Raw genomic sequence first — 70,705 nt, 5'->3', positions numbered from 1 at the left:
AGTCTTATGTCACATGATCCTTCAGAAATCATTCTAATATGCTGATTTGTTGCTCAAAAAACATTTCTTATTATCAAAGTTGTGCTCACATTTCTTTCATTCCAAACATTTTGTTTTGCTCACTTTGTTCTATGATGTTCAGTAAACAAAGCTTTAAAAGAGAGTTTAATTTGATTCGTCCTCTCTAATGGACCACAGACATGCTATTACCGCACTCCGCGAATGACAGGAATTAAGTGAATTCCTCTTCTGTATTTTCCAACATGCAAATGTGTGCTAACAGAGCCATTAAAAGAGGAAGTTGTGCATCCGTAAAAAGTCTGTACATCACTTTTTGTGGTCAGTGAGTGTCTATTTATTTGTTTTCCCAATATAAACACTAGTATATATATATGGCTTCAATTTACTCTGAGGGAAAGTCTCGGGGCTTTCAGAGGGAAAACAAACTCACTTGGCACCCATTTTAGTCAGTGTCTAATCAAAAACCATACAGCTTATTGATCTACATAGTATTAACCAGGAAAATAGTGTCTTCTGAATTAAATAATACAATTTCAAGTAATTTAAATTAAGCAAAATGTCGAAGTAAACATTTCTGTTGTGCTTCCAGCTAACCAATTAACTAACATTTCCTACTCAAGTTACTTCAAGTAAACATAACAAATCATTGTAGCTCTTCATACTCTCGATATACAACATACTTGTGTTATACTTTCTTAAATTAGAAAAACCTCATTCTGATATTACAAACAACCTAATATATAATATACCACATAAGCTAGCATGATGCTAATTGCAGTCAGAAATAGGATCAGTGTATGATCTGAGCTTTCTCTCAGTCTTTGAGGTGAAACGAATGTTAACAGCACAAAGAATAACTGACCTGAAGCCTCAGAGCGGCTTTTAATGTGTCTAACAGCACCGCCGCGGAAACACAGAGGAATTTCAGACGGGAAAAAACAGTCACAGCTCAATTTATCCCAGAGCAAATTCTCAGACACCAGAAGGGGAGAAACAAACCATAAAGGTAGGCCAAAAAAATTGCACAAGCATGCTTTTCAAGCAAAACACTTGTACAAAAAGAAGTATATTAGGTTAATATAAATGTATGCTTTTCAATATTAAGTTTTGTTACTCTGCTAGGATGCCTGACATTTCATACATCCAGTACATGACCACTTTATTAGTTTTTACTGATCAAAAACTGAACAGATCATGAAAGAAATAAGGAGATATATAAGCATTTGACTGCAAAACTCAAACATTAAATGCTAAAAAAGAGCATTCAACAGGCAATTTATGATTAGCATAAGCATGATCACAAAAGTGATGCCTTAAAATCACCTTTGGAGCACTTAAAAGTAGGTCAGAAAAGTGAAATTGGTTGTCAAAAATATCTGAAGAATGTCCAAACAGTTGGTGAGATAGTATATGGAAAAAACGATCAAGACTATCAAATCAATGGGGTCCATCAACTGTTTGGTTACCCATATTCTTCAAAATATCTTCTTTAGTGTTCAGCAGAAGAAAGAAACTCGTACAGGTTTGGAACAACATGAGGGTGAGTAAATGATGACAGAATTTTTGGGTGAACGATCCCTTTAACTCCTTAAGTGTGGCTAAAGTATAACATTGTGAGTAAAATCTAAGTTAGCTCCGTGTTCTCAGCTCTGTTATTACAGCACAGGTGTGGAGCGATCATATGCAGTCTTGTGTGCCTCTCCTCTTCATCCACGCTACACTTCTTGATTATTTAAGACACATGCATGAAGTACAAATCCGGCTCACTTCCTGCAAGTTAGCCTAGAGCAGCTCAGAGTTGGAGAGGAATTCAAGGTCTTGCCCTGACATGTTATTTCTCTTTATTTCAAAGCTAAAAGCAACAAAAATGCACAACTCTGACGTGTGTGTGAGAGAGTGTGTATTACTGGCAATATTAAAATCAGACCAACACCCATAAAAGCCAAAGAGTTCATGACTACTGTACACGCGGAGCCCGAGGCCTGGAACGCCTTTTGTTTTTACTCGTATTTTTCATTCTCTCCCTATTTGCTAAGGTGGGAGATGTTAAGGAGTAAAATCCAAATTCATTTCCCACTGGTTTTGGAAGACCTAAATATTTCCATAGCCTTTAATTCGAGGAGTCGGTTGGGTTCAAGCTGACTCATCAGGTCAAGTGTCCTGGCGTCCCACGGCGGATCTGATTACGGCTCTTTGGCCGGGACGCTTAAAAGCCGAACGGAGCGTGCTAAGAGAGGGCTGTTATTATTTCCCTGGGTCATGAGTTGTTTTTCCTCAGTTCATTGGTTCTCTTTGATCTCTCCCTGTGCTGTCGTGCGGCTCACAAGAGAAACAGATGCTCAATTTTAAGATATCGCAGTCAAAACGTTAAAGACAATTAACTGTCCCCTAACTGCAGGACAAGCCCCTTTAGGATGTCCTCATTTGTTGTTTACCTACAGCAGGGAGATCAGAGGAAAAAACTAACATTTTATCAGATTTATTACTTGCTTTAATGAATGTCACTGGTCATTTTGTTTATTTATTTAAGTCTTCTTGCCACTAAAATTACATTTTCTGTTGACATAATCAATATAAATAATATAAATAAGCCCTGATATTTAGGGCTGCATCAATATGAAAATTTTGGCCGATACCGATAAATGATGTATTGGCCAATAAATCTAAATCCAAATTTTTATATAATATTTGAGAGCCTGATTACAAAATCAATATAAGTAATATAAATAAGCCCTGATATTTAGGGATGCACCTATATGAAAATTTTGTCCGATACCGATAAATGATATATAGGCCAAAAAATCTAAATCCAAATTTTTATATAATTTTTGAGAGCCTGAGAAAGTCTCACCATCCCAAGCACACAATTATGATGATCTTCTCATCATAATTTGATGTAGCTTATATGACAGACTTGCGCTACACATGTTGCACTTAACTGTATTCTCCTTTTTCAAAGTGATCCCAATCATATTTCAAGCAATTCAAAACCATCACGCACCTGACGTGTCTCAGCTGAAGAAAAAATACATTATTTATCAGCTTTAATATATCAGCCAAATTGTCTTAGCCCGATAACGATAACATTAAAAATGAACATATGTCGGCTAATAACGATATGGTGGCCGATGTATCGTGCATCCCTAACTATTGTTATATATATATAGATTACTATGAACAAATATATCATAGCCGAACATATTTCTATACAATCAAATCTCTACATAATTTTTACTATTATTACATCATAAAAAGTGTTAACCTGCAATTGTTACCCATTTCTGAACCCACAAAAACTAATTTTGTTGGTATAAATTAATGTATTTGGGTTGATTCAGAAATAATAAATAATAAAACTGAAAATATAACTAAAAACAAAAATATATTAAACACTATATACACATATAAAAAAGTTATTTATATAAAGGTATTTATATGCATATTAAAATAACTAAAATATTAATCAAACTTATAATTACATGTCAATGATACTAAATGAACACTGATTCAAGGGATTAATGAGCAAATTAAATATTGAACTTAAGTCAAACATCAATGATGATTCAACAATGAATCAACGAGTGTTGCTAAATCTGCCTGTCTGACATCAGCAGCACAATATACTAAACTCTAATCGACTTCTATTGTAGGAGGCGTGTTCTGTGTCCTTTAGTTGCCATTAGCAACTTGATTATTTAAAAACACCATTATCCATTGTACACTAAGATCCATTGTGTCTAAACATGAACAGTAATCATGTTACGACCGTTATATGGGTGTGGACGTGAAACTGGAGCAATCATACTGGCCTCCTTTCAACACACTCACACGTCGATTGTTTGCTTAGGGCGGTTGTTTGATAAGCACTAACTAATTCTACTTAAAGAGAATAATGCTACTTTAACAAACCTAAAAGGCACACTAATGATTTAGGGACTCTGAAATCACTACTACTTTCTGGGAATAAATCTATATTCCATTGATTCCAAATCATTAACCGTAAATCTGGGGTCTGGCATGTGCCTCGGTCATGTGACCCATCACGCCTTCAGCAAATTAACTCAGTAATAAAGATGATACACATTTCTGTTCTCCTCCACAATCTACTGATCTCACCACAATGAACACATCAATGCAGCATTAACCTGTTTAACAACATTAAATCCTCACTTTAATTACAGTTTGAATGCTGACAGATATCACTGAACCAGACCCGTCTCTCTCTATCACTCTTTCTGCCAACAAAGCAAGCTGCATGTTCAGTTTTGCTGGTATATCTTTTGAGGGAGAGATTTTGGAGATTGGGCCGGTCCAATTCAAAGTGTCTGGAATCATAAAGGACCTTTAAACATTAAAAAAGAGCATTGCTTATTATCTTTAAATAAATTCAAGCTGCATGACTTTATGCATTAATGAACAGATGATGATGATGATGATGAAAACAAATTAAGTGGTCAGAAAAGCATAAATATCCATTATTGATTGATTGATTGATTGATTGATTGATTGATTGATTGATTGATTGATTGATTGATTGATTGATTGATTGATTGATTGATTGATTGATTGATTGATGACCACTATACAAATACACACTGCCCGGTCAAAAAAAAAAAAGGTTGCTGTTTGGATCTAAATAGACAAATGCCTAAGCGTCTATGATTGGATCATTATCGCAGTGATTATTATGTTTCTAGCATGTTATCTGTTTGGCAACAGTTCTTCTAACCCTAATTGAAACAAAAATAATGACTTTATTTCAACTATTCATTTCCTTCTCTGTGGGCCTCGAGTCAGTTCACTAGTGTAAAAGCGTAAGCTTCTGTTGTTATACGTCACACGCATCACACACATGACCAGCGTCGGCCAATAGTGAGCCTGCGTGTGACGTAGCTCTACGCAATCATACTAAGTTAACTGACTAGAGGCCATAGAGAAGGAAATGAATAGTTGAAATAAAGTCGTTATTTTTGTTTGTTTTTGCGCACAAAAAGTATTATCGTCGCTTGATAAACTTAAGATTGAGCCACTGTAGTCACTTGGACTATTTTAACGATGTCTTTAATAACTTTTCGGGGAACAAGTGTCAATCCCTTAGAAGCCTATGGAGGACTGATCCAGCTCTCAGATTTCATCAAAAATATCTTAATTTGTGTTCCGAAGATGAACGAAGGTCTTACGGGGTTGGAACAACATGAGGGTGAGTAAATACTGAATTTTCATTTTTGGGTGACCTATCCCTTTAAGTTCCTGTTTACACCTGGTCACTTCATGCTTTCGAGATGGATTTAAATCCGATCACTGATTTGAGACGCATTTCAAATCAAAACGGGACAAGCCTAAATGCATCTGGTTGTTGAAGCCACATGTGTCAATTTTACTCCTCCCGAAATGGTAGAAAAGAAATGCGTGGGAGCGTGTTATAGGCTACAGATATGACCGTGCGTGACTGTAACAGCTGAGGATGTCTTCAGCAAGCCAAAAATTAAACTGCCGTTGCATCCTGAAGCTCAACACACAATCATCTTCATTAAAAACAGTGAGACTAAATTATCTCACCAATGCTGATGCCGCTCACTCTCCTATTGCGGTCTTTAATCTTGAAATTAGCTCATGATTAATAAAATGCAGTTCATAAATGTAGCTTTCATTGACGTGATTTGGATTTGAAGATAGGCATTTATATTTGTTTCGTTATGGCCAAGTGTAAATGGAACAGTTTTAACATATTGGACAGCTATCCGATCAGTGGAAACGCATGAACTGGCTAGGTGTAAACAGGCCCAAAGTGAGTCCAAATTTCATCCTGTAGAGTAAATACTGGCGTTTACTATGCGTCAGGAAGCCAGCATACGTTAAGTCTGAGCTCTCATGAGCGAGACATTCTTAACATCACTATGACATTCCACAGAAGGATCATAATGAAACTGGAAGCTTGTCTGAGCCACAAACTGATTGAGCTTTAATGTCTTGGACTTGAGTGCACTGATTAATCACACTATTTCCCCTCACTTCCTGTGATTTAGAGGATGCTTCCCATCAGGAGCAGGGCCATAACTTTCTCTTTCTTAACTCCCTGTAAATGTCAGATGCATCACTTTTCAGCTTTAAAATGTCTCTGCAAATCACCTGACCTGACATCATCTACAACAAAATTCACTCCAGTCCACAATGCGAGGCCCACTAACCCCTGCTCATAAATAACAACACGTGTGATTGGCTGCCTACAGGCATGATGTCACTGGGTCAGTCCAGCTGCATGTCCCACATTCGAGCAAGTCAGTAGGTTCAGAAACAAGCACACCATCAAAACTAAGGGGTATAAAAAACATTTAAAAGGTTAAGGTGATGCAATGAATGATGAATGCTGAATTTCAACACCAATGTGTAAAATACAAGTGTTCAACTCATTTATCAGCAAATATCTTTAACTCTTTCCTCGCCAGTGTTCAGCCAACGCCAGCATTTATCATCATTTTCACAAAAGTTTCATGGCCCCCAGAATATTTTGATGTATGAATATCTGAACATGCAATATTTCAAAAGAAAGAACAGACCCTCTGAAAAACTTAAGTAACTTTATGCATTACTTCTTGAATCAACATTTGAATGTGGATAAGTTTCATTTAAAAAAAAAAATTCAACATTTTGAGCAGAAAACTGGGAAAATCGTGCTTTTGTCAATAACTATATCCGGATCGATGATCAAAACACAGATGGAGTAGATCGAGTCCATCAACACCCCCAAAGCTTCACAGTCCTATAGCTCGTCCTGGGTCGACATTTCATTTAATAGCATTAGGCATTTTTGATTTATGTGCCATTTAATGTTGATGATTGTGTTATTTTACATGCATCTGCTTACATATGCTATCACTTATTTCTGCTTCTTCTTCACATGTTTTGATGAGAAGATTCAGAAATCTTACAGAAGCTGTGTAATATCGCCCCCCTACCGTACAACAGTGAAAGCAGGACATTTCCGTCAATGGCGGAGAAAGAGTTCAAAAGAATACAACCCTGAAATTAGTCTTTCTACTTTTTTTTATTTATTTTTATGAGTGTTTTTTATTTTATTTCAGTTTTAGTTAGTAAAATGAAAAATATGTTGTCTTGGCTACTAGCTGTAATAAAATAAGATTTTTTTATTTTATTTGAGTTAACATAACCACAGAAGAAAGAAACCCTGAAAGAGAGTCAGTTGTGGGTGAACTAGTGCTGTCAAATCGATTAATCGCATCTAACATGTGTATATATATATATATATATATATATATATATATAAAATTATAAATATATATGTATATACACATATATAATATAAACAAACTTTTTTGTAAGAGGCGATTAATAGCGATTTTATGTTATTTACGATTATTCACAATTAATCAATTTGACAGCACTAAGATGAACCAAGTTGAGTTTTTTTCGAACTCACTTTACCTTTCTGCAGGTGGATGATGTCTGGAAAGTTGGACAGCAGGCCCTGATACAGCGACAGTTTATCCAGCATCTGAAACAGGTCATATTTGGGCTGTTCGGCGAACATCTCCCCGATGTTCTCGTAGGTGCGGCCTGTGTGCGAGATGGCGTTGCTCAGGGCGTCCGAGCTGTAAGGAGGGTCCAGCAAGAAGGACTGGCTGATGGACTGGAATCCGTTCCCCAGCCTCTGAAACTCCTTCCGAAATCCTCCGAGGTGTTTGCGGACTAGTTCCGACGCGACGTGCGTCAACTGCATCACGCTGTCGTCCATCTTTTTGGCGAATGCCTTGAAGGTGTCAACGCGCTCCTCCACGTCCTGAAGGTCCTGATGCTCGTTGGGAATCTGGAACGTGAGCATGAAATGAGCCCCGACCATCTCGTCCTTCTCTGCCCGCCTCTTCCCGAGTTTCCACTGTTTGTCGTCTACGCACATGAGGAAGTGTTCGAAACCCTCATATTGAGACAGCACCGGGTGGCTGGTCATGTGGTCCATCCATAAAATGAGCCTCCTCTTCCTCTTATCGATGAAGTCTTCCTCGAACCGTCCCGTGGCCTGTTTTTCAGGGAGGTGCGGCACGGAAATTACCGTGAATTTGTGCAGTAGTCTGTTGTACAGCCAGTCAAAGTGCTTGTAGCGGCGGTAAACCGGCCTGGCAATGTGACTGGGGGTCACGCGGTACGAGATGTACGTCTTAATGCCTTTGAACTTCGTCTGTTTGGTGGGGTCTTCAATGGAGCAGGAGAAGGGTTGAGGGCTCTCCTTCCACTGCGGCCCCCGGGGGCCCATTTCGATGGAGTACGACTCTGCGATCTTGGCCATCATGGGAACGTCGCCAAGTACGAAGGCCTCCACACCTGAGCGCACGAAGCTGGAGAATCGGTTCAAGTTTCTGCCCACCATGCTGCCCTTCCTGTTGCTCGACATGCTGTCCTGACGCTCCATTTGTGGCTTGGTTCGGTAGTGGACGTTTGGGTTGGAATATGGACTTTGGGAATGTCCATTGGCACCCACCCCTCTCCGAGGGTCTTCATCCTCAACCACTGTTGAGGTTTCATCCCAGTCGTCCCAGTCGTCATCGTCATCACTCGGCGGGGTCGGGGTAGTTGTGTGGATGTACGACAAATCCTTACCGGGAGAGCTTCCAGGTGAACTGAGTGATTGATCCGTCAGGTTGGACCCGGATCGGCCCCGAATGATCTGCACGTACGAGGCAGGAAACAAGCCTCGCTCTCCTCGGCTGTTCTCCCCTTGTAGCCAGCCGTCCACAGAGTTCTCGTCGAAGATAACCAGCTCTTCGCTCTCCTTGATGCTTATCTCCTCCTTGTTCTCACTTTGGAAAGTGTAGAGGGCTTTGGCTCTCAGGGACATTTTTGTAACTTTTGCAAGACAGATGCAAAAACAAATGGGCCAAAAAAAAGTTCCCTTACCTCATATCAGACTGCAAATCTAAGAAAAAAAGGGCTTAGATAAATTAAAATTTAACTGAGTATGTAATACAGCACTATTTCTTAATGTATTCATAGCACTTTAATAAAACTAGTAGTTTTGAGGGTGTTGGTAAATAACATTCTTCAAGATAAAGATCTTCAAGTCTTTTTAAAGTTACTGACCACAAAGAAGGCAACGGGAATCTTAATTTTCCTCGGAAATAATATCCGATATTCTACATTTGTAGATAAAGAGTTACATGTTGGAACTCCCTGTCAGGTTGTTATTCTCCAACTTCCCTTAATTTATGTCGTTTCATTATTCCCACAAAACCAGAATCTTCAGCCGCAAAAAATAAACCCATAAATCCACAAATCCCGTCCAGCGAGAAACCGGCAAACACATTCAGTTCAGTTCAGTGCCTCATCATAACAAAAGTTTTAGCCATCTTGCATGCTATGAAAATATTTAAAAACAAACAGTTGCAAACTGTTTTGCAACTCCGGCTGAACTAAACTCCAGATGAAAACATTATACCAACATTCCGTCCCGGATAGAGATGAGAAATAAATGCATCCTTTGCATTCCGCCAACAAAAGAACAAAAACTTAATCTAAAGCATAGCAGCTATGTACAATCCCCAGATCCAAATCGCTGTACACTCAAAGCATTTCCTTCGAGATGTGATTCAACAGGCCCGTGAAGAGTTTATCATGAAGTATTTCTTTACTTTGAGCAGAAACGCAGTAACTCTTTCCATGACGTGACGATCGAACAATGAGAGTCGCGCAGTTTAGTGTGAGATTTACATTTGCGCTTGTGGCGCCGCCCGGCGGTCAAGAAAACAACTGAAGGATCTGACTGGAACAGTTTCTAGCAGACATTCTGTTTCTAGTCAACTCACACATCCGATTGAATACAGTAACTCATCTAGATAGTGTACAATCCTTTGTAGTGACAAATGCTGGCGTTATTAATGGGAATGGGAAATGAGGCAAAAAGTTGAGGGCGCAGGGCGTCCGAATCTGCCATTCAGCCACATTCAAATTTGAGGACGTTTGTTTGTTATCGGAGACATTTGTTTATAAGGAAGTATAATATTTGATATATAAAATTTCAAATGATGATTACTTTGAAATCCGCGCAGAACTCTTTATATATATATATATATATATATATATATATATATATATGTGATTGGTCCATCATAATAAAGCGTTGAGAAAACTAGCAAGAACCACGTGACTGTACCAAACGTTTCAAGTGGCGCGAGGCCAAATGGGTGTGGCTTGACGTCCAGCTCCGCCTCTGTGAACCTAGTGAAGCGCCACTCACTGGCTGTTAACATTATTGCAAGCCCTTCCTACACTAACTAATAAAAAACGTTAATTGCTGCAAAAAAAAAAAAAAAAAAAAAGAATTGCATGGAATTTTAAATTCTGGCATATAATATTGCCTTACCTTTCTCTAATATTTTTTACGATTTGTCAGCATGTGAGGAACACCGTGTACTTACAAGTAATCTGTGCGCTCCTGCCTTGTTTTTTAAGGCTATGTAGGCTATTTGTGAATTCATTCGAATCCTATCTAGTTAATTAATTAGACTTTTGCTGGGGATCTAGTTGAATAATGTAATTCGCCATACCAAATGTTGCTGAAATTATTTCTATTAATCTTGATCATCCAAAATGCACAGCTAACATAGTCAATCTTTAATAAACAACAAGATATTAATAATACAAAATTTCATTTTAGTATATTACGTCTCAGGAACACAACATTTGTTTTTCATGAGATTTTAATTTTTTTTATTACAAAACATAAAACTGCAAAACATTTTGCATAATCAACATAATCCTCGATATTATTGGAAGTCGGATCATCCCAGCAAAATGTTGTGCCTGTGTTTTCTGTTAATGTGAACCAGCAAGTTCTTTTTATTTATTTGAATGCCGCAGTGTGTGCAAGACACCCTGACTTGCTGCCGGACACGTAATCTTACTGCTGACGATGGTGCTACTGCTGTGGATGGAGGTCCTTCTGATGGAGGTTTGTCTGCTGTGGATGGAGTTACTTTTGCTGTGGATGGAGGTCCTTCTGATGGGGTTGGAGGTCCTTCTGATGGAGGTTTGTGTGCTGTGGATGGAGTTACTTTTGCTGTGGATGGAGGTTCGTCTGATGTGGTTGGAGGTATTTCTGATGGAGGTACTTTGGCTGTGGATGGAGGTGGTGCTGCTTGCGACACTGTGGGTGGAGGCTGTCTGTATGATGTATTTTTACAAGTTGTTAAATGTTTAATCAGAGCATCTCTTCTGATTAATGTTGACGTGCAGTAGCAGCAGTGAAAGTGTGGTGTTTGTCTGCAGCCTAGACCACACTTGATGATGACAAAACCTAAAATGTAGAAAGAATTAGTTTGGTTGGTGTTAGGACACAGCTGTACAGTTTAAAGAGTGATATTTAAAGACTATTTGCCAATCTGATTAAAAGCATCCCACCAACTACGACAAACAGTGGTGAATGAGTTAGATGCTGAAATTTGTATGGAAGAAGCAGCTTAAGCATGTGAAATGATAATAGTGATGCTTTACTTTGCAAGCACCACTAATTATATGTTTTTACCTTCAAATTCGAGGGAGAAACAATCAGGCCAAAACGTGAAAAACAGAAGGGTTGTTAGACTTAAACACACACTATAATTGAGCAGTATAAAGAAATTTAAATTAATTCACACACACCTTCCCGTTGAACAGCATTTCGAAAGTGATTTGTAACATGATTTTGTGCCTCGTGTAAATATTTATGCAGCATTGTACAGTAGTTACAGTGGTACATGTTGCAGCACACCGAGCATCTCTCAATGGAGAGAAGGGGATCTTGTCCTCGCCTCAGGATTGTCCGATGCATCTGTGCAGGTTAAACAAACACACAACATTTTAAATACACACACTGATCACACTTGCTAAAAGTTGTCCACCTGTGAATTGTTTTTCAAGCGCACTGTTTTGATAAATAGTAGCTAGCTCATTTAATGTGCTATCAATAGTATGAATCTATGGAAGCTTGTTTCTGCCATGGAATAAAAACATTTAAAAAAGGAAATTGTGACTTTTTATCTTGCAATTCTGATTTTTTTCCTCAGAATTTTGAGGTGTAAACTTGGAATTGCTGGGGAAAAGCCCAAATTTTGAAAAAATAAACTTAGAATTGATGTGGAAAAGCCAGAATTTTGAGATATAAACACACAATAACAAAAAGTAATTACGACTTTACTTCGCAAATCTGATTTTGATTAGATTTTCTTGCAATTGTGAGTTTATATCTTGCAATTCTTACTTTATTTTTTGCAATTCCGAGTTTATAACTCACAATTCTGACTTTTTTTTCTCACAATAGTGAGATATAAACTCGATTTTGCAAGTTATACAGTCCGAATTGATAGATATAAACTTGCAATTGCTAGAAAAAAAAATCAGAATTGTGAGAAAAAAAGTCGCAATTACCTTGTTTATTTTGTGGCAGAAAAAAGCATCCACATCATCATCTTCATTAATCCTCAATATTACTGGAAATAAAATCTTCCCAACAAAGTATTGTGCCTGTGTTTTCTGTCAATGTGAACCAGCAAGTTCCTTTTATTTATTTAAATGCCACAGTGTGTGCAAGACACACTGACTTGCTGCCGGACATGTAATCTTACTGCTGACGATGGTGCTACTGCTGTGGATGGAGGTCCTTCTGATGGAGGTTCGTCTGCTGTGGATGGAGGTACTTTTGCTGGGTATGGTGGTTCTTCTGATGGAGGTTTGTCTGCTAGTAAGGTTGAAGGTTCGTCTGCTGGGGATGGAGGAACTTTTGCTGGGGATGAAGGTCTTTCTGAAGGAGGTTTGTCTGCTACTAAGGATGGAGGTTCGTCTGCTGTGGATGGAGGTTCGTCTGCTGGGGATGGAGGTTCGTCTGCTGGGGATGGAGGTCCTTCTGATGGAGTTTTGTCTGCTGTGGATGGAGGTTTGTCTGCTAGGGATGGAGGTTCGTCTGCTGTGGATGGAGGTTTGTCTGCTGTGGATGGAGGTTTGTCTGCTAGGGATGGAGGTCCTTCTGATGGAGTTTTGTCTGCTGTGGATGGAGGTTTGTCTGCTAGGGATGGAGGTTCGTCTGCTGTGGATGGAGGTTCGTCTGCTGTGGATGGAGGTTCGTCTGCTGGGGATGGAGGTTCGTCTGCTGGGGATGGAGGTCCTTCTGATGGAGTTTTGTCTGCTGTGGATGGAGGTTTGTCTGCTAGGGATGGAGGTCCGTCTGCTGTGGATGGAGGTTTGTCTGCTGTGGATGGAGGTTTGTCTGCTGGGGATGGAGGTCCTTCTGATGGAGGTTCGTCTGCTGTGGATGGAGGTTCGTCTGCTGGGGATGGAGGTCCTTCTGATGGAGGTTTGTCTGCTGTGGATGGAGGTTCGTCTGCTGGGAATGGAGGTATTTCTGATGGAGGTACTTTGGCTGTGGATGGAGGTGGTGCTGCTTGCGACACTGTGGGTGGAGACTGTCTGTATGATGTATTTTTACAAGTTGTTAAATGTTTAATCAGAGCATCTCTTCTGATTAATGTTGACGTGCAGTAGCAGCAGTGAAAGTGTGGTGTTTGTCTGCAGCCTAGACCACACTTGATGATGACAAAACCTAAAATGTAGAAAGAATTAGTTCAATAGTCATTAGTAAAATAATACAGTTTTATACAGTTTAGTACAGCGGTCCTGTAGAGGTTTTGGGATAAACCGCCTTTAACAATGATAAAAAACTGACATAAAATAAGACAGAGATTGAGATAAAAGAACATAAGAGGAAAAAGCAACATAAAAGAATAAAATAAACGAGCCTATAACTGTAGGGCTGGGGAATATTAATCATTTGCATTATATGTTTTTACTTTCAAATTCGAGGGAGAAATAATAAGGTCAAAACGTATAAAACCGAAGGGTTGATAAACTTACGCACACAGTATAATTGAAATTTTAGAAATTTTAATTAATTCACACACACCTTCCCGTTGAACAGCATTTCGAAAGTGATTTGTAACATGATTTTGTGCCTCGTGTAAATATTTATGCAGCATTGTACAGTAGTTACAGTGGTACATGTTGCAGCACACCGAGCATCTCTCAATGGAGAGAAGGGGATCTTGTCCTCGCCTCAGGATTGTCCGATGCATCTGTGCAGGTTAAACAAACACACAACATTTTAACATCTGTCAGGAAAATATATACATAAAAACTATGATGATTTCCATGCATATCAGTCCAAATCTCTTAACAAGTGAGTGTTTGTTGTGTTGTGTTGCATCTATGTTGTGTCTATGGTATATTGCTCAAACAGTAGAGTGTTGGTGCTTGCAACGCCAATGGGTTCGATTCCCAGGGAAAGCAAGAACTGATAAGAATGTTAATGTGTACCTTGAAGTGCAATGTAAGTCTGCCAAATGCATAAGTGTCTGTGGTGTGTGGTTTGTTGTGTTGTATTGTACTGTGCTGTGTTGTACTGTCGTGTCTGTGGTGTGTCGTTGTGTTGTGTTTGTGTTGCTCGTGAGCTGCACTCACCGGCACATTATTGTCATTTTCCGGGGCCGGGGCCGGGCTCAGACTCGGGACAGTCACAGAGGTGAAACTCATGTTCGGGAGAGGAGCTGCAGCAGCGTTGACGGTGTTTACTGATAGTGGAGTTTGTGCGAAAAGAAAGAAAACAATTTGGGGAGTTTGACCACATTCTTTTTTGTCTCTTCTTTTTTCTGCCTCGCTGGGGTAGCTGCGTTTCATTATCAATCCTGACAACTTCAACTTCACTCTACTGCAAATGTTTTCGCTGAAACTACTCCGCTCTGCTGCTGTAACTTTCTCTACCTTCTTCTTCTACTTCTTCTTCTTGGAGTATTTGGCGTTTTCCGCACAATTCCGCCACCTACTGTTTCATCTCCCCATATAGATGATGGGCGCTTTCAAAACACGCTTCGTGAAGCTTCGAAACCTTCTATTATATGAAAATCTATCACATTTTATCTATTCAGATCATGATTCAGATAATAGATCCCGTTTTTAATATTTTATTTGATCAGTAATTTAATTAATAATAATATAAAACATGTAATGTGATATCTTGACCATAGAAAATATGAATATGGAAAGTATGAATTTCTTATTTAAATATAAACATTAATTATATATTATTTGTTTGGGGGTACACAGACAAGTCAAATTGGGATACATATTATTTAGACCAATTATAGACAACATCTGCAACGCCAGTCTCACTACATACCGTACTCTATTTCCTCTTTTTTGTAATGCTTATTTGCTTTAGAACTTGTACAGGGTGTATTGCATTGAATGTATATTTTTAACTGAATTAGTATTCAGTAAATAGAATGAAATTTAACAACAATACAATGATTTTGTGATGAATAAGTGCAAACGTGAATTACAGAAAAAAAGAAAGAAAAAGGGGAATAATTTTTGTGTGTGTGGGGGGGGGCAGGGTTTACCTTTCAAGTCATATTCTTCTATTCTTTTTCAGATTAATAATAATAATTCACCAATCGCTGAAACTCCGCGACGGATTTTGGTCGGCCGCGTTGAGGATTGATGACGTCAGCGCGCGCCATTGCGTTTCAAAGCGTGTTTCTCTGCAGAAGTAGGTGTTTGTGTATTTCACTCTTCATGTTTGTCATTCCCTTCGTATTTCATTTACTCAGCATCATGAGTGAAGGATCTTAGAGCAGCTCTGATGGGATTGTGATCACGTGTTTACAGCCTGCAGTCGGTTTATCTGTACGTGACATGCTGGTGTTTGTTTTGTGTTTATTCAAATGTGATAATATAGGTGATTTTCGTTTGCTTTTGTAATACCTCATTGGTCTTATATACATAACCGACTCTTATTGTTGCATATAATTGTCTCAGGATGATGTGAACTCCTGTGTTTGTTGTCACAGGTCCATCATGGATTCTCTGACCCAGGCTCTCTCCTCCAGCTTCTCTGTATCCAGAGAACCCAACAGCACATCTGCTCCCCATCCTCGCCTGGCCCAGTACAAGAGCAAATACAGTGTTCTGGAGCAGAGTGAACGGCGCAGGAGGTTTCTGGAGTTCCAGAAAGAGTGAGTTAAAGTCACCATGAAATCAAAACGGACAATTCTTAAAGGGATAGTTCAACCAAAAATGAAAATTATGTCAGTAATTACTAACCCTCATGTTGTTCAAACCCCGTAAGACCTTTGTTCATCTTCGGAACACAATTTAAGATATTTTTGATTAAATCTGAGAGCTGGATCACTCCTCCATAGGCTTCTAAGGGATTGAAACTTGTTTCCTAAAAAGTTATTAAAGACATCGTTAAAATAGTCCAAGTGACTACAGTGGCTCAATCTTAAGTTTATCAAGCGACGAGAATAATTTTTGTGCGCAAAAACCCCCAAAAATAACGACTTTATTTCAACTATTCATTTCCTTCTCTGTGGGCCTCGAGTCAGTTCACTAGTGTAATAGCGTAAGCTTCTGTTGTTGTACATCACACGCATCACACACATGACCAGCGTTGGCCAATAGGGGCCTACGTGTGACGTAGCACAACGCAATCATACTAGTAAACTGACTAGAGGCCCACCGAGAAGGAAATGAATAGTTGAAATAAAGTCGTTATTTTTGCGCACAAAAAGTATTCTCGTCGCTTGATAAACTTAAGATTGAGCCACTGTAGTCACTTGGACTATTTTAACGATGTCTTTAATAACTTTTCGGGGAACAAGTTTCAATCCCTTAGAAGCCTATTGAGGAGTGATCCAGCTCTCAGATTTAATCAAAAATATCTTAATTTGTGTAGGGGTGCGCCGATCCGATACTCAGTATCGGTATTGCTCCGATACTAGCAATATTTGTCGGATCGGGTATCGCCAGACGAGACCATCCAAATCCGATCCGATATTGTATAGCCTACGTATGTTATTGTTATACAACACAAAAGGCACAAAAACATTATAAAGCACTATAATGTTTTCGTGTACTGTATTCCAAGATTTCTGAAGCCATTACATATAGTTTAATGTGAGGTACAGATTTAAATCGTTAAATTAATCTTCACCTAAGTGCTTCCCTCCGCTGCGGCTGTCAGTCATTCTCAGCACTCAAACAGCGCGTCGCGCTCGGGTAAAACAGTCAACACGATGAAACTCTCTCCAAGATGAGTCAATGTTCCTATTATTATACTGTAGATATGTAGATAAAGGTCTATGGTTTGCATAAAAGGACTTTAACGTGCTGGAGTTTCACATGTTACTTTCTACCGGGTGTCTGTTAGATCACAACACAACTCCTCAGTGATCACAACACTGGAGTAGAGAGCGATATAATTGCTCTTCACACGCACATTAACTGAAATTTAAAACTATTAAAAGGCTCAAACTAATGAATAAATAAAGAAATATATGTATATCTTACTTTTGTGCTTTGAATTTTTCAATGCGACGCGCTGCGCCACGTGACTCCATGTTGCTTCGAGCGCATCATTCTGCGCACGGGATGCGCATAAGTGTTTCGTGCCGCTCTGAATTGGAGCCTTTCATATTACAATACTTTTGCGCAATGGCAGTTTATTGATAGCCTTAGTTGTTCTGTCCAATCTATGTATCATATGTTGCTGATTCATTAAAAAGTTGCGCTTAAAATTTTAAAATAAATTTATTTTAATTATATAGTATATATTCTGTCTGTATTGTTTTACAAAGTAAGGAAAATAATGTTTAAGTCAAGCTTTGATGCCTTTAACAAAAGAATAATCCCAGTCTCTTCCTCACAGTGAGGCATACAGATACAGTTTATTAGGTAATTTGGCACTTTTTTTAAATTATTATTTTAGTATTGGATCGGATCGGTATCGGCCAATACTGAGTCCCAGGTATCGGAGGCAAAAAAAGCGGATCGTGCCACCCCTAAATTTGTGTTCCGAAGATGAACGAAGGTCTTACGGGGTTGGAACGACATGAGTAAATACTGACAGAATTTTAATTTTTGGGTGAACTAACCCTTTAAGCAAACACAGAGTATCTGCTTAGCAACTTAACGGGTTAGGCCTAGTTCACCCAAAAATGAAAATTCTGTCAGTATTTACTCACCCTCATGTCGTTCCAACCCCGTAAGACCTTCGTTCATCTTCGGAACACAAATTAAGATATTTTTTTATGAAATCGTTGAGGTTGCTGACCCCATATAGGCATCAACATCATTACTACCTTTCTGGGCCTTAAAAGTTGCAAACACATTGTTAAAATTGACCATGTGACTACAGTGGTTCAACCTTAATGTTATGAAGCGACGAGAATACTTTTTTTGCACCAACAACTTTTCAACAATCTCTTCAACAGGAAAGCTGCATTGTTTACACTAAGTCAACAGCATAGGAGAATGTTAAAGAGAAGAGATTGTTGAATAAAGTCGTTATTTGGGGTTTTTAGCACATAAAAAGTATTCTTGTTGCTTCATAACATTAAAGTTGAACCACTGTTACTACATGGACTATTTTAACGCTGTTTTTACTACCTTTCTGGGCCTTGAAAGTTGCAATGACGTCAGAAACCTCTTGGATTTCGTCAGAAATATCTTAATTTGTGTTCCGAAGATGAACGAAGGTCTTACAAGTTTGGAACGACATGAGGGTGAGTAATTACTGACAGAAATTTAATTTTTGGGTGAACTAACCCTTTAACCACCTACAATCCCCTGGTAACCCTTGGGCTTTACTTTGATGCAGTGACACTAATAAAAAGCATTATGTTGTCAGGAAAAGGCTGAACTACGTGAATCACGCCCGTCGTCTGGCAGATGGAGACTGGACCGGAGTCGACAGTGAGGATGAGGAGGACGGAGAGAAGAAGAGTCCGCAACAGCTGGAGAACAGCGCAGATGAAGAGGGGATGGAGATTGAGCAGAGGAAAAAGCTACCGAAGCATTACGCCAACCAGGTGCTCAAAAAAATGTTGACACAAAAACAGATATAGTCATTTACATAAACCAGCTATAAAGGGACAGTAGCAAAAACATCTTGTTCATTTAGAAGGATTGAAAAGAGTGGAAAATGCCAACACAAAGCTAAAGTAAAAAAAAGAAAAAGCCGAGTCCAAAATGGCTAAACACTGAGGCTTTTAATTGTATTAATGACAAATTATTGCTCAGGAAATGAACAAAATTGAAGCAAATGCACTAGTTAAAAAGCCATTGCTGTCTCAGATAAACATCAAAGACTGAATGAGGTTTTTGGCAGAATATGGAGTGATGAATCACAATTAAACACACTGAGATGCTCCAGAGCGATGTCTTCCAAAATCTGCTGAGAAATATAATAATTAATCCATCTCTACCACAGTGAAGCATGGAGGAAGAGTGTCATTGTGTGCGGAGCCTTTTCAGCTGCTTCAGTGTGAAGAATTGTTTAATGTTTTGGAGTACAGGAGAATAGTGCAGAATGGCTTGCTTCCCAAAAATAAAAAGTTATCTAAAGAGGAATGATCAGATATTATTTTTCAACAAGACAATGCTCCTACCCAAAGATCCAGATTTGAACCTTAAAGTGAATATTTGGTCTATCACATTAAACTCAAACTGAGAGACATTTTTTCAATTACTCATGAACTGGTTGAAGCCATTAACATAGAGTGGAATAACACTGACTCTTCTTTCTGTAAATAGCTCTCTGTAAGTTGGGAAAGGCTATTCTGTGCTAAGTTACTTTATCTACTGTATTTGTGAATTTCTTGCTCTGACAAGTGAATTTTTTTTTTTTAAATAAAGTGTTTAAAAGACCATTAAAAGACTAAATGTTTTGCCATTTTCAGCCCATTTTTTTGCTCAGGACTCAGGACTGTACAATGGTTTTCAGTTAAAGATACTAGTAATAATTTATATTTATACGCTAAAAGTGGATACTTTTACAATATATAATATTCCTACTATAATAAATATAATATAATAAAAATACAAATGTAATACATTTTCATGATAATGCTGTCTGGAAGTATAATTAACAGTCTTTTAATAGAAAAGTTGTATTTTATATTTGTGTATATGTCCAGCTGATGTTGTCAGAGTGGTTGGTGGACATCCCTGCAGATCTGAGCTCTGATTGGCTGATGGTGGTTTGTCCAGTTGGGAAGCGTTCCCTCGTTGTTGCTTCCAAGGTTTGGACCTATTTTTTTTCATCCAGCTTGCACATCATGTGATCAAACATACAATGCTGTTTGAATGTTTGGGTTTAGTAAGATTTTGTTTCTAAGGAACATAATAGACTACATTTATAATGGTAGGATGCATTAAATTGACAAAAAATTACAGTAAAAACATTTACAATGTTACAAATGCTTTCTATTTCAAATAAATGCTGTTCTTTTGAACTTTCGATTTCTGAAAGATCATGTGAGACTGGAGTAATGATGCTGAAAATTTAGCTTTGCATCACAGGAATAAATTACATTTTATAGTATATTAAAATAGGAAACAGTTCTTTTAAATTGTAGTAATATTTCACATTATTACTGTTTTTAACTGTATTTTTGATCAAATAAATGTAGCATTGATGAGCAGAAGAGTCTTACTGACCGCAATGATGCAGCCTTTTTTGTTTAATTTTCATGTTTGTTGTTTTATCCGTAGGGATCTACCGCATCTTACACCAAAAGCGGCTACTGTGTCAATCGATTCCCTTCTCTTATCCCTGGCGGCAACAGACACAACTCTGCCCTGGGAAAAGGTCTGTCTCTCTGCACCTGTCCTACAGATTTATCACACTAGAGTGTGCTAGAGGTCTGCCGTTCTGAGCCATCCTGGACAATAAAACTGATAAATATGTTTTCTATAGATTACACCATCCTGGACTGCATCTACAGTGACGTGGACAGAACGTACTTCATCCTGGATGTCATGTGCTGGAGGGGACATCCTGTATATGACTGCTCAGTAAATAATGACTTCTTTTAATAACATTTATATTAACGTTAGGGACATATTCTACACTTTCAGACCATCTTATATAATTAATTATGTTGAAGTACTCTTATGTTTCTCGCATTAAAGCAGTCATAATTTAGTTTTAGATTTTTATACACTGCCATTCAATAGTTTGGGGTCAGTCATTTTTTTAAAGAAAATTAATACTTCTATTCAGCAATGGTGCGTTAAATTTACTTGACGATAAAGATATTTATAACGTTACAAAAGCTTTCTATTTCGTATAAATGCTGTTCTTTTAAACTTTTTGATGGTTTAAAAATTGGTGTCCACAAAAATATTAATCAGAACAACCATTTTCAACATTGATGATAATAATCAGAAATGTTTCTTGAGTGGCAAAACAGCATTTAGAATGATTTCTGAAGGATCATGTGACACTGAAGACTGGAGTAATGATGCTGAAAATTCAGCTTTGATCACAGAAAATAAATTACATTTTACAATATATGAAAATAGTTGTTTTAATTTGTAATAATATTTCGGAGTAGTACTGTTTTTTTAATTTATTTTTGATCAGATAAATGCAGCTTGTTTCACACAACATCTTTAAATGACCCCAAACTTTTTAATGGTAGTGTATATAAATGACCTCATAAATGGCTCAGTATTAAAATTATAGTTTGTTTGCACAATTCTTTTCTTACAGTTATAAGCATAAGTTTTTATATTTTTACAGACGGAGTTCCGGTTCTACTGGCTGCAGTCTAAAGTGGAAGAGGCCGAAGGTCTTTCTGAAATTTCTAAGATTAATCCTGTAAGTGAACAAATAACTGCATCTGTGAGCAAGGCTGAACTTTGAGCTGAAGTACTCTATTCATTCATGGTCTGTCCTCTCTCTGCAGTTCCGATTTGTGAGTCTGAACAACATCAGCTGTTCGACAGACTCCATCCAAAAAGCTCTCGCACATGAGTACAACTTTACGGTAAGAACATAACCTATTTAAAGTGTAACGTCGCTGATTTTCAGCCTGCTTTGTATTGTTTTAATGTCGTTGGTATAATTAAATGAACAATGTTTAGTTTACTTTTTCTCAGGTTTTTTCTGGACCAAGAAATTCACATTTATTTGTCAGCAATAATCAGTATTTTTTCCAAAAGCTAGTGTTTGACAGCTCCGGGGTTCTCGTACAAACTACAGATTATACTTATGCATTTTTGTGTCCCCGCCCACGGGCGGTCAGATCGGCAGAGGGTTATTAACAGAACAGTTATTTAAAGTGTAGGTTTAGCACTGAAAATTCTCATACTCTTTAAAACCGCATTATGGTAAAAATTGTACACTATGGCAACAGCTTTCTTATCTGTACGTGACGGCGTTTCAGTTTAGTGTTGACTACAAACAAAGACGTTTTTCAGATTTTTAGTCGTGGCGTTCTCTCTACATTTACGATTCTTTGTAGCCTTTGGCCGATGCCTACAACGATCCTTCACTGGAAACCTAATGTCACAATACGATACGTATCACAATATGGATCAATTTGGAATTTAAATTTCTTTTGAGCAGAGTTTAGTAACAGTAATAACTTTATTGAATAAACAGTGTTATAACAGTTGTGATAACTGAAAAACTATTTAGTTTTTGTCATTAAAATACAATGAGAGTTAAATTAAATAAGTGTTGTAATGTGCACCAAACACAGTAATTTCTTTACATTGTTGAAATCATTTTAAACAAATTAATACAATAGAATAAAGATAGCCTACCAATAAAGAGAAAAGTTTTTGAGTAGGTCTAGCACTAGTATTTAGAACTTAATAAAGTAATTAAATGTAAAATAACATTGGGTAGTATTTTAGTCCTGACTAAATTAAATACATCGACTATAAATCCAGATTCCTTATAATTAAAGCTATCTTTTGTTGTTTTGAGAACAATAAAGACAGACACATATGGCTGCTGTCACTTTAAGAGCTAGTGCTCGGATCCTGTTTTCATTATACTGTCACATCACATGCATTTTATGCTTATTTAAGACATAACCGACTGTGTTGGATACTCACCAAGACCGACATTTTTGACAACATTTTTGCTTGTTTTTGGCTGTAAAAGCGATATAATCCGTGAAAAAGAACTTTTGTTACTCACAGGCTGTTTGTGAGGCGGCTTTACTCTATGTAAGCAATGAATGCAGAGAAAACCATCTCTCAGAGAGCGTGCGAGTACTGAATAGTTTAAAATCTCTTGAATGTTTAGCATGGTAAGACTTAAAAAGACGAGCGAATGGTAAACTTAAGTGACAATGTAATGCTCGCCCGAATATGCAAGTGAATATTCCGTCATGTCCCAACCCCTAAAAGTGAGAGTGTAGTATCGCCGCCTTCAGCGCGTTTGACGCTTGCCTTGAGCAACCCATTATAGAGAGACAGAAGACGCGGCACAGCTGGACACTCAATCAATGTTTGAGGGAATTTCCCGCATTATAAGTGGGAGATCTGCGGGAATGATTAGAATAATGCGTAATACTCGCAATCCCGTGCTGAAATTCGAGCTATGAATTGGCTACATTCAAAAGCACGACAGTATCGTTACAGCAGTTGCTGTATCAGGGCTCCAGACTAACTTTTCCATTGGTTGCACTGGTGCTACCAACTTTCTCAGTTGGTTGCACCAGCATATGATTTGGTCGCACTTTTTTTTTTTTTTTTTTGCTACATGCCATGGGATTAATCAATGCATGCTGATGAATAGTGGTTTTAATGGACCAAGGCTAGCAAAATTTCTGGGTTGCAGCAGAAATGGGCTACCTGTAATATATTAATGATCATTGCCAAATTTCAGGATTTTCATGGGTTTTGGACAGTAATTTTAATCTGTAATTTTAAGCATTTTACATTTGAATTATATACAATCTATCTATTTACTTTTGAATCATTATCTATCTATCTATCTATCTGTCTATTATCATCTTTCTATCTTTTAAAAATCATTAAACATTCAAATGTATGCATTACATTTTAAAAGATTAGAGTATTATAATAAACTGATACAGATTTGATACATCGTTATCAAAGTTTATAGTTGTAACAAAAAGCAGAAATCTCACACTCCTTACCTTCTGCATTTTATAATAATTTCCTTTTCCTCTGTCGATCGATCATGAGAGTAATCGCTCGACAGAGGAAAATATAACCGCTGAAAAGACGTAGGAGGAAGGGGCTCTGTGTTTCGGGAGACCATTTTTTAATCATTTTTATATGCCTTAATTTGGGAATTCGTAATTGGCGCGTTTCACCATCAGTGTGCAATGCGCGTGACGTTCACCTTCGTCAATAAATAAACTGCACGTGTCTTGCGGAAGAACATTGTAGACGGAACTTCTCTCCGTTAATGTCTATGGCGAGTCAACCAGGCACTGGGCTACTCCGCAGCCGAGACGACCCCGGGATAAAATAGTCCGAATATAAAAACTTATTATAGGCGTACCGTAGTGATTCAGAATAAGTCAAAAAACACGGTTTGGAAAATGGATTCATGATGTAGCCTACTCGTTCATTTTGAACATAAGTTACGGACTGCAGCAGTTGATACAACGGCGTTCTGTTGCTCAAGCGTCCACTCGCACAAATGCGACCACATAACATTTTAACTCCCACATTCTGAAAAAATGGTCGCATATAAAACCTCAAGTAACTCACTCCTGCTAAACGTTTACTCTCAGAAAGTTTGCTAAGAAGTATTTCCTACTAAAGCGAGGCTGAATTTGACTCTGGTAAGCGTATCCATTGCAGACTGGTGGGTGGGGGCTTGGATGGCAGTGCATTATGGGTGTTGAAGTATTCCTGCCCATTTGGCAAAAGCAAAGACAACAGCCTTTTTTCTGTTCTCTCTAGTCCGGTACCCCTGATATCAAAATAGTTTTCACCTTCTACTGTATAGGCAGCCGAGTTTTATTGAAAGCTTATTTCGCCAGTAGTGAAGTCCCCTTTATTATGCCAAATAGGATTGAATTAGTTGATTATCTATGTTTTATTTGAATAGATGAACTCAAAATGTGTTCCATTATTCTAGGTGGACGGACTTCTTTTCTACCACAAGGAGACCCACTACACCCCTGGCAGCACACCGCTGGTTGGTTGGCTCAGACCCTATATGGTGGCAGATATCTTGGGCATTGAGGTGCCACAGTCTCCCCTCACCAGCAAGCCTGATTATGCCAGCCATCAGCTTCAGCAGATCCTGGAGCACAAGAAAACATCCACAGAAGTGCGGCCAGCCGACCAAAACGGCCGCTATGAACTGGAACACCTCTCCACGCCAGAGACACAGCTGGAGAACTCCCACACTGGTCAGAAAGAGACCATGGAGGTCTGAGATGCACGAAAAGACTGCAGAAACTGTTTTAGAGAGCACTTTTCTCAAGCCTGCAAATGACCATGGAGAACAGTAATGTGAATGAGTTTTTAATTGCTATATTTAAAATTGCAGTTCAGTTCCAAGTAACCCAAATGGGCCTATTTCTGTAACCATAATCGCTAGAATGAAACTCCTCTGCTTTTTTTTGCAGTTGTTATTTTAGAAAACGCATGTATAAATGGTAGTATACATCACACTCTGTTCAGTTCATCTGCTCTGTTTAGCCATGCATCTTTATTGGATTTTATATATAGATTTTTAATTCAATCTTTTCTGAAGATGTTTCGATCATTAAAGGGATAGTTCACCCAAAAATGAAAATTGTCATTTTCTCACCCTCAAGTTGTTCCAAACCACTTTCTTCAACAGAAGAAATTCATACAGGTTTGGAACAACCTGAGGTTGATTAAATGACTAATTGTTCCTTTTTAGGTGAACTATCCCTTTAAGATTCAGCTGGTGAAGAAGCCTTGAATTATGTTTTTAAATTGAGTTGACTTCAATAAAGTTTTACTGTCTGTTTTGTTTAACCCTTTGTCTTAAATATTTTTGAATGTCCAAAAGTTTCAAGTCTTGCTTCTACTTTGAGTCAGTAAGTTTTTTTGTTTGTTTGTTTTTTGTTCAGCAAGGGTCCATTAAATTGATCAAAAGTTACAGTAAAGTTAAAGATTTCAATATTAAATGCTTAAAAGAATCCTAAAAAAAATGAAGTAGCACATCTGTTTTCAACATTGATAATAAGAGCTGCAAATCACAATATTAGAATGATTTCTGAAGGATCATGTGACACTGAAGACTGGTGTAATGATGCTGAAAATTCAGCTTTGATCACAGGAATAAATTAAATCTTAAAATATATTCAGATAGAAAACATTTTAAACATTTCACAATACTACAGCTTTATTTATTTTGATTTCAAAAATGCAGCTTGGTGAGACTTTAAAAAAAATCCTCTAATCAATTCCGGACTGACAAATTGAACCCCCGGACTACGTATTTTCTTGTTCGAGAAGCCGTTTCTGTTGAATATACATCATCATAGTAGAGATGAAAACACGAATGCAACTTCTGTTTCATGACTCCTTTAAAATATTGTTTTATGTATATATAAAAAGGGTTTTTAACCGCCAAATAATGTATTGTTTCTGTTGCCATCACTGTAGTTTAACTCTTGCAATAAAATGGTGGCATCATCAAAATAACCTGAGGGTGTATGTCAAGCCCCTCATACAAGAAATCTGCAGGTGGTTATAGTGAAGATGCTTTGAAACCACTAGCTCACCTCCCACAGTACAACCAAAACGTAATCGGAGAGTTTGGTTATTAGTCAGTAGCTGCTTTCCAGGAACTCACAGCACCTGTCAGCCTAGATTAGCCTTCCTGAATCAGTCATGACTCATGACCAATAAAATACATCTGCCGTTTAGGCTTTCTCCGAACATGGACTTAACCCCCCTAGTTTCTAATTGAAGCTTCTCAAAAAAAAAAAAAAACATTTTGCCTTATTGTGCACATTTTCCAGCATGATGTTATCATGCTGTCTGTCAGTCATTCAAGCCCATGGAAAGCCGCCCACAGGAAACTCTCTGCTGTTTTATCGGCTCAGTTTCTTGGCAGGTTTACTTGCGTCAGGTTTAAACAGTAGAATCTTCATGCCTTTTTGCCTTAGTAGCCTACAATGGCATCTGTAACAGAATGGAAACACACTGACATCAAACACTGCTCTGATCTATATTTAGCTGTACTTTTAGTTAGTTAGTTAGTTAGTTAGTTAGTTAGTTAGTTAGTTAGTTAGTTATGAAAAAATAAGAAGCAAAAGCACTCATTTACATAACTAAGTAAATGCGTGTTTCAGTGAATGAATCCGATTCGCGAACATTTGAAAATGATTCACAAATCACTCGGCACACCTTGAATCAAAAAACGCAATAATTGATTCAACACATTTAATACAGCTAAAACTACACCATAATGACCGATGTATTATTATTTCACTACAAAACAATAACACGTAATATGGCGCACAGGAACCCTTTGGAATACCCTGCTATGGGGAATAAGTACATAAGAATGAATCCGTCCAAACGAACCGATTCGCTACAATGAATCGGACATTCCAAGATTTTTATGAATGGAGAGGAGGAGCGTCGTCCAGATTGTAGTTCTTCATTGTGGCCAGCAGGGGGAGTGTCATCTTTCACTGCTGCTGCTTTTCAGGAGCGTCTGATCTTCATTCGCCTCCTAGCATTTTACTGTCTTAAAGCGGCCGGATGCAGCGGAGCTGATCGATTAATATAAATTCGTATCTTCAAACAAACTAACCGGCCTTCGACGAGTTTCGACGGAGCACCGTGATGAATTTCTCCCTTCGTCACACAGACGGGCGGACCGAAGCTCCGCTGCAACACATTTAGTGTAACTTATGTGTGTACATATATATATAGCCTATATATGTGGATCCAGCCGAACCCGGACCGGATCATGAATTGGTTGTGTCGCGTGCCGTGCTGAAGTGGTGGGCCGCGCGCGCTGTCTCTCGAGCTGAAAACGGCGCGACTCTCGCGCTCCTGCTGCGGTTGTTAGCCTGAGCAGTGCTAACGGGCCTAAAAAAGCCCAGTCTGATCTCCACTGTCCGATCTAAACAGCTGTCCGAGCTTTAATAAGAGCCTCCAGCGGGGTAAAGAGGAGAGGGGAGGATGGCCAGCCGTCTGAGCGCCGAGGAGGAGCAGGTATGAAATACCATCACGATCCAGTTAACGCTGATTCTCTGTTCCAGCGGTTCTGTTGCTAAGCAACCCGGAGATACTGTCCGGGGGGGGGGTTCAAACTGGGGTCCGGGGACCCTCGGGGCCCGCATGGGAGTGTTAGGGGGTCCGTGGAACAGATAAGCAGTGAAAAAAATGTTAACATATCAAATACATAACGTAATAATATAAGAAACAAAATATTTTCAAAATACTCATATAATATTACAGTATAAATGGTGTATTTATTCTTGAAAATATTGCGACCTTAAATTTTATGAGGGGTGTCCACGCACCAGGATGATCATATTTGTGGTGAGCCATTTAAATTACCCTGGACTAAAACCCCTTAATGTTTTACCATAATAATCATAGTTCTGACCACAGTAGGCTTACCATAGAGTTAACGTTACTAGAGTTGTGTTAATTACTGACAAAGGGGATGTGTGTGTAAAGTCAAATGGGATTCAATTCTGGTTACAATTTTGATGATGCAGGTCAAATTTACCCTAATTGGATTCACTACAGTTCAATAAAAATCCCACAATACAAACAACCTTTTACATTAATACTTTGGGTCTATGCAGCTTCCTTCAACCATTAAATTGTTATATTAATTTTCATAAGCTCATTCCACGACACATTAGTGTCGTCACTTTGCAGGCATCTTCATGACCCTAAATGAAAAGAAGTCTCAAAACTTCAAGAAAAACATTTTAGGTTACCGAGATTTACAAGAATCAATGCTGGTCAAAAAGAAGCTTTCAGAATCGTTGTGGTTTTGTTTCATCTTCCTTCCAGGAATGCAATGTGCTTGTGTTGAATTAATGTTTTGGTTGTGTTTCGCCTCTGCGTGACTACAGACACTCGTGTTTATCCTACTGCTCATAAAACATTCACTACTAACTTTAAAAGATATAAAGTTTAGATGGAAAGGATCTCAATTAGCTTTACCCATTAATAGACACGGTACTTCCTTAAAAATAAATCCCAGTACAGCGCTACAACTATAATGGCATGACCCTTCACAATCGATAATGCTACAGTGAACTCTGTTAGAAAGCTTAAGCTACATATTTATCTGTTCAATAAAATACCTTTCTCACTTGATTCCTTTCTTGATTCTTGTTTTATTACGAGCTCGTATTCTCTTCTCTTTTAGCCAGCAGACTCTCCTCTGTTCGGCGTTTGGTCTAAAATATAAACTCTTATGCATAATAGGCTTACCATAGTGAATCAGGGTAAGACAAAAACATGTTTTGGAGAAAATATTGATTATGTATTTACTCGTCATTATTTAAATTGTTAATTTTGAACCAAAAAAAACTTTAATGTTTTGAATAATGCACTGGTCTCTTATTTTTATTCAGTTGCATTATATGGGCAGGAGCTTACAAGCTTAAAAAAGGATGCAACATAAAATATCATAAAAGCAGTTTTTATGACTATCTACAGACTATTTGGAAATACAGCACACATCTAATTTAGGGGGCTAACAGACTTAAGTAAAGTTGTAATTCTAGTTAATCAGTGGGTGCCAAACTGACTTTCTAACTCTAAAAAAAATTGGGGGAAACTGCCTGTTTTTATAACCAAACATGTTTTCTTAGGATTATTATTTAAATTCGTAATCATTTTATAGGTCTTTACTTTGTCCTCAATAACACGTATCCCTTTCACTAACAAAAGTCAGTTCCTTAATGATGTCATCCTGAAAGTGACACAATGTGAATGAGTAAACAGCCACAAAAAGGAATTTGATTAATACTGTGATGCTTTAGTAGCATTAGATGATTTTTCTCACTTTAAAAATACTTTCCTATTTAGTAACACAACAGAAATTGATTAATGTCAGATTTTTAAAAGATAAAACCTGTAAGCTAATGCTCAATCCCTCACAGAAAAGTGCTATCTTTAGCTCTTTATTTCCACCTTTTTATTTATTTATTTTATTTTATTACTCTTTATTTGTAGTTTTCATGCATATACTTTTTATTTTCCTAGCTCTTTATTTGCATTTTAATAAGTCAAATGTTTGGTGGCGTTGTTTTTAAAAATATATTTTAAAAAATACTTGAATTGAAATATTGAAGTGGGTGTGTGTGTGAAGCAGTTTGGTGGGAGAGTAGTTTTGTACTATACACAGACTAAAACAGGAAATGATCATTATATAAGTCTGCTTGTTATTTATAGGTCACTTTCAGCAGCAATGTGTGTTTTTTTAAGTCGTGAAATGCGCACAAATGTTTTGCAAACCTTTGAATAGTTTTGTTTGTACCAAAATGTCTTGTAAAGCTTCAGTAACCTGTTTTAATAAATGGGGAAAGTGTGTGTGGGTTGATTTCTTTAACAAGGCCCCTCTGTCTCCTCCATCCTGCTGTGGAATCTCATTTACATAAGCCCCCAGTCGTCCGTCCGTCCGTCCGTTCATCCATCCATTCATTCATCCGTCCGCCAGTCAGCAGTCAGTGTCTTATCGCCCGTCTCTGCCTGTGCAAATGCTGAGGAATCACGGCTGAGTGAGTGAATGACACTCTGGGGTCTCGTCTCGGGCCCCTCTCGGAGACAGCGCAGGGACGTCGTGGGCTTATCGGGGCTGCTGGACGAATGTGAGAGAGTAATTAGATGTCGGACTGGCTGCGGGCCCCCGGGGGACATGAGCTGCTAAAAGCATTTCCACGGGAGAAACTCTGGGAGAAGCAGAGAGAAAGACCTGGGTTCAGTTCATGACGTGTTTTTCTTCCTGCTCTGAGCTCTTTGATGCCTAAATAGAGAGAAGTGATTATGCTGACATGTGTTAGGCCTGAAACTAACACTTAAAGAATCTGTACAAAGTTTCACTTGGAAAAAAAAGAAATCTTAAACGTAGATTAAAAACATTCTAATACTGCCTTTAAAAAGTATAAAACATGTAATAATAATTGTAATGATGATAATTAATATCATAGTATAAAACATATTTTATAGCATTTATGCGATGTATTAGAAAAAACATCTTTTTGTAAGATTATTTAAAAAGATTTTAAATTAAAACGTTTTTTATACCTTGTACCCCGAGAAGACTACATTTTCAGTATTAGAATAAAAAACTAAATTCTAAACTAAAAAAATTTAAGTATGTTTTAAAATAAATAAAATAACATTAAAATTATTCATAATTTATATGTTTACTGGGCAATACTAGATATTAAAAATATTTGTATTTTATATTGTTTGTTAGATTAGTTGTAGTAGTATTGCTGTTTTTTTTCAGGGATGTACTAGATATAATATATAATATTGTTTTTATTTTTTATATATATATTCACATATATTCCACAAGCCAAAATAACTTGTATATGGCAAAAAATATACACCGATTATCATGTCAGAAGTTTACACACCCCTATCAAGCATCAGTGACTTTTTGCAGCCATTTGCGATGGTTGGATGAGTCCCCAGTGCCCACCCTTTAATATGTGTGATGTTCAGAGTTCATTTATGGACCATGAGCTAAAACTTTCTGGGTTGAACTGCGGCCTGTAAAAATGCACAGTTTGTCTCCGGGTGAATTCTGCAAGTTTCAGGGCTGTCTGCCTGGATTTGCTGCTTATCTGTCCTTTTAAGGAAACCGTGTTGTGCAAGTGGGTGGACTGGATCCTCTGGAGAGACACGGAGCTTATTTTTCTGTATAAAATGTGTCTTTCGGGTCAAATTAACAGTATTTGCACAGATTTCTGAATAATATTTTCAGTCATCTGTAGCTGAAGGCACTCCAGTCGGTCCAGTATGTTGGGAAAATATCCTGTTAATTTGAGCTGGACATATGTAGTGCACTAGCATTAGCCTAAAGTTTAATTATTCACTCGGTTGGCTTGTTCAGTTATGCAAAAAAAAAACTTTTAACCAATTGGAGTGAAGACACTAGAGGAGCCCATGTGATGTATCTCCTGTGAGATACAGTATTCACGTGTGGAAATAATCTCCCAGAATGCATTGAGAATCTGATGCTCATGCAGTTGATTTAATCACGGTGTTTGATATCAGATGGCCAAAGCCTCTTGGTTCTCCCATCTGGATCATCTCTGCTTTCCACTTCCAAACATCATTCTGTTTTTTTCCATGTCTCCTGCCTCACTCTCTGCTCATGGTCTTGTTTGTATCTGAGTGTTTATAGTTGTCAGGAACTTACTGAGAACATAGTGTTTTGTCTGTAAATCTCAGACGTAATCCTACCCTAAGGTCCCCGACGTGCACATGTGTGGGGCATAGTGGGAAATAACAACTGACCAAAATGTACCGTAGTAGGCTTGAATTTGCTATGGTCTAAAATGAGACATTCTCTTTCTTTCTTTATTTCTCAGGCCACTAAGCAGTTTTTGGAAGAGATCAACAAATGGACATCTCAACATGGTGTCTCACCATTGTCCTGGGACGTAGCTGTGAAGTTTCTAATGGCCCGCAAGTTTGATGTCCTCCGAGCAATCGAGCTTTTCCACAGCTACAGGGTGAGTGAATGTTATTATGATCACAATAATATATGTTTAAATCATGACAACTCCCAGAATAGTTTTAGCATTTTACTGAAGATGGCAATGTTATGTATTTGCCTCGGTGGACTCGATCTGCTACGCTGCTGCTGCAGAGCAAGTATAGACTTGCTGCTGTTATTAAATACACAGACTCGCTGCTGTGGGCATTTAAGATAGGTTTCTGCTGCATAAATAGACATACATAAATCCTATAGCAGGTGGAGGTGGGGGAGGTAGAGGATTTCAGAGGAACTAACTAGCTTACAGCAAACACTAAAACAGACTTTAAATTTCGAGCAGCAATCTCATTGGCTTATTGGCAGGATCAGCAGAGTCCGAGCCAATCAGCTTGCGCCATGCGGTAATGATGTGATTGCTTGCAGATTGCATGTAAAGGACCGATCTGTCTGCGCTCTCTAGACTAGAGTTTTAGGATTTAACTATATATATATATATACATATATATGATGTGCACACACACACACATATATTATATATGTGTGTGTGTGCTATAAAATTAAACTGTTTATTAATAAGCAATTTATTTCAAATGACTGTAAAATGTATGGAAATTCATTAGTCAATTGTGGGAAGCCCAAAATAAAAGTAAAATAAAATAATCATAGTGCAGATGAATTGGAGATGGCACTCAAATAAAAAAATGAATTTAAAGTAATATTAAGTAGACAAGTAATTAATCACAGGTAATGTATATTCAGTTGGTCGTTATCTCAAAATAAACGTGTAGGTTAAATATGAAAAGTAAATATCTCTGTGTTTCTCTGACAGGAGACACGGCTGAGGGAGGGCATCGTCAAACTGCAGCCGCACGAAGAGCCGCTACGCTCTGAGCTGTTGAGCGGGAAGTTCACTGTGTTGGTAAGTTCACATCACATCAGGGCCGTTTCCTCAAAAGAGCTGTTTATGCTCTTTTTAATCTCGGAAATGAGGTTACTGGTTCACAAATGAAAAAATACTGTGCCAAGTTTCATTTCCACTCCAGTGATTACAGCTGACAAGTCACTGATGCGGTTTCACTTCAGCTTTAAGCCCGGTTATTATAACTATGTCAACGTAGAATCAGTGGAAATTTATTCATTAACTATTTTAGCTCATTTTGCCTGGTAATGCTCTGCTATTGGTCAGATGAGTCTGTGTCCCGACACCTGATTGGACGCTGCGGCGGCAGGATCCCGTTGGTTCATCCGATACCTTAATTGATTCTCCTCATTCTCTTGTCTCCTCTCCCCACATCCTGACATCTGTATTTATAACCCAGAGAGATGCACACAAGTCCCGCGTTTCTCATGAGTCATCGGATCATTGAAAATATGTTATTGACATAAATATTTAATAAATGGTAAAGCTGTGTGCTGGCACATCCGGAAATGGATTGGCTGAAAGCGAATAAACCAGATTTAGTGTCTTATTGAATGGAAGAGATGAATCTAATGATCAGAAAGGTCTGAGTGAGTGATTGTTCACAGCTCAGTGAGACACACTCTATTCTGCCCCCATGTGTACACATTTAAAACTACTCCTCCGTTAAACTAAAGTATGTTTGGAAAAGCAAACTGGCAGGACTGCGTTTCTCGAAAGCTGGAGCTAGGTTGATCGTGGAGTGTCAATAGTTCTACGATATACTTGGGGTTACAATGCTTTCGAGATACTCAGCCCTCAGGTGCCACGCACTTATTTTGTTCAGTGGGACAATACTGGCTGTCTTGACCCCATTTTATTTAAATTTTTTTTAGTATAATTTATTTTATAATTATTATATTTTTTATTTGCACAAAGTTGATTAAAAATGTAAAACTACGATATTTATTTGAAAGAGTACACTACCATGTTTGTTTTATTTTATTTTAAATCTATTATATATTTTACACTTTTACATATTTTATCATCTTTTTTTATTCAGAAATAAAATAAATAAAATTAAAACTACCATATCTATTTGACAGAGCATACTACATTGTTTGTATATTTATTTATATATTTATTTGTTTTAATTTTTTATATTTAGTATTATTTTATCATTATGTTTTATTTTTTGAATTTGCACAAAGTTCAACTAAACATTTAAAACTACAATATTTATTTGAAAGAGCATACAGCTATTTGTTTATTTATTCTTTCATTATATTGTATATATTATTCATATATTCATTTTTTTATTATACATCATTTCTTTTTAAATATATTTTATCAATATCATTTTTTTTTTATTCAGAATTTGCACAAATTTGGATTTAAAATTTTTAATCTATAGTATTTATTTCTAAATTCTGAATTAATGAATTAAACATGAATGAAGTGAGCCGGTTGTGTGACAACAATTTTGTTCATTTATCATTGCATCCTGTTTCAACATTTTGTATGCCGTACAGAGTAAATTGTATGTTCAAGATGAGTTGACTCTGAACCTATAAACAGGAAAACATGATGATTTTTTAAGATGTTTTTTCCATTGTATTCTGATATCAGGGTGTCCGGGACCCAACTGGGGCATCCATCGCCCTCTACACGGCTAAACTGCACCATCCCAGTAAAACAGGAAACCATGTGGTTCTTCAGGCGCTGTTCTATCTACTGGACCGAGCTGTGGAGAGGTAGAGAGTGTGAAAGAAGAACTGAAGGATGTCCAGTTGACCCAAAATGTTCACGGTTTCCACAAAAATATGAAGTAGCAAAACTGTTTTCAACACTGATAATAATAATAAATGTTTCTTGAGCTGCAAATTACCATATTAAAATGATTTCTGAAGTATCATATTCAGCTTTGCATCATTACATTTTAAATGTATATTAAAATAGAAAACTTTTATTTTAAATTGTAATAATATTTCACAATTTTACTTATTTTTTTAATTTTTTTTACTGTTTCTGTTCAAATAAAATCATCCTTGTTGAACATAAGAGACTTCTATCAGAAACATTTAAAAAATCTTACCGATCACAAACTTATGAATGCTAGTGTTGGTAGTTAGATATACACTTTATTCATCTTTGAAATTACATTTAATGAAACCACATATTTTAAGTTGCAAAGTTATAATTCTCTCTTTCTTTCCTGTAGTTTTGAGACTCAGAGAAATGGACTGGTTTTCATTTATGACATGGCTGGATCCAACTACACTAACTTTGAACTGGACCTCAGCAAAAAGATCCTCAATTTGCTTAAGGTGAGTTTCTGTGTTTTGTCTATCTGTGGATTTCCTGTTTTTCATATGCCTGCCATCCATATGAGTACAGTCATTGGAGTGTGTGGGTTTTTGGGGGGTTTAGATGTCAGAATGAATCCGAAATAATTTGTTCTTCCGCTATTGTTTTCAGGGTGCGTTCCCAGCACGACTGAAGAAAGTGCTCATCGTCGGCGCTCCTGTGTGGTTCAGGGTCCCGTATAACTTACTGAGTCTCTTACTAAAGGAGAAGCTCAGAGAACGGGTTAGTACACACCCACACACATATTTACTAACAGTTTATCTTGCTGTGCTTTAAATCTCTATGAAAGCCTGTTTCCACCAAGGATTAAAAAAAAAAGGTAATTGCGACTTTTTATCTCCCAATTCTGACTTTCTTTTCTCTTGCAATTGTGAGTTAATATCTCACAATTTTGACTTCTTTCTCAGAATTGCAAGTTTATATCAAACAATTCTGAGAAAATAAGTCAGATATGCAGGATATAAATTTGCAATTGCGAGAAAAATGTCAGGACGTTATAACTCGCAATTCTGAATTTATTTCTCACAATTCTGAGGGGAGAAAAAATTCTGAATGTCGATTTTGAGAAGTAAACTCACAATTCAGATTTTTTTTTCTTGCAATTGTGAGTTTAAATCTTGCAATTCAGACTTTTTTCCTCAGAATTGTGATATCCACCTCGCAATTGCAAGTTATAAAGTCAGAATTGCGCAATTCTAAGAGAAAAAAAAGTCATCTCACAATTCTGACTTTTTTCTCACGATTGCCAGTTTATATCCTGCAAATCTCACATTTTTCTCAGAATTTTGAGATGTAAACTCACAATTGTGAGAAAAAAAGTCCACAATTACCTTTATTTTTTTATTCCCTGGCAGAAACAAGCTTCTATAGAGCCCAATTGGAAAGTAAACATAATATTAAATGATAAATATTACATATCATTTTAAATAATATTAACTATTACAATACAATGTGTTTAGTTTTGTCATGCTATACAAAATATTGAGATTCCACTAAGTTTTACATGGCAATAGCTGGTTTATATCAAAACCAGCAGAGGTTGGCCTGTCAGACTATCTCGGTCATACTGGTTAGACGTGGTTAGACTGATTAAACAATGAATTGGTCAAACCGATTAATGACCTTAAACAGTTTTTTTCTCTGGTCTATCTGTTTACCCCACTTTTCTCGCAGTAGTGCCACTCTGTGGGCTCCTTGAGCGATTATTTGTATGTTTCAGTTTTTCTAAACATGAAACAACCTTCACCTGTTCTCAGGTTCAGATGGTGAAGATGGCCGACCTGCGACAGCATCTGCCCAGAGACTGTTTGCCTGAGCACCTGGGCGGCTGTTTGCCTCTGGACGTGCACAGCTGGAACATGCAGCTGCTGTCCGAGCAGAACGGACGTGTGGATCCTGTCGATGAGCTGGTCGGGATCCCGCTGGAGAACACGTCCATACACACGCCAGGAGCTGAGGCCATGAGTCTGGCCGAGCTCATGGCGAACCTGAACCGGGCCCAGCGCAGCGGGATCTACCTGGAGTACGAGGAGCTTCGCAGAGAGCAGCCGTCTGGAACCTTCACCTGTGCGCTGTGAGTGTGGATGGGGAACGTGTGAGGTTTCCAATCAACCAATCAGATTTGAGTTAAAGGATTAGTTCACCTCAAAATGAAAATTTCCTAATAATTTACTCACCCCAATGCCATCCAGATATCCATGTCTTTCTTTCCTCAGTGGAAGAGAAATTAATTTTTTTGAGGAAAATATTTCTGGATTTTTCTTCGAATAATGGACTTCAATTGGCAGCCAACGTTTTGAAGTCCAAATCAATGCAGTTTCAAAGGTCTTTGAAGTGCTTCAACAGGCTGTGCACGATCGCAGCTGAGGAGGAGAGTCTTATCTAGCGAAACGATAGGTCAATTAAAAAAAAAAAAATATATATATATATATATATATATACTTTTTAACTACAATTGTAACTGCATTAATTTGGACTTTAAAACGTTGGGTGCCAATTGACCCTTCGCTAAGCCCCGCCCTCCTTAGTTACTGTTGCCTACGCCTGTCAAGCTTTCGCGTCTAGCACGTCTATTACAGTGTGTATGCACCGGTGTCAGACATTCCCAATGAGATAATTAGTAATTTTTGGTGAACAAGTGAAATATCTGAGAGAGCAAGAGAAAAGGGACTGCAGTATGCATTCGAGGGATATATCCACAACATAATATGCAACCGATGAGAGAATAATTTAATAAAAATTGAAGCTAAAGCCTATAGTCGCAGCAGCTGCCGCCTCATACGCTGACCATTCACAAGGGAAACGCACAAATCGGGGAACAGCTATGTTCGTGCACAGCAGGGTAAGTGAAATGTAAAAATAATCTAATAATTATAAATCAAACCGTTTATCCATAAATCTTGTGGAATAACACTAACACCGGGAGAGCCGCGATCGGATTGGGTTAAAGTTACTCAGTCAGGGGTAGTAGTAGGCCGTCGATTAACAAAATGCTGAAATATATTTTAAATTATGTCAGTGAGCCTCCGTCTTGTCTTTAAACGTCTTATTTTACGTTAAAACATGTGCATTATGAACAAAGAACCGTAATTATTTCCAACTTCCAAGCAATATGTGTTTTTGTTAATCCTGTCGACACTTAGTTGTGAATGGGGTCACCTTGGCTTTTAGATTTTCGGGAAGGAAAAAAATTATACTCCCCCGTCCAAACTTTTAGGATACCGGGTTTCAGATTAGCACAATCCATACAACGCTCCGGCATGTTTCCCTCGCTCGAAAGCTTGCCAGACCTCCCGCGCCTAGTTACGGTTGCTAAGACACAATTGGCCAGTTTGGTGGCGGTTTTCGGGCGTGGCTTAGCGAAGGGTCAATTGAAGTCCATTATTAGTCCACTATATATGTTTTCCTCAAAAAACTTAATTTCTCTTCCACTGAGGAAAGAAAGACATGGATATCTTGATTTGCATTGGAGTGAGTAAATTATTAGGAAATTTTCATTTTGAGGTGAACTAATCCTTTAATGTCAAGTTTAAGCTTACAGCAAGGGTTATGTGCTTCTACATCAGTGTTATTCACCTGTCATTTCCCTCGGATTTTAGGGATAAGTTATGGGTAGAGTAGGTTAGGACTATAGCTGCGCCCGAAGTCACATAGTCTCTTGAGTAGGTACTTATTTTGAATAATTAATTACTTCTATATAAAAAGAACGTTCTATATAGTATGAATGTAATCTGGATAAACTACATTCGCACATGTTGTCATTATCATGTGACCAACCAGTGTCAGGTGTGTCGCTTCACTGTCATTCACAATTCCTCTACCGTGGCCTAATGGGATAGTAAAGTGTTCATCATCTGGGTTCTTCTTGCCTACTCTTTGGAAACTGAATTGCCTACTGTTTTTCACTTATTATATAGTAGAAGTATGTGATTTCAGATGCGGCCAACGTTTTTGGACTGGAATGTTGTTCTGGGATCAACATATATCTTACTTTGCAAAATAAGACTTTAAGTTTCTTAGTAACTTTCTTAGTTTTTGTTCTTTTTAAATATTACTATTTAAGTTTAAGAAACTTAAGACTTATTTCAGTTATTTGCCAAGGCAACATTTCTAATCTTTAAATTTTTCATCTAACGTTTATATTTTATTTTATTTCTGCTTTATTTCAATTAACCAAAATGTTTTTAATAATTTTAGTTGACGATAGTAGCCCTGGGCTGGACTTGATTTTATTCACTGGGATTGTGCAGTCGAGGCCAAAATCAAGACTATATGATTATATCAGCAGAAAATAAAATATTATTTGAAAACTTTCTCAGAATAACATGCACTAATAATTTGTGCACAATAATTTGATTTCACATTGTCATTGATCTTTTGCAGGGCTCCTCACAACCAGGAGCGGAACCGCTATGGCGACGTGCTGTGTCTCGATCAGACTCGTGTGCGACTCAAAGCGAGGAGAAACGAGGTTTGTGCTGTCTGATGTCATTCAGTTTAGACCCTCCTAAAACTCATCTACACTAGCGTTCAACCGTCTTTTTTAGGTTTTAGAGAAGTTCTCTTCTGCTCAAGGCTGCATTTATTTGATCAACAATACAGTTAAAACAGTAATTCTATCTGAATATATTGTTCAAATGTAATTTATTCCTGTGTTGGTAAAGCTGAATTTTCAGCATCATTACTCCAGTCTTCAGTGTCACATGATCCTTCAGAAATCATTTTAGTATTCTGATTAGCTGCTCAAGATTATTATCGTCAATGTTGAACACAGCTGTGCTGCTAAATATTTTTTTCAATATTCTTTGATGAATAGAAACTTGAAATAAATATCTTTCGTAACATCGTAAATGTATTTGCTGTCTTTGATCAATTTAATGTCTCTTTGCTGAATAAAAGTATTAATTTCTTCTTTTTTTTAACACTTACTAACCCCATTTTGAATGGTGGTGCATATTCTGATTTGACATTTATCTTTTGTTTTCTTTCCACAGAGATCAGACTACATAAATGCTAGCTTCATGGATGGATACAAACAGAAAAATGCATATATTGGGACTCAGGGTAAAAACAATCACACAATTTATAAATTAGATTTAGTGTAACAATTTTTAACCTACACCGGAACTAATGCATCTGTTGTTTCTTAACAGGCCCACTGGAGAAAACCTATGGAGATTTCTGGAGAATGGTTTGGGAGCAAAGTGTGCTTGTCATTGTCATGACAACAAGGTAATAGTGTCCCAAATCACATACTCTCTTGAGTAGTTAATTATTTTCAATAAGTACTTACTATACAGAAAGTTATTTTTTAGTGGTTGAAAAGTATGAAGTCATGGGATGTTAAAGTGTCCATCATATGCACACTTCAGAATCTTGCCAGAAGTAGTAGATCATCTGAGGACTTTTTGCCTACTGTTTTATTAGTACAATGAATTTGGACATACTTCTTTTGTCAGACTGTCTTTTAGGGATGCATCGATATGAAAATTTGCCCCAATAACTGATAATTCTTTATATTTGAAAGCCGATAACCGATATTTTGGCTGGTAAATCTAAATACAAATTTTTATATAATTTTTGAGAGCCTTATTACAAAAAGAATAGTCTTACCATGTCCCAAGCATACAATTATAATGATGTTCTCATTATAATTTTATTAAGCCTATATGACAGACTTGCATGTTGCACTGAAATGTATTTTCCTTTTCAAAGTGATTCCAATCATATTGCAAGCAATTCAAAACCATCACATCGAATAGTGCGCATCTAAAGTGTATCAGTGAAAGGAAATAATCCATTATGTATCAGCTTTAATATTCTGGCCAATTTTTCTTATCAGGCCGATAACAATAACGTTAAAAATGAACATATATCGGCCAATACGGATATTGTGGCTGATATATTGTGCATCCCTGCTGTTTTTCACATACCATATAGTAGGGAAGTATGCGTTTTCAGATGCAGCCAGAGGGTCTAGTTTACCAATATGCAGGAAATGTAGTCTTCCATAGCCAAACTTTTTATTATCACCAGAAAGTCTAGTGCAAATTGCCTCTTATTCAGGCCAAAAAGCACTCAGGCAGGAAGAGGTTTTCTGACCAACATGTATAAAGTGGCCAATGTCTTCTTATGCGATGTTTCACATAAATCAGATTTAACTGTAGAGCAAAATGTAATGTACAATTGAGCTTATGAGTTCACATCTTCTTGCTACTAAATGTTTCAAAACTCTTAAATATCTTCGGAGATTCAGTGCCACAAACGTTGGAAAATGCAGTGACTAATTTGTCCTCCATTGTAGCAGTCTGAGAACATAAATTCAACTTTGTTGCATGGTGGGCTGATAAAATGAACCCTGGCTTCTAAAAATATGTAGAAGTCAGCCAATTAAATTTCAGCCGATTCTTGTTACTTTTGTTTTTTGATGCTTTCAAAGGTGATCCTGCAGAACTGATCTGTCCTGAGATCAGATTAGAGCTGTACCATATGGACTTTGTCACAGTGGATTAAAATAAAAATAAATGCTGCTTAGAGTGGTGTGTGTGGATGTGTGTTTGCAGGACGGATGAGGGCGGCCGGAGGAAGTGTGGACAGTACTGGCCCCAGGATGAGGGCGGTCAGGAGGTGTACGGGCACATCGCTGTGGTCAATCACAGAGTGGACAACCATGCGCATTACAACCAAACCACACTTGAGCTGCACAACACAGAGGTAACACACATACACCAGTTGTATATCATAATTTAATGTTTGCTTGTTTTTTTCTTCAAAAGCTAACAGTTGATCAATGAACATCCATTCAGTAATAATGATCTCATATATGATTTATATAAGGATTCCAGTTTCACAAACCACCTTTCATAATGTAGTCTATAGTAGGGCTGTTCAATACTACCAAAAAAATTATATTTCTAAATTTGTTGGCATTTTGTTAGTATTTTAGCTATGTCTTTATGTGTTTATGTGTTATCTGAAATGGTGTAAGATAACTTTTAAGCATGATTTTGGCCAAATACCTATTGTTGCAAATTAGATTCAAAATATAAGAATTCAAATATGATAAAAATCTAATTATATAATTTCAAGTCATGTTTTACACTGTTTTTCATTAAATGAAAACAAGAAAAACATTTAAATATTTATATGCACCATTATAGCAATCGATAATAACATATGGCAATATAATCTTTAAAATAAATTAAAATAATTAATGTAAAATAAAAATAATACAGCTAAATTCAATTATAATGTACTGTAGAAACAAATTTTCTATATATATTTTTAAATACATTTAAAACCATAATATTGTGAAATATTACAATTCAAAATACCTGATCAAAAGCTGAATTCAGTAGCAAAGACACCTTTAACCCACAACAAAATAAAAAGCAATTCTAAATGTACTTTACAGGAGCTTTTAGATATTTTAAGAGACTGATTCTCTGATCAAAGCTGAATTTTCAGCGTCATTAATAATTCTAATATGATGATTTGCCGCTCAAGAAACATTTCTCATTATTATCAGTAGCTGCGTTTACATGGACCCTTATAATCGGATTGACGGCTCAATCGGACTTAAAAAACTTCATGTAAACACCTTAATCGATCTGATTGAGCTCGATCCGGTTGGAATTTCGATCGGATTGTAAGGGGTGGTTTATTCCTTTTGTAATCCGATCTAGAGAACATGTAAACACTTGATCGGATTGAAAACAGAAACTGAAAGGATTGTGCATGTGCAATGACGTTCAAATAGCGTAATGACGTATGACGCACAGAACAAGCTGTTCTTCTTGTTAAGTAAAGTGTCATCTAAATGAGTCTTGTTATGATAAAATCCTCATTTCACTCAGCGTGGTTTTGGGCGCTGGGTTTTTACTGCGTGATAAATATAAGCAGCATGGCAAAACGGTTCATATGCTGATTGTCTCCAAATCATGACCAGAGGCGGATTAATATTAAGTCTGCTGTTTAAAACAAATAAAGAACCAATAGAGGAGAATAGTTATACGTGAACAGCGGCAGTATATTTGTGATTTAATACATTTTTGCTAAGTAAAAGTATTGATTTCTTTAAAAAAAACGGTAGTCTAGAAACATACTAATAAATAAACAGTCTTTAGGAATCTTAATGACCAAAACAAATGTGTTAAAAGGCAATATTCACAATGCTCCGCTGTACTGTTTATCGCCAGCAAAATCGTATAATAAATGTTCAATTTATCTGACTTTGAAGAAAAATAAAGTGGAACAGTTTCTAAACTTATTTTACTGTTGTTTTTCCCCAGACGTTTGAACAGAGACAAGTGACTCATTTCCAGTTCCTCAGCTGGCCTGATTACGGGGTCCCGTCCTCCGCACTGTCTCTGATTGGTTTCCTGGGTGCCGTGAAGTACCAGCAGCAGTGGGCGGTCCAGGCTTTCGGCTCACAGTGGAGAGGTCATCCGCTCGGCCCGCCGATGGTGGTCCACTGCAGCGCTGGCATCGGCAGGACCGGTCAGTAATTAAACGCAAAACAAAAACATATCTACATATTAATGAGGCACTGAAAGGGATGGGCTGCATCTCAAATCGCATACTTCCCTACTGTATAGCAGGCGAAAAACAGAACGTGACAATAGAAGTATGTCGGATGTAAAAAAGTAAAACAAAAAAAGTACCCGGATGATCTACTACTTTCGGCGAGATTCTGAAGTGTGCATATGATGGACACTTTACTATCCCATGAGGCCACGGGAGAGGATTTGTTAATGGCAGTGAAGTGACGCTGGTAGATCACATGATAATGACAACATGGCAAACGTAGTACGACCAGATTACATTCATACTATATAAAACATAATTTTTTAGTGGTGGTGAAGTAATTACTTATTCAAACTAAGTTCTTACTCAAGAAAGTATGCGATTTGGGACGCATCCATAGTCCACCCAAAAATTAAAATTCTGTCATTTACTAATAAACCTGTATGACTGACTTTCTTCTGTGGAACATAAAATAAGATATTTTGAAGAATGTTTGAAACCAAACAGTTTCGTTCCCCATTTAATGGACAAAAAAACTGCAATGGAAGTCAATCCATGTTCCACAGAAGAAAGTCAGTCATACCGGTTTTGTAAATAATGACAGAATTTTCATTTTTGAGGGAACTATCTTTTTTAATGGATTTTCAGACTGACCTCTTATCCCCGCAGGTACATTTTGTGCGCTGGATATCTGTCTGTCCCAGCTGCAGGATGTCGGGACCCTTAACATTTGCCAGACGGTCCGACGAATGAGATCTCAGCGTGCCTTCAGCATTCAAACACCCGAGCAGTACTATTTCTGCCACACCGCGATCCTAGAGAATGCCCAGAGACAGGGCCTGCTTTCAGCCAATCAGTGAGCAGCAGGGCCCACTCGTAGCCAATCAGAGACTGAAAAGGCCTAATCTTAGCCAATCAGTAAGAGGCCAGGCCTGCTCTCATCCATTCATAAGACAGAGCTCGTTTTTGGTTGGTCAGCGACTCAAAGACAGAAGAATTCCCAATCAAAATTACTGGGTTTTTGATTAATCTGTCACTATTAAAAAAAAAATGGCAGCATAAATAGTCACAATAAATGACTGTTTGAAGGGGGTGTCTAAATGTTCAGTGATCCAGCTGTAATGTAGTCTGTCTAATGTAATGTTGTGCTGCATTTTGTGCAGTTTACTCATGAAGCTTCAAATCAACCATGGTCAAATGTGATTCAGGACAAACATTGGAACGAGTGTACAATTTCTGGTGTCGTTTTGTCACTCAGTAGGTGTTTCTATTCAGTGACGCCTCAGACCAACACACTGTCTTGAAGGGTTATTTCACCAAAAAAATTTAATTATGTCTTTATTTACTCTCCCTTATGTTGTTTCAAACCATTTTACATGCTTTTTTCGTGGAACACAAAAGTACAACTTCAGCAGAATATCCCAGGTGCTCTTCAAGAGATAGTTCCCCCTAAAATGAAAATTAAGGCATCATTTACTCACCCTGGTGTTGTTCTAATGTCATATGCCCTTTTTTCTTTTTAAGAATGAAAAGCATACGGCATTACAGCAACACCAGGGTGAGTAAATTATGCCTTAATTTTCATTTTAGGGGGAACTATCTCTTTAATGAAAGAGAATGATGGTGGGTGCTGTCGAGCTCTAAAATGTACAAAATAACACAATGAAAGTAGTCATATGGAATAAATTAATGGCTCTTTTATTGCAATATTTGAAGGTTGACAACGTCCGTCTCCATTAATTGAGTCGTTATATGGCTGCTTTTGTGTACCATAATGGTTGAAGACAGTCATACCGGTTTGAAATTACATGACAGTGAGTAAATAATAACACAATTCGATTTTAAATTAACTAATCATTGAATTATTCAACTATTCATTTAGTTCTACTCAAATTTTTGGGTTTTATACTCCTGTTCGACCTATGAGATACAGTCATTGCACACTATAGATTTTATGTATTCGCTGGATTTGAATGCAGATTTATTGTCTAAATGTATAGACAATATTTTGCCTGTCTGTATTGTGTGCGTCAACTTTTGGAAATGTCTCTGTAGTTTGTAGGACATTTTTTGCAGTAGCATCTAAAGAGCGGGCAACCGTAGATGATGGTTTTGAGGCCCAGGATGAGGCAAGTCTTCTCACATCAACTGGGGGGATCGGTAAACCTCTATAATGCAACAATTACTCAATTGATATAGTCTTTAATTAGTGTGGTGTAAATGTGAGATGGCTACATCGAGTCATTTACACTGTTATAATTCTGTCTGTTAATATTGTACTAATAACCTGTTTAAAAAATCTAAAAGCTCCTGTAAAGTGCATTTAGAATCGCTTTTTATTTTGTTGTGGGTTAAAGGTGTCTTTGCTACTGAATTCATATTGAATTTTCTTGTAGTGAAGCATCTCTACACACCACAATGATTCCAGGATCTGCAGTCCTGCCTCTGGGCACAAAATGTGACCATTTGTATTTTTCTATTATACCCACGCTTTGTGTCCTTACTTATTACTCCCAAATATATATGTAAATTATATTTTCTTTTATATCCAATTTTATCTTTTATTTTTTTCTCGTTTCTTATGTCAATGAAAAAACTAACCTGTAATGTCAAGCTTATGGTTATCAATAAGTTTGCAGCGGCTCTGTTAGTTATAAAGTGCTTTGATATGCAATTTAAGAGCCTTATTCCACATGTACGTTTGGATTGAGTGAAAAGTTTATGTGAAAAGACTGTACAGGTATCAACTGTCTCTCATTCTCAAAATAGAGCTGTCCAAACTGCAATGTCATTTAAGCAAAACCAAATCAAAACCATGTGTTTTAAAGTTTATTAAATGGAAGGGGGGGAAACTATGTACTGACTGAGTGTTTTAATTGAACCTTTCACTACTGGATTAAAGATCCTGTTGTAATTCTTAACCAGGTGTATGTTCACCCAAAAAGAGAAATGATGTCATAATTTACTCATCCTTGTGTTGTTCCAACCCTGTATGAGTTTCTTTCTATGTGGAACACAAAAGAAGATATTTTTTGAAGAATGTCGGTAACCAAACAGTTGATGGACCACATTGACTTCCATAGTATTTTTTTTTTTCCTTTTTCTAGTGAGTAAATTACAGAATTTTCATTTTGGGGTGAGCTATCCCTTGTCTAATGTGTTGTTCTTTGTGAAAATAACACCCACATTTTTTTTTGTGCAAGTTTTCACATTTATGTGCATAAATCTTAGAAGAATATATGTGCTACCTGTTGTTTTTCACCCACAGTATCCGTTTTATTAATACATTCCTTTATTAATATTCATGATAATGTAAAATTATATAAAGTATAATATAATTTCGGTGTTGATGAAGTTGTTTTCCCAAGAAAAAATGGGAAACGCCACTGAGATATTTTTATTTTTAAAAGCACATAAAATGTCCCTACAAACGTTGAGGGGGGAAACAACCGTAGACTCTTTAAACAAGGGGAGCGGCCCGCGCTTATTTAGCCAATCAGAAACGCGCTCTCTCTCTGTCAATCATTATCCGCGTTCCTTGCAAAACTGCATTTTGAGGGCGGGGTTTTGACGAGGGGCGTGTTCTAATGGAACTTAAAGTCTCATGAAACCCCCCTGTTTTAAAGCCCTGTCGTTCACACCTCAGAGTTGAAAAAATCTGAAGAAATACCATTTTGAATCTGCAACATCTTTAAAGGGATAGTTTCCCCCTAAAATGAAAATTATGTCATCATTTACTCATCCTCGTGTAATTCCAAACCTGTATGAGTTTCTTTTTTCTGTTGAACACAAAATAAGATATTTGACAGAACGTTGGTATCAGACAGTTGACGATAATTTTTTTCCTATATGGAAGTCAATGGATGCCGTCAACCTTTTGATTATCGTCTGGTTACCAACATTCATAGTCTTATTTTGTGTTCAACAGAAGAAAGAAGACACATATAGATTTGGAACAACTGGAGGGTGAGAAAGTAATGTCAACATTTTTATTTTTGGATGAACTATCCCTTTACAAAGCTTTAAAATCGCATACAGTACCTGTCAGTCACATCTATGTAATCTATGTTAAATTCAAACAACGTTATTTGAAAATATTACTATTTTGCTTTACTTTGGCGTATTTCATATCAGATAACACATATTTGTGTGCATCTAGTGTCTTTCAGAGTAAACATTGATTACAAAGAAAAACATCTGGTCCATACTACAGGTGTGTTAAAGCAGAGTACATCTCTGTTCCTACGGATTTGGCGGGTCGTATTCAAATCCAGATGACGCATACTGTCACGTAGACCAATGGGAGGAGAGGGGGGCGTTCCCAACTATTTGTTCCAAACACGAATCCGGAGTGCGAGGCTCTTTTTCGCAGGTATGTAGCAGCTGGGCAAAAGAAAACAAATTTATGTTGTCCTCTTTTTATCGATTATATGTTTCTGTCGGTGTTTGAGTGCTTTCTGCAAGGGGCTGGTCGTTCAAGAGATTTTAATGTATTAATCGGGGCTGTTTGTTCGATCATGGCACGTTAAGGGGAGAAAAGGGGGCAAAGCTTTGGCCAACTGAAGCCCCAAAGAAACGTGTATCTCTGTTATTACACACAAACCCATCCGTCTGTGTCCGATGCTTTAACGAGGGCTTTTAGCACTTGTTTTTGATCTGAAAACAGATCTGTAGCTCAGTCTGGTGTTCAGAGGGGGAGGGAAGATGTGCTCAAACACGGTTAGACATTTTCCCCTTCAGTCTCCCAGTAAACAAAGAATATTAGATCAACTGGCGTGTTTGTGTTGTAATGTATGATCGGATCTCTCATTTCAGATCTTCGCATGATCGCATAGAGAGTCCATGTTTATACGATCAGATTTTTAGTTCCCATTTTGACTTTGGGTCTGATTACTAAAGGACAACATGTCATGAAATAGGCGTGTGTGTTGGTGGTGTCATATTCGTATGTGGTCTTTTAATCCTGAAATCATGAGATCGTAAAATCTGCTCCTAATAAACGTTTGATGTTGTTTATATACGGATCTTTTGTTCGGTGTCGTGTTAAAGTGCTCGCGAACATGCTGAATATTTCAGCGCTTTGCATGAAAATCATTCCGAACTTGTTTATTCTGTCAGTTTGAGCTGTTTTGCTTCGGGTTGTATTGGGTTTTGTCCGTATTTAGGCGAAACGCTGTGCACGCATACACGCGCGCGCATCAGCTCTGACTGCGACGGACGGGGCGAGGAATCCCGGGCACTATCTTAAGCCCCGCCTCTCGTGGGCGGAGTATAGCAATATGAGCCTGCGTCATAAATAACGCCCTCTCGGGGCTCCCGACTAATCGGAATCGAGGATTTCTCTGCCTAAACGCCCCTGTTGGGTTACGTCATGCTTTACGCATTCTAAGAGCGCCTGGCCAATCGGAGGCAAGGAATTCTATAAGAGGCGTTTATTTAATGAAAGTCCTCATTCTGATTGGAACACTGTTCTGAGGGGGCGTACAAATGACGTAACCTCAGTAGGAAGTTCAGGAAGTTAGTGAAAGCGTTCGGATGTAATAATTCCGCGATTGTATTAATAATATCACAGAGTAATCGCGCGTTATAATAAAGCTAAGCCCAGACGTTGCTAAGATTGCTACACCAGTCTAAGAGAAAATGATGTGCTGCGCAAAGCCAGTTGCCGTTTTTGGAGAGTGTGTGTGTGTGTGTGTGTGTGTGTGTGTGTGTGTGTGTGTGTGTGTGTGTGTGTGTGTGTGTGTGTGAAACAGTGGCAGGGCTCAACCCCCGAACAATGTTAATTTCTTGTTTGAGTGACAGTTGAGTACGTTCAATAAAAATACAACCCAATGGCGTCTCCTGAGAAATGAGCCAATCAGAGACTGAGTGGGCGGAGTCTGTGTGCAAAGCCCAAGTTAGCCCCTCCCCTCCCTACCGCTTGTTTTCAACAGGATTTTAATGCGTTAGTTGATTTTAAACTCAGTTTTATGTGTTTTATCGGTATTTTCACACAGCGTTTTAGTGTTTCGTTGATATGTTAACAGCTTTGTTGTACTGTAAGCGCAGCTAACAGAAGCGGGTGAGTCTCAGAGATATAAAGTAACGTTACCAGTTTTATTCAGTATTTCTGAATCCCCCCCTCCCCCTCAATAAGCTTGTTTTCTGTCAGACTGAAACTTCCGACCTTTAGTTTTCATAGTCGCTTTCATAAAATATAAATTCCTGACTAAACTTTGTCACTTTTAGTCGCGAGTTAGCAAGTTAGCATTATTGGTGTGCATGTGCAGGAGAGGCACGCACACACACCAACCACATGTATATACACACTCCATATATATATATATATATATATATATATATATATATATATATATATATATACACGCATGTATGCACACACCATGCACATGTATACACACTGCACGGACATTTAAATATAGAGACACTATTGCTCATGTATATTTACATTTTATATAATCACCATACACATTTGTATATACATTTTGTGGATATTACTCATATTAATCTAAACTAGTTGATCTCCTGTTGCTGATGGTTTGGACTGCAGCCAAATCATGTTTTTTCTTAAGTTGGTTTCTTTGTGTTGTCTATTTCAGGTCTTAGTGCCCTCTGAATATGAGTACAGCATGAGGAGGTGTTTAGAGGATCAGGAGCCAGTGTTCATCCCACAACAACGCCGGCTTCCCGGCAGCGCCGAGGGCTTCCAGCACAGGGTTCTTGCCCCAGCGCCTGCCGTATTCGAGGCTGTGGCTGACGGCATGCAGCCCACTCCAGGAATACAGTACCCTGTTCCCCAGACATACCAGGTATGGACACTCGCCATCATGATGCATTATAGAGCTTATGTAGCCCCACGTATTTTTTGCGCCGCACTTGTTGTGTTCTGTCTTCAGGTTTATATTTCCACAAAGATAAGATCTAATGGATTTATGAATGAACCACTCATTTTAAAATCATCCCGGTCTAACTGACCTTTGTTAGGACATCCGCTTTACAATGCTCATGATAACTTTCCTAAACTCTACAATAAGTCTATCCACTTCACCAGATAATTACTCTTCAACAGTGATGCCATAGAAATGTACAGGGCTACCGCAAAAACTGTTGTTTTTTTCCTGGTGTTTAAGGTCTATTGCTCCTAGGAATGAGTTCCCACTTAATCCCACTCAAATTTTATTGTTACAGTGTAATTATATATTTATGTACTGAATAATATCAAGCAACTACATGTACTTACTATAGGGTTAGGGTAGGATTAGGTTGAGGGTTATTTTTACGCAATTATGCATAATTTACTGTTATTACTATGGTAAGTATATGTAACAAGGACACTGTAAATTAAAGTGTTACCGTTTTACCTTGCTGTTATTTAATTCAATTTAAATAACAAATTAAATTTTTGTTTTATAGATTCAATTATAGTTTTTATATTTATTGTTATGTTTTTTGTTTTTATTTTAATTTGGTTAAGGTTTTAGTAATTTTGTTATCTTTCTTCAATAATATGTCTGTATAATTTTTATACATTTTTAATTCATATTTAAATTTTGTATAGTTAAACTAAATAAAAAATGAGAAATGTTGCCTTGAACTAGCTGAAATTAAATAAGTTTGTGTTTTATATTTTAAGTAACAAAAATGATTTGGGAATTGCTAAAATAATGCAGAAAAAACATAATTGTTCATAGAGTAAAACTATAGACAGAAAATATGAGCCTTCAGCTGGAATAATATATATACACAGTAGTCAACATTTGAAGTGGATCAAAAAAGTTAATCAAAGTTGTCCTAAGACAATAACGGGTATTGTTCAAAATTCATGTATAACCTTGATGAAAGGCTTTGATCCACTTCAAATGTTGACTACTGTATATATGTACACACAGTTTCAGTGTCTTGCTCCACATTGCTGCATGTTAAGCGTCACATATAATCAGAAACATTTCACCTTCAGTGAGGTCAAAATAAATATTCTTGCCTATTTAGTTGGATTTGTTATGAGTATGAAACATCGTCATTATTAATTAGAGCACTGCACCATTTCCATTTTCAGGTGTCCACAGTGGCCCAAAGCTCAAGTGGTCATGTTCACACTCCCAGTCCGGCGGTCCACAGCGTGGCTCACCATCATGGTCCAGCAGTGGTCCAGGCCCACGGTCCTGCGCCGGTGCAGGTTCACGCCCACCCGCCCACACCCTCTGCATCCGCACAGGGCCAACAGCAGTTCCAGAGACTCAAGGTGGGACGGGACGCTGTGTGTGGCTCGTTTTGGAGTCTAGCAAATACGATCCTGCAGTGGCAGCTGTGTGCGTGAGATAAACTGGATTGTTGTTTTCACTATCGCAGGTGGAGGATGCCCTGTCTTACCTGGACCAGGTGAAGCTCCAGTTTGGCAATCAGCCACAGGTCTACAATGATTTCTTGGATATTATGAAAGAGTTTAAGTCTCAGAGGTGAGTTCATTCACATGTAGGATTGTCATGATACAATTTTATTAGTTGATGCTATTGAACTAGTAAAATATCACTATTCACTTTACTATTTACTGTATGCTATTATACCTAACAAATTGACCCTTTATTTTTAATATAAATAACAACAAAATAATAAGAAATTACACTTACAAATTTGGGGTCGTAAGATTTTTTAAATGTTTTTAAAAGAAGTATCTTATGCTCTCTAAGGCAGCACTTATTTGATCAAAAATACATTACATACAAATAACATTACTGTATTACAATTAAAATAACTTTTCTTTATAAATGTTTTTTAAAATGTATTTTATTCCTGTGATCAAAGCTAAATTTTCAGCATCATTATTCCAGTCTTCAGTGTCACATGATCCTTCAGAAATCATTATAATATGATGATTAGCTGCTCAAGAAACATTTATTATTATTATCAATGTTGAAAACAGTTGTGGTGCTTAATATTTTTGTGGAGAAGCTAATGTTTTTTTTTTTTTTACCAAGATTCTCTGATTAATAGAAAGTTCAAAAGAACATTTATTTGAAATAGGAATCTTTTGAAACGCATTATAAATATTTTTACTTTCTCTTTTGATCAATTGAATGCATCCTTTGTTGATGAAAAGTGTTATTTAAAAAAATAAAAAAAACTTACTGGCCCCAAAAGGCCATGTAAGCGGAGAAACATAATATAAACCATTATGCATGTATTGTCCTTGTCCTCTTCTCACACTCAAGTCCTTCCCTACATTCGTTCCCACAATGTTCTGTTTCACTGAGAAATGTTTTATCATAATTAATAATTACAAATGCTTTTTCTCTCTCTCTCTTATTCTGCAGTATTGACACCCCGGGCGTAATCAGCAGGGTGTCTCAGCTCTTTAAGGGTCACCCTGATCTCATTATGGGGTTTAACACATTTCTTCCACCGGGATACAAGATCGAAGTTACAAGATACAAGGACAATGACCTGGTTAACGTGACTGTGCCCGGTGAGAACCCACACATCATACCTCACGGCATCTCCGTCCAGCCGCAGCAGCACCAGATCCAGATCCACACAAACCCTCCCAGCCTGGCATCCACACCTCCCGCCCAACCCACGCCGAAAAGCAAGGTATTCACAAGGGCTGAAAATTCACGAATTGAAAATACAGATTTTCCGATTTTTCTAAATCGAACGATAGATACTTAAATCTCAAGAATCAGTCATATACTCTGTGCTGTTTTCAGATGATGCTTGAAGAAATTTCACTAAACATTATTTATAGTGTGCCTACCATCCAATTATTGCAATAAGCTTTGTTACTATTGATATGAAACAAAGACTCAGCTAGGCGTGGGCGATTTTCCCAAAATTTCGTATCACGATCTTGTAACAGACAATCACGATCCACAATCTAAATCGCGATCATCTTCCCAATTTTGAGATGTAATATCGAGAATATCCAGACTGGAACAAGCCGATTTGCACAATTTAAAACACAGTATTGCATTAAACACCCACTTGTCAAAATAGTCATTAAACCCTGAGTTAAACTTTAAAACACTCCATAGTCTTCACTGCATGTTTTAAATATACATTGATTCTTAATAAAACTACTAAAGTTATTCAGTCAAGAGAAGTGAGTGATTTTGTCTTTTGTTTAACATTAAAAACACAGACAGCACAGGTTTTGTTAATAAAACTTATGGACATGTACATCACACTTGCATGCAAATCCTTCCAAGCTAACACACGACGTAACGCGTATGTAACAACGTAACTATGATGTTGGATGCTCGGAATTTTAACCACAAAAGAAACACGTTCTGTGTAAACCGGCCCCAACAAGGTAACTTTTGCGGTGCTCTGTGACTGACGTCTGTCTAACTCTGCATAGCATGAAACATGAAACTGATGACATGTGATGTCTGCGCGAGCAGGTGCGTGAAGGTATGAAAATACATACATTGACAGGCAGGTAGGACATGGTATCCGAATGCAATGATTGGACGAACATTTTATGGTCCTACGCCTTCCACAGATTATATATACTGTATATATACGTATAAATGTATTTAGACCACTTAACTTAGTGATTGCTATTAGGATGTGAAAAGACTTTCAACCAGCATAGCAAAAAGAAATTCTGGAACAAATCACCTACCCTGCCTTTAATGGGGCATCGCAAAAAATATTTAGTAGTGTAAGTTATAACTTAGTGCCCATTTACGTCTAAACTAGGCTAAGTTGTAACTTCCTCACAGCTGGTGCAACAGGCCCCTGATAACTTTGAACAAAAGTTCTGGTAACGTTACTGGACGAACATTTGTCTATAACTTTGAGAGAACCTTTCCAGAACGGTAGTCTAAGTTATTATAACGCTCCCTGTTCCTGAATAAATTTGTTACCGTATTATTAATCTTTGTTTACACCGGACAATGAAAATACAACTGTTCATTGTTTGTTCATGATAGCTCAGATCCGTTAGATAATATTAACAGACACAACTTTTGATTTTAATAACTAGGAAATATTGAAAATTTAAGAGTTATGATTCTGATATATAGCCTGACAATAGGTCATTTGACAGCAGATACTGAATCAGGACAATGCGAGATGCCGGTCAGTGGAATGAAACCCCCCCCCCCCCTGCAAGTTATAGACTTGATTTTAAAAAATAAATAATTAAGTTTAACTTTTTTAACTTGAGACCTGCGTTTTAAAACGCTGTGTCATGCATGAGACACTACAAAAGATGCACTGGTCAACACATCCGCCTAGTGCGTGTTTAAATAAAAAAGCAATGGAAAAATGTGCTTTGTCTGACAGAAGAGTCAACAGCTTTCACACACGTCTTTCAAAATAAAAGTCTTGCATCAGAAAAACATGTAGAAGGTTAGTGTTATTTAGTCCTGATCAGGATCAATGATTTTGTTTTTTAAATTTCTCTCTGTACAGCCGCTGCAACCTCCAGCTCCGGCTCCGAGCAGTGTTCCCAATCCGTCCATCCATCCGTACGCTTCCCCGCGTTCACCACCGCTTCAGCCCCACACACCCATCACCACCACGCCCACCGCACCACCACTGCAGAACCAGCCCGTGGAGTTCAACCACGCCATTAACTACGTCAACAAGATTAAGAATCGCTTCCAGGGCCAGCCCAACATCTACAAATCCTTCCTCGAGATCCTGCACAAATACCAGGTCAAGCCAGACAAACACTTAAAACTCTTCAAATAAAATTCATACACAAATAAATTATAATTTACAATCAATTCACAAATATCTCATATACTTGTTTTGTTAATCAGAAGGAGCAGCGTAATGCTAAAGAAGCCGGTGGGAGCTACACCCCGGTCCTGACCGAGCAGGAAGTTTACGCTGAGGTGGCCCAACTCTTCAAAAACCAGGAAGATTTGCTCTCCGAGTTCGGGCAGTTCCTGCCAGATGCCAACAGCTCTGTGGTGAGTTTGTGTCTGACTCCGCCCACTAGATCGATGCATTACTCCAGTTTTAGAATCTCTGAATCGAATCCAAAACTTTTTGAATTTCTATAACTGAAAGATGTCACTTTCTGATGTTTAGCATCGATTTAATTGAAACGAAGTAATGTCTTAAAGGGGCTATATGTATAATTCAGAAACCCTTGTTATTAGTAAAGGCCGTTAAATGAACTGTGGGCAGCAACTTATTGCTCTTGCATAAGAGACTGAATGTGATTCAAGGCCCTGATATACTCACGGCAAAATTTGTTTTCATTCTTCGATTAGGGGTAAAAGAAATTGGAAATACCTTAATTTGCAGCGACTTATTGTTAATGAACATCCAGGCACTGTTCACACTCCTGAGAGCGTTGTCCAGATGAATGTGTTCATTTGTGCTGCGCGCTTTCCACTCAATAGCAAAAATGACAGCTGTGAGAAAGCAGTAGTTAAGGAAGCATCTGATCATAGCGATGTGGAAATGTTTGCACAAGCTCTGCAATTCACTGGCATCATGTCGACAGATGAGCTAAATAAAATTATAAAGTATATTTGAGACTATAGAGTTTATAGATTTGGCTATGTGAGACTATAGTTTGAATTAATCCCATTTCTTTGCATGACACTGACATTACAGTACAGTATAGCTCTTTCAGCATTCATTTCATGTGTCATTGAAATGGAAGAGAGGCTTTTAAGAGCGCACGTAAACGTCACATATTTTTTATATTCCTGGTAAAAAAACGTTTTATATGAAGAGTCCTTCACATTAAAATGAGTCTACAGGCTTTCAAAGACAACCTATGAAGTTAGGGAAGGGGTTGTTTAAGTTTTAGTGTAAGCTGTTCACACATTAGCAATAAATAATAGCGATCAATAGATGAAAATTCTTACATGTAGCCCCTTTAATGGTCATTCACACTTTTGCTGTCATTTTAGTATCATTGAGATACTATTATAGTTTTTACTAATATTTTATTTAAAATTAGTTTTCATTGGAGTCTTCTTTGTGTTATTTTTATTATTTCTTTTTTAAATATTTCTGTATAGTTTTTTAAATATTTATTTCCGTTTGAGTTATTTTAGTGCAAAATAAACAAAATTAAAATGGGAAATGTTTTTTTCTTTTTTGGCAAATGTTTCCCTGGCTAAAATTAAATGTTTAATTTTAATATTTTATTTCAGTTAACGAAAACCTGATTTTTTTTGTATGGTTTTAGTTAAACTATTATTGCCCTGCTTTGAACTTTAGCTGCTGGGGAAGACTGTAGCGGAGAAGGCCGAAGCTATGCGTAATGATCCCGGTGGAACGGTCAAGAAACCGCAGCTCAATAACAAGCAGCGGCCCAATCAGAACGGCTGCCAGAAATACAAACATCCGACTACAGCCGTCACCCCACCTGTGAAGGTATTTCACATTTCAGTTATATTGAAGGATTTTCATCGTTTTTGGGGTGTCACCCTTTTTGCTTGCTGATAAAACTTAACTCTTATAACTTTCTTGATTTCTCAATTTATTCCCCCCTTTTTTCTTTTTTTTTAGAAAAAGCTCAAGTTAATGAATCTGAAAGATTCATTGGCGACTGAGGCTGGCAAACACAGCGGAGGAACAGAATCTCTTTTCTTTGACAAAGTGAGTTGCTCTGGTTTGATGTAGTGATGTTGATTTAATAAGCAGGTCATTTTATCTCAAATGTTAACATTTCCAATAGTGACTGAAATTATTTATCTTTTCTTAGGTGCGGAAAGCTTTGCGAAGTGCTGAAGCCTATGACAACTTCCTCCGGTGCCTAATCATTTTTAATGAGGAAATCATTTCTCGTGCTGAGCTGGTTCAACTTGTGGTTCCATTCCTGGGGTAAGTTCAGTTTAATTTGATGTGTATTATTTTATTTATTTATACATTATGGCACTCTATTGTTTTTCCCTCAGTTCTCACCATCTCCAAAAACATTAATATTATTTTTTAATTTAACAAAGCTGCCCCCAGCAGTTATTTTGCAGTATAGAGTTTGTGTGATTCTTGGCAATAATTAGCCATTTTCCCCCCAGCAAATTTCCTGAGCTGTTCACTTGGTTTAAGAACTTCCTTGGATATAAGGAGATGTCTCACTTGGAGACGTACCCAAAAGAAAGAGCCACTGAAGGAATTGCCATGGAAATTGACTACGCTTCATGCAAGCGCCTGGGCTCTAGTTACCGAGCTTTACCCAAGAGCTACCAGCTGCCCAAATGTACCGGGAGAACATCACTCTGTAGAGAGGTACGAGAGCCAAAACCCATCACCTTCATTAGATCACCAGATGCCATTTTTATTTCCCATTGAATATTGTTTGACTCAGAAATGCATCATATTATGCAAGTTTTTCTGAAGAAACACTTTATTTACGCTGGTTCTTTGTGGATGCATCAGGTGCTGAATAATACCTGGGTTTCCTTCCCCTCCTGGTCCGAGGACTCTACCTTTGTGAGCTCCAAGAAGACTCAGTATGAAGAACACATGTACAGGTGTGAGGACGAGCGATTCGAGGTGAGACTTCCACACACGAGGTTACCGGTTCTGCTTGGTTTAAAAAAATATATATATATATTTCTCTGTGTAATTCTTGCTAATGATGTCGTCAACTCCTCCCTCTAGCTGGATGTCGTCTTGGAAACCAACCTGGCCGCCATCCGTGTTCTGGAGGCGGTTCAGAAGAAGCTTTCTCGAATGTCTGCAGAAGAGCAGGCGAAATTCCGGCTGGACAACACTCTGGGCGGCGGCTCTGAGATCATCCACAGGAAAGCCATCCAGAGGATATATGGAGACAAAGCTCTGGACATCATCGATGGACTGAAGAAGAATCCGGCAGTGTCTGTTCCCATTGTACTCAAGAGGTTAGAGAGAATAAACGCTATAAATGAGCATCCGTCCAAAGGGCTAATTACTCCTGTTTCAGAGTGCTGCAAGTAGTTCAGAAATATATTATGCAGCAATTTATTGCATTATTAAAAATTTGTGGTTGGTCAATTTTATTTTAATCAATTTGTTTTATATATGATTTATTTATTGAATTTTTCACAACACCAAAGACAAACAATCAATATAAAAAATAATATAAAAAAATAATAATATAATAAAAACCACACAAAAAAAACAGACATAAAAATAAAAACATTAATACAAAAACACCAACACAAAATCCCTGCCAGTACTAACAGGTTTAGTATAGTATATAATATATAACGGAGCTTTATGTCATAATACAGAAATAGGACAAGGTCAGCCTTAACTAGGTCCAGCAAGTAAAGTTGAGTGACCTCAAAACTTAGAAAGTAATGTGTGCTGCTAACGATAATACCAGTTGAAAACTGAAAAACCACTGAAAGTGCAGGGTTGGGTGGTCAGTCAGTCAATTGAGACTCCGTCCAGTTGCAGAGATTTAATATGCTCAAAAAAGGGTAACCAAATTCTTGAAAATTTAATCATGGAACCAAGAAGGCAGTGTTTAATTTTTTCCAATTTAACAAAAAATAAGGCATCTTTTATCCACCCATTATGAGAAGGGACTCGAGGACCCTTCCAGTTCATCAAAATGCAACGTCTCGCTAGCAGTGTAAGAAAAGCTACCAACTCTGCGAAATGAGACGGCAATGAGTAATTAGGAGGTAAAACTCCAAACAAGCCGATTAGCGGAGAGGGATGGATATTGACTGAAGTAATAGCGGAAAGTGAGTCAAAAACCGACTCCCAGAAAAGAGATAAAGCGGGACAAGTCCAGAACATATGAGTTAAATTAGCCGGTTCTACATGACACTTGTCGCAGCTTGGATCAATGTCAGGGAACATACGGGCTAATTTACTTTTAGACAACTAATTTGTTTTATAAAACTGCCCCAGCACTTATTTAGCAGTTGTGGGTTTGTGTTTTTACATTGGATATATTTTATTTTATTTTATTTTATTAAAATTAGTGGTTGACCAGTGTGGGGGTTTCCAAACATGCTTTAGTGGTTGACCAACTTTTTCAAAGATTCTATTTTATTTATTTTTTACCAATATTTGTTTTTCATTTACTGTTTCCAATATCTAGAGACAGCCCATTTTAGCTATTAAAGTTTTTTTTTTATGGTTATTGTTCTGTTACATTTGTTAATGTTGTAGTCCAGTTATTTTAACAAATATTACATGTCCGCCTCAGGCTAAAGCTGAAGGAGGAAGAGTGGCGTGAAGCTCAAAGGGGTTTTAACAAGATCTGGAGAGAGCAGAATGAAAAATATTACCTGAAATCTCTGGACCATCAAGGCATTAACTTCAAGCAGAACGACACTAAGGTGCTGCGCTCTAAAACGCTTCTCAACGAGATCGAGAGCATCTTTGATGAGGTGAGATGCTCTTTATCCTCTAGAGGACGGTAAAACGGTTTGTTTCTCTCCAGAGAGATGAGATTGCAGCACATGATTGATGGTTGTGTGTTTGTTTAGCGGCAGGAACAGGCTTCTGAAGACAACACCACATCTGTTAGTGGGCCTCAACTGACAGTGACCTACGAGGACCGTCAGATTCTAGAGGACGCGGCTGCGCTCATCATCCACCACGTGAAACGCCAGGGCAGCATCAACAAAGAGGACAAGTACAAGATTAAGCAGATCATCTACCACTTCATCCCCGACATGCTGTTCTCCCAGCGAGGGGTGTTGTCGGACGCCGAGGAGGAAGACGATGAGGAAGACGTGGACCTCGACGAGGGGGCGTCGAAGAAGCACAACGGGCTGGCAGGAGGAGTTAGTGGCAGCCCGACAAAGACCAAACTGCTGTTCAGCACATCCACGGCTCAGCGGCTTCGCTCCTGCGAGGACGCATATAATCTGTTCTATGTGAATAACAACTGGTACATCTTTGTCCGGCTGCACCAAACCCTGTGCTCGCGTCTGCTGCGGCTCTACGCGCAGGCCGAGCGACAGATCGAAGAGGACCTGAGGGAGCGCGAGTGGGAGAGGGAAGTGCTCGGACTCAAACGAGACAAAAACGAAAACACCGCGATCCAGCTGCGTCTGAAGGAGCCCAGTGAGTAACGAAACGTTTTTACCGCTAGCTTAAACATTTGTCTTCATCAGGATAACTGATTAATCGTGCATTATTAGACAGGAACATTTATTAAGAAAGTAGTTCTTAGGGTTTTTATTTCATGTTGACTCTTAAAGTGTGGTGAATGTAGCTGATTTCAAGTAATTTTCTCTATCTTTCAGTGGACATAGAAGTGGAGGATTATTACTCTGCGTTTCTGGAGATGGTGCGTAATCTGCTGGATGGGAATCTGGAGGCATCTCAATATGAGGACTCTCTCCGAGAGATGTTCACCATCCATGCCTACATCGCCTTCACCTTGGACAAACTCATCCAGAACATAGTCAGACAGGTCCGTCTGCCCAAATCCACTTACATTATATAATGATTTTGCATGTCATGCCTAGTGTTGTCACGATACAGGTGTTTTTAAGTTCGATGTGATACCTTGAAAAATATCAATATTCGATACCAGGGGGAAAACCGCCATATATTTTGCCATACAGATAATTTATCTCATAATTCTTGGATAATTTGGGTCATTTTGTTGTAATAGCTAACACATAGCACAGGCTTTATTTGAATGGTTGAACTACATTAAAAAAAGACAAGTAAACAGTCAGTAATAAAATAAGAACAAATAAACAAATGGCGAACTATAGCACAAAGAAATACAATAGAATAAAGAGACAGATGAAATAAACATGGCTTTAAAGGGTTAGTTAATCCAAAAATGAAAATGATCCCATGATTTACTCACCCTCAAGTCATCCTTGGTGTATATGACTATCTTCTTTCAGCCGAACACAATCGGAGATATATTTTAAAAAAAGATCCTGGCTCTTCCAAGCTGTATAATGGTAGTGAATGGGGGATGAGATTTTGCAGCCATCCATCATAAAAGTAATTCATACGTTTCCAGAGGGTTAATAAAGGCCTTATGAAGTGAAGCTATATATATATATATATATATATATATATATAACTTGAGGTAGTTTTGAAGTTACAGAATATTTTCATAGTGTAATGTGTCATTAGATCACAGAAAATGGATTTGTTAACGATATTCAAATCCTTGATTTGCCTTTTAGAATCTATAAATCTCCTTTTCTCTCTGTCTCTTTCTGTAGCTACAGCACATAGTGAGTGAGGAGATCTGTATTCAGGTCACAGAACTGTACCTGAGTGAGAGCAGTCACTCAGCCACAGGTGGATCTCTGCTCACGCAGAGCACAAGGGCCCCGGCGGAAACATCTTACCAGCGCAGAGCCGAGCAGCTCATGTCCGACGAGAACTGCTTTAAGGTAGTGTAGCTGCAGCAACAGTAGAGCCTGACGGCAAGCATTACAGTATTAAGAGTCTTTAATCTCTCTTTCTCTCACTATAGTTAATGTTTATGAAGAACCGAGGGAATGTTCAGCTCAGTGTGGAGCTGCTGGACGCGGAGGAGGACAACTCAGAGGGGCCAATGGAAATCGAGGTGAGCTTCATTCACAGATCATACTTAGAATGGCAGACTTGTGGACGTTTGCATCAATTTCTGCTGGTCTGTCTGTAAAGAATTTGATTATTGTAGTAATTTAAAAATAGAATAATCATTTAAAACATTTAAATGAAGTAATAATAAAAAATACAGAAACAAATAATAAATAAATAAAAACAGAACAAATTTAATTAAAAATAACTAAAGCATTTTCATTACTTGAATAAAAATAACTAACTGAAATAACTAATATTGTTTCAGCGAGTTGTTCAAGAAACTTAAAATTTTAAACTAAATTTGTTATGGAAAAGAAAAAAATGAAAAAATAAGAACTAATTTAAAGTATTAATATATATATATATATATATATATATACTTGTGTGTGTGTGTATATTTATGTATAAAAAATAGCATGTAGCTACTAAAATAACATGGTTTAGTAAAATGTCTTCAAAATGTAATACATTTGTCCTGTTGTCATGCTCACGTGTGCAGCGCTGGTCGGATTACGTTATGCGGTATCTGTCGGATTTCACATCTCCAGACGTGAGGGAGCATCTGTCTCAGAAGCCTGTGTTCCTGCCAAGGTGTGTTTGTGATGCCTGACCTCTGACCCCTGAACACTGAATCTCAGCGTCCCGACTGTTTTCATGCAGCAGAGAAGTTGATGGAGGTTTGTCATCACCATCCTCCTGTGTTTGTGTAGGAACCTGCGGCGGATCCGTAAGTGTCAGCGTGACTGTGAGTCTCAGGAGAAGGAGGTGAAGGATGGAGGCAGAAAAGAAAGCTCGGACAGCATGAAGATGGAGTGCATGTTCAAACTCAACTCCTATAAAATGGTGTATGTCTTCAAATCAGAAGATTATATGTACAGACGCACGGCGCTACAGAGAGCCCACCAGGTAAACACACACACACACCAAGAACAGTTTCAATCACAGTTTTCGATATGGGCCAACACTGATTGTCGCTCACAACAGGAATGTGTCTAATACAGAGGAACCATTTTTTGAGACTATTTTTAATGTTCATTTGAGTATTTAAAATGTAATTGAATACCTCTTTTATTTAAACAAAGTGACACCCATAATGCCTAAGCTTGGTAACGTTTTTACTAAATTGCATATTGTTTGTAATATTTATATTAATAGTATTGTTTGTATTATTATTAGTATATATATTATATATATATATATATATATATATATATATATTATTCTATTCATAATATTTATAAGAAATATAGTTAAATACATTCTCATATTGCAATTATATGCAATATAAATGTATCCTTGTTTTTGGTAGTCAACAAAATAGATGTCTTTATTTGAAACATTAGAGTTTTTGTCAAGCTATATCCCAGAATTGAAAAATAATTTTCGCATTTAAAAATGTATTGGCTGTGAAAATCAGCACAGCGACTCTCCGTTCTCACACTCGTTCTCTCTCTCTCTCTCTCTCTCTCTCTCTCTCTCTCTCTCTCTCTCTCTCTCTCTCTCTCTCTCTCTCTGTCTCTCTCTCTCTCTCTCTCTCTCTCTCTCAGTCTCACGAGCGCGTAAGCACGCGTCTGCACCAGCGGTTTCACGCCTGGACTCAGCGCTGGGCGAAGGAGCATGTGACCAGAGACATGGCTGCTGAAACCAGCAAGTGGCTCATGGGAGAAGGGCGGGAGGGACTGCTGCCCTGCACCACCTCCTGTGACCCCGAGATCCTTCACTTTCAGCGCGTTAATAAGTACAGAGTCAAGTACGGCAGTGCCCACAAGAACCAGTGACATCAGCAGACAGGGGCGGAGCTCAGCGATGACGTGACAGCTCAACTGTCATGTGACGCCGACCCACGTGAGATTTTTAACAGTGTTTTTTTGTCCTTTTTTTTTTATAAGCTGTTCCTGCAGAAATGCAGGTCTCCCAGTGCCAAAAAACATGGGGTTGAAGACCTGTCAGTCAACCCAGCCCGGACCAATCAGCACAGCTCTTACAGTAAACCAGCCCACCGATCTTATATATATATATATATATATATATTGGATTTCGCAAGTCGAGTGTGTTCCCTGGTTTTTGATAGTTAAAACTTCACAGGCAGCAGATCCGAGTAACTCTGTGGCGGAAAAGATATAAGACTTTTTAGGAAAACACAACTAAAGCGTTTCGGGCATAAGTGCACTTAACTTTAGCGTAACTTCCAGAGATTTATTCTGCCACATCATTTAGAAGAACAAAGATCTAAGGTGCGAATCTTGCATTGTAATATTAGACTGAACAAATTTAGTTTTTACTTTAAAAAAATAAAAAGCCAAAAAATATAAATGCGACAGCAATAAAAATCTAAGGCCTGCATGAAGGTATGATATGAATCAGAAAACACACTTATTTCTGCACCATATACCAGCTTACAGCAAACATGACCTGTGAACCACACACACACACAGTTCAACAGATTTGTAAATATAGTGTAAATATCGCCAGACCTTTTTATGCCAGAAGTGTGTTGTGTTTAGTGCTTTACTGTGGCGTTTGGGGAGAAAGAAGCGAAAACCACATGGAAAACAATGACAAATGCAAGACAGTTTATTGCAGTTTTTACCAAAGGGAGTTGATTATTAAGGTCGGTTTGTTTTCTTTCTCCTTTTGTGCGTTTCCTTTTCTATTCTATTTTCTCTTTTTCCTTTTCTTTTTTTATTAGTAAAAATGTTACTTTGCTAAGTAGAAATGTATCCAGGTTCTTGTTTTTGAAATGGACGTTTTTATAAGAAAAAAAAAAAAGAAAAGCATTTTAATTTTTGAAGTTTGAAAATGGATCTCGTTTCTGTACACTTTTATCACTGACCGTTTTTGGATAAACCTTCAGCTGTGTCCTCTGGCAAACACGCGCAGACACAACTCTTATGAATGTAAAGGTCTTCTTTATCGTTGTCAGAGATTTCAGTCTCCACTCTGGATAGATTTCTGCTGGACAAATCTAAATATAAATATATATACACATTTTAAAAATGAGTCACAAAGCATGTCTTTTCTGTGGATCATTATAGACCCTTTATTTGCATAATATTTAAATTAATAAAAATTACATTTGTAGCATAAACATCTGGCTTGTTCTTTTTCTTCTAACGTGTATCATATATTTGCTTCATGTTTAGTCGGTAATCGGGCTGTAGTTATCTTCTGTGGCCTCCAGGGGGCGATAAGCTAATGCTCAGAGTTTCTATCAGTCTATGGTTTCAATATGTAAACAAGGTGATTATTGTTTATATATATTATATATATATATATCCAAAAATTAAGTACATGTAATTATATTACATTTTTAAATATTTGTAATCAGACTAGTTACTTTTTGATTGATTACATGATTACATATTACTCCCACAATGGCAGTAAATCTTTGATAATTCATTCTCTTTAATTCTTTTTTTTATCTTCTAAATTTTCCTTCCTAGAAAAAAAAAACCCTTCTAGTATTGTGGAATTGCACACACAGATCAGCCAGTAGGTGGCTATAATTACATGGAAAATTGAGGCCACACAGCATTTGACCACTGGATTTACATTAATCTTTTCACTTTCAGTAAATGTTTTCTCACCATTGCAACACTGAATATCGAATCAACTCCTGAAGAACACAATTATTATTGTAAGTTTCACTCAGTGAGTCATTTAATCATGTAATGTTTAATGCACTTCATGTTGTTAACAAAGAATTTAATATATTTTCTTTGTGTACTTTTTGTATCAATATGGTACAAAATTATCCTATTAAATTTTAATGTGATTAATGACTTATGTCAAAAGTAAAGTCTGATTACATTACTTTAAATGTGTAAGGTAATGCATTACGTTAATAAATGTGGAATCAATTAACAATACCAAATATTTTAGTGAGATGATGAAATAAACATGAAACGTTTCTATTTTTTATGTGCCTATACATGTGACTGATATTCAGATTCATCCATTCGATAAGTCGAAATTATCAGTCATAAATATAAGCAGAAATTGATTTAAAAAGTCATAATTGACTTAAAGGTATTGTAGGTAGAAATCCCCAAAAATACTTTTTCCAATTTTTTTCAAACTGTCTTTATATATCAAGGCATAATTAAAATGTAAGTACTCTGGAAAATAAATTATAAAAATCGAGTGTCTGTAGTTCTCTCAGGACTGTAATAAGCACAGCTCATTATTCCATTCGGGACGAAAGAAATGATTGGCTGGTGCGACTGTCACTCTCCCTCGCTACCATGGATACCACCTCTGCTGATACAGGAGGAGCCCAAATGCGCGCACCCGTTTGAAGAGGCACAAAGCTAGTAATAACAATTATGGCAGAGAAAGAACAGTCAAAATTCTCAGTAACGTTACCTGCATATACTGTAGAGGCAGCGAAGTCAGACAAGTTAAAAAAAGGAAGACAGTATTTGAAAAGGCTATGAACAAAAAGTCTTTGGATAAATAAAGAAATCATACGAGAGTCAATATCGGCGTGGCTTTCCAGCGTCGGCGACTACTGAGGGATCTCAAGGGGCTGAAAAGTGACACCATGATGGCTTTATTTCTGCTGGACAGGTAATCTTGCTGTTTTCATTATGAGGGCATTTATTTTTTCATGAAGCATGTATCATTAGCACACGTAGCTACCTAATATAGCTACCTAACGTTACGTAGCATAACTAACGGTACTGGCTTAGCTATGACAGTGTAACTTTGGTGTCGACTGGTATAACGTTACTGTTAGTGAGCCAGGGTTGAGATGATAAATAAGCAATAGGCCTATCTGCAGTTGAAAGCAAGTTTTGTTTAATTTCGCCAAATCTAACTTTAGGTTAAAAAGTTTAGGGGATCTATTTTTATACCTAGCTTTACCCTCTGCCTAAACTTTGTTCCTATTTTCACCGTGAACTCTACCTGCTCCGTTTTTTCACGTTTGGTTTGTTGGTATATGCTCTACATATGTTTACCTATGTCTTTATGTTTTATCTGTATGTGCTATACAATATATGTTGTGAGTGTGTGTTATATTATCTTGGGTCTGCAATGCAGTTGTGAGAAGGTGTTTGAGTGTATGTTACTCAGTTTATCTGTAAACAATCTTATGTTATGAATCTTAAAAATTCACCTTCATCGCAGTTTAACTGATAGTAACGGCAAACGTGTATCAATGAAGCTATTTATAGCTTTGCCTTATATTGAGTTTGATTCCGTTACGAGCTAGTCAAATATTTTAAACTTTACCAGTATCGATATGCGAGCTTGATAGTGAGTACTAACAGCCATGTTAATTGTTTATATTCATACTGATAAAGTTAGTTATTTTATTACTTGTGATTCTGACATGATGTCACTACATCTGGTAAAGCTGGTAAACACGTCCGACTCTTCCAGCTGAGCGAACGGCCGGGATCGCGCGTTCATTTGTTTTGGGGGCGTGGCTTTGGAAGGAGCCGGGAAGGGAGGGGGTGGGAGTTAATGGAATAATGAGCTGTGTTTATTGCAGTCCTGAGAGGACTACAGACACTCGATTTTTATAATTTCTTTTCCAGAGTACTTACATTTTAATTATGCATTGATATATAAAGACAGTTTAAACAAATTTGGACAAAAAGTATTTTTGTGGATTTCTACCTACAATACCTTTAAACTCAAATTATGCCATACTAAGTCATAATTCGATAAACGGCGAAGCTGACGTCATTATGATAATGAGATTAAACAGTCGAAATTGAGATTTTAAAAAAACTATTTATCAAATTTTTTTATTTTTATTATTAGGCCTATGGGGCGGAAATTTGCTTCCATGGTAATAACTGAGATGGCTATCAGTTAGCATTAGCATTTTTTACATTCATATACAGCATTCATATCAATAATAGGATAGTTTTTACATTGCAATTGATATAACGTTATTTGCGTAGCCTACATAAAGTATTTCTGCGAAGTAAAACTAGTACATTACTAGCTACAGCAAAATAATCGTCTTTTGAAGAGAAAGGTGTCAAATTATTCATCAAATCCGACTGCTTTCTCAGCGGACTCCGTGTGTGTGTGTGTGTGTGTGTGTGTGTGTGTTAGTGACTAGACAGAATTGTTTTGGACAGGTGAAGGATGGTTATTTTTCTTTGGCCCAGTCATAGTGACCCAGATTGTTGTGACGGGCGCTCGAGCTGACAGGTGCGGCGAGTCTCCTGCAGAGAGAGAGAGAGAGAGAGAGAGAGAGAGAGAGAGAGAGAGAGAGAGAGAGAGAGAGAGAGAGAGAGAGTCTGGTCTGTCAGAGCTAGAGAGACAGACAGATACGGAGGGGAACCTTCATTAGTGTGATCTGGCGTCTCTATAAGCTGATAAAACTGTCAAATAAACTCGAGTCATGCAGAGCCAAACTTATCGTCATAAATCTGCTTTGCTGATTATTCTGGCAGGACAGGAAGTTGCTGTCTGACTGAACTCTTAAAGGCACAGTTCACCCAAAAATTAAAATGATCCCATAATTTATTCATCCTCAAGCCAGGTGTGTATGACTTTCTTCTTTCAGCCAAACACAATCAGAGTTATATTCAGCTCTATAATGGGAGTCAATGGTACCTGAGATTTTGAAGTGCATCCATCCACCATAAAAGTAATCCATACTGGCTCCAGGGTGTTGATAAAGATATATTTTCTTTTTCGTCTGATGTTACAGAGTCTTTAATAGGATATTGTTTGACTTTGGATCCAGTTAGTATTGTTAACTAATAATAATAATAATAATTTGTTACATTTATAGAGCGCTTTTCTTGGTACTCAAAAGTACAAAATAAAACTATTAGAGGGTAACTAAACCCTAAACCAACTTTTTTTAGTTAATGATCTGTAAAAATGGGGCTTTATTAGTACTGTTCATTGATTCGAGTAACTTTTTTGACATTTGTGTATAACGTGTTTTAATTCTACAATATGTGGTGTAAAAACGTCTGAGTGCTGCCCTCTTCAGGTTGAACGGTGGCTACTGCAGTTGAATTTTCCTATTGGATGTTTGGGGTGATTCGTGATGTAAGGGGTGGTTGGTGACGTAGGCAGATTCCATACAAAGAGAAGCGTCTCAGGTGCACGCCCCCCTCCGCTGGGCTCTGCCCACTTTTCCAGCATTTTTCAAATATTGCCAGTGGGTGGAGTCAGGCTCTGACCTGGGGTTTAGTTACCCTTTAAAAGCATTTTTGTTCATTTAAATAAAGCTTGAATAAAACTGTAATATAAATTTGAAATGTTGCCTTGGAATTAAACTGAAATAAGTTTGTTAAAGCATTAAAAGTATTACCCTGAAAAAAACTAAAATTAAACTTGATTAAGGATTTGTTCAATTATTCAACTAAAATAGTAAGGATTATTCAATTCAATTTGATGGAATTTTGCTATTAAAAAAGTGTGTAAATCTTAAAAAAAGGTGTACCTTTTTTTAGTGTAGGTACGGCAAGCAAATGTGGTTTATTTTAGCCCCAAAAATACAGATTTTTTTCAAAATGACATACTATATCTATTATTTGGGGTGTTACTACTTTTTTATTCATATTTTCCTTGTAGTTACAACATCTTCCAGCAGGGGACTTACAGGGCCATGCTAACCAACCAAACCATAAACCCCAAATCTTAATTTTGCATGCAATTGAATTTAGGATGGATACTATGCAAATCTGGATGTGGAAAAAAATCCATTCTTCATAGCCGGAGCATCAAACGCTGAATGGACGCGTAAAATCTTCTCATTAACTCCCTTAGATTCACTTCAAACAACAGCTGAGCTCTAATTGTTTCTGTTCACAGCGGCACTGGCCTCGTTTTGTCCCCCACGGGCCCCTCGGAAGATCTGGAGGGCTGCAGGGAACCCCTATCCGAGCTCATAGAGCACTCAGTGTTTCTCAGAGCTCCTGTCTGCTGACCGTTCCCAACAATGAGCTCTTTCAGAGAGGAGCATCGGAACCAATGAACATAACAGCGCACACTCGCGCGGTGGCCCGGGGCTTCCTGACTGCGTTTATTGTAGGGCCAATCTATTCTTCCGTCGTGTAGCGGGTCAGAAATCAGGGCGGTGTGGGGAGGACCTGGCAACTGGCGGTTTGGGAGGTTTGTGTTGTTGGGTTAGCGTGTTGAAAAGAGCAGCTTTGAGCTCCTGGCAGCACTGTGGCAGGAAGACTAATCGCTCCACGGCGTCTGATGTTTTGTTGTTCATGTTTTAGGGTTTGTTTGTTGGTGACAGTGATTTAGAACTTCGAGCTAAGCCAGAGAACAGTTGCAACAATAGAGACACGACTTCCTGAGATGTTTATATTAAAAGCGGGAATTGAGCTGAACATTGAGGGGGTTTTATTGGCTGAGCAGGTGTGTTGAGTTGACAGAATAAAAGCCTCATGACAGGCTGTTAACATTTCTACAGATGGTTAAAA

At 37.7% G+C, this 70,705-nt stretch overlaps 5 protein-coding genes across 27 annotated transcripts in view; 3 read left to right on the top strand and 2 right to left on the bottom strand.

Annotated features, from left to right (window-relative positions):
- The window catches only part of snx33 (sorting nexin 33), a 19,590-nt gene extending 9,683 nt beyond the window's left edge, over positions 1–9,907 (bottom strand). Inside the window, exon 1 of the mRNA XM_077210286.1 lies at positions 7,465–9,907. Within this exon, the coding sequence (XP_077066401.1) occupies positions 7,465–8,872 (1,408 nt within the window). The 5' untranslated portion in view covers positions 8,873–9,907. The remainder of the gene's footprint in view (positions 1–7,464) is intronic.
- Positions 9,908–10,712: 805 nt separating this feature from the next.
- On the bottom strand, positions 10,713–14,878 carry LOC143720635 (uncharacterized). 17 transcript variants are annotated; one of them, XM_077210271.1, is made up of 9 exons: positions 14,518–14,878; positions 13,964–14,132; positions 13,265–13,603; positions 13,025–13,201; positions 12,863–12,919; positions 12,633–12,817; positions 11,671–11,839; positions 11,102–11,326; positions 10,713–11,023 (listed from the first exon to the last, which is right to left on the bottom strand). In XM_077210271.1, exons 1-9 carry the CDS (start codon positions 14,731–14,733, stop codon positions 10,812–10,814), a joined length of 1,749 nt encoding a protein of 582 aa, XP_077066386.1. In that variant the 5' UTR covers positions 14,734–14,878; the 3' UTR covers positions 10,713–10,811. The 17 variants fall into 17 exon arrangements, with proteins under 17 accessions (XP_077066386.1, XP_077066379.1, XP_077066384.1 ...); XM_077210264.1 differs by having other exon boundaries at positions 10,713–11,065; positions 14,518–14,877; XM_077210269.1 differs by having other exon boundaries at positions 10,713–11,044; positions 11,123–11,326; positions 14,518–14,877.
- Positions 14,879–15,449: 571 nt separating this feature from the next.
- On the top strand, positions 15,450–25,851 carry snupn (snurportin 1). Of its 3 annotated transcripts, none has more exons than XM_077210305.1 (9): positions 15,450–15,741; positions 15,906–16,070; positions 18,746–18,926; positions 20,034–20,138; positions 20,611–20,707; positions 20,816–20,913; positions 21,644–21,721; positions 21,810–21,890; positions 24,977–25,851. In XM_077210305.1, the coding sequence occupies exons 2-9, from the start codon at positions 15,913–15,915 to the stop codon at positions 25,277–25,279; spliced, it is 1,101 nt and encodes a 366-aa protein (XP_077066420.1). In that variant the 5' UTR covers positions 15,450–15,741; positions 15,906–15,912; the 3' UTR covers positions 25,280–25,851. The 3 variants fall into 3 exon arrangements, with proteins under 3 accessions (XP_077066420.1, XP_077066421.1, XP_077066422.1); XM_077210306.1 differs by having other exon boundaries at positions 15,450–15,793; XM_077210307.1 differs by having other exon boundaries at positions 15,452–15,604.
- Positions 25,852–27,481: 1,630 nt separating this feature from the next.
- ptpn9a (protein tyrosine phosphatase non-receptor type 9a) lies at positions 27,482–46,681 on the top strand. Of its 5 annotated transcripts, none has more exons than XR_013196604.1 (14): positions 27,482–28,050; positions 32,409–32,552; positions 33,366–33,455; positions 35,064–35,188; positions 35,656–35,761; positions 35,913–36,023; positions 37,058–37,374; positions 39,684–39,771; positions 40,295–40,364; positions 40,454–40,532; positions 41,864–42,014; positions 43,592–43,799; positions 44,496–45,213; positions 45,417–46,681. XR_013196604.1 is itself a non-coding variant. In XM_077210178.1 (13 exons), exons 1-13 carry the CDS (start codon positions 28,018–28,020, stop codon positions 44,684–44,686), a joined length of 1,713 nt encoding a protein of 570 aa, XP_077066293.1. In that variant the 5' UTR covers positions 27,493–28,017; the 3' UTR covers positions 44,687–46,681. The 5 variants fall into 5 exon arrangements, 1 of the variants encoding a protein (XP_077066293.1); XR_013196605.1 differs by having other exon boundaries at positions 27,493–28,050; positions 44,496–45,226; XR_013196606.1 differs by having other exon boundaries at positions 27,493–28,050; positions 44,496–45,237.
- Positions 46,682–48,118: 1,437 nt separating this feature from the next.
- Positions 48,119–65,379, top strand: sin3aa (SIN3 transcription regulator family member Aa). Its single transcript, XM_077210177.1, has 21 exons — positions 48,119–48,198; positions 50,426–50,635; positions 51,883–52,068; positions 52,176–52,282; positions 53,138–53,414; positions 55,242–55,487; positions 55,595–55,747; positions 57,018–57,173; positions 57,309–57,398; positions 57,505–57,623; positions 57,818–58,028; positions 58,179–58,295; positions 58,404–58,642; positions 59,947–60,130; positions 60,230–60,812; positions 60,995–61,164; positions 61,943–62,116; positions 62,200–62,292; positions 62,791–62,882; positions 63,002–63,197; positions 63,839–65,379. Exons 2-21 carry the CDS (start codon positions 50,456–50,458, stop codon positions 64,067–64,069), a joined length of 3,804 nt encoding a protein of 1,267 aa, XP_077066292.1. The 5' UTR covers positions 48,119–48,198; positions 50,426–50,455; the 3' UTR covers positions 64,070–65,379.
- The last annotated feature ends 5,326 nt before the right edge of the window (positions 65,380–70,705 follow it).

Source organism: Siphateles boraxobius, unplaced genomic scaffold, assembly GCF_051911475.1.
Source record: "Siphateles boraxobius isolate OS27281-9 unplaced genomic scaffold, OSU_SipBor_1 65, whole genome shotgun sequence".
Taxonomy (NCBI): domain Eukaryota; kingdom Metazoa; phylum Chordata; class Actinopteri; order Cypriniformes; family Leuciscidae; genus Siphateles; species Siphateles boraxobius.
This window is presented reverse-complemented; position numbering and strand designations above follow the sequence as displayed.

What these genes read in the sequence shown, in the direction of transcription:
- LOC143720635 (XM_077210261.1), bottom strand. Translation starts at nt 14,733, where the DNA reads ATGAAACGCAGCTACCCCAGCGAGGCAGAAAAAAGAAGAGACAAAAAA. An exon ending in AAATGCTGTTCAACGGGAAG is followed by an intron (nt 13,604 to 13,963) that starts GTGTGTGTGAAT and finishes TCTACATTTTAG; the next exon opens with GTTTTGTCATCATCAAGTGT. An exon ending in TCCATCCCCAGCAGACAAAC is followed by an intron (nt 13,202 to 13,264) that starts CTCCATCCACAG and finishes TAGCAGACAAAC; the next exon opens with CTCCATCCACAGCAGACAAA.
- ptpn9a (XM_077210178.1), top strand. Translation starts at nt 28,018, where the DNA reads ATGGCCAGCCGTCTGAGCGCCGAGGAGGAGCAG. An exon ending in AGCTTTTCCACAGCTACAGG is followed by an intron (nt 32,553 to 33,365) that starts GTGAGTGAATGT and finishes TTTCTCTGACAG; the next exon opens with GAGACACGGCTGAGGGAGGG. An exon ending in AGGAGAAGCTCAGAGAACGG is followed by an intron (nt 36,024 to 37,057) that starts GTTAGTACACAC and finishes ACCTGTTCTCAG; the next exon opens with GTTCAGATGGTGAAGATGGC.
- snupn (XM_077210305.1), top strand. Translation starts at nt 15,913, where the DNA reads ATGGATTCTCTGACCCAGGCTCTCTCCTCCAGCTTCTCTGTATCCAGA. An exon ending in CAACTCTGCCCTGGGAAAAG is followed by an intron (nt 20,708 to 20,815) that starts GTCTGTCTCTCT and finishes TGTTTTCTATAG; the next exon opens with ATTACACCATCCTGGACTGC. An exon ending in AAATTTCTAAGATTAATCCT is followed by an intron (nt 21,722 to 21,809) that starts GTAAGTGAACAA and finishes CTCTCTCTGCAG; the next exon opens with TTCCGATTTGTGAGTCTGAA.
- sin3aa (XM_077210177.1), top strand. Translation starts at nt 50,456, where the DNA reads ATGAGGAGGTGTTTAGAGGATCAGGAGCCAGTGTTCATCCCACAACAA. An exon ending in GAACATCACTCTGTAGAGAG is followed by an intron (nt 58,029 to 58,178) that starts GTACGAGAGCCA and finishes TGGATGCATCAG; the next exon opens with GTGCTGAATAATACCTGGGT. An exon ending in GCTGCGTCTGAAGGAGCCCA is followed by an intron (nt 60,813 to 60,994) that starts GTGAGTAACGAA and finishes TCTATCTTTCAG; the next exon opens with TGGACATAGAAGTGGAGGAT.